General features: G+C 43.5%; 3 protein-coding genes and 1 pseudogene across 3 annotated transcripts in view; 2 read left to right on the top strand and 2 right to left on the bottom strand.

The window, feature by feature from the left end:
* LOC139158520 (zinc finger protein 708-like) overlaps positions 1–8840 on the bottom strand; it is a 13004-nt gene extending 4164 nt beyond the window's left edge. Inside the window, 5 exon segments of the mRNA XM_070735842.1 lie at positions 413–435; positions 881–1010; positions 5054–5146; positions 6064–6184; positions 8695–8840. Of these exon segments, the coding sequence (XP_070591943.1) occupies positions 413–435; positions 881–1010; positions 5054–5146; positions 6064–6184; positions 8695–8840 (513 nt within the window).
* Positions 8841–14464: 5624 nt separating this feature from the next.
* On the bottom strand, positions 14465–24091 carry LOC139162926 (zinc finger protein 675-like). Its single transcript, XM_070743843.1, has 2 exons — positions 24023–24091; positions 14465–15964 (listed from the first exon to the last, which is right to left on the bottom strand). The coding sequence occupies exon 2, from the start codon at positions 15897–15899 to the stop codon at positions 14736–14738; it is 1164 nt and encodes a 387-aa protein (XP_070599944.1). The 5' UTR covers positions 15900–15964; positions 24023–24091; the 3' UTR covers positions 14465–14735.
* Positions 24092–29290: 5199 nt separating this feature from the next.
* LOC139162995 (zinc finger protein 721-like) lies at positions 29291–64432 on the top strand (annotated as a pseudogene).
* On the top strand, positions 54466–64432 carry LOC139162958 (zinc finger protein 202-like). Its single transcript, XM_070743870.1, has 5 exons — positions 54466–55292; positions 55757–55871; positions 55981–56048; positions 59421–59551; positions 62186–64432. The coding sequence occupies exons 1-5, from the start codon at positions 54948–54950 to the stop codon at positions 62187–62189; spliced, it is 663 nt and encodes a 220-aa protein (XP_070599971.1). The 5' UTR covers positions 54466–54947; the 3' UTR covers positions 62190–64432.
* Positions 64433–65521: the final 1089 nt, after the last annotated feature.

Raw genomic sequence — 65521 nt, 5'->3', positions numbered from 1 at the left:
GGACAGAAGGAAAAGGGGGGACGTGATCGAAACATTTAAATATGTTAAAGGGTTAAATAAGGTCCAGGAGGGAAGTGTTTTTAAAAGGAAAGTGAACACAAGAACAAGGGGACACAATCTGAAGTTAGTTGGGGGAAAGATCAAAAGCAACATGAGAAAATATTATTTTACTGAAAGAGTAGTAGATCCTTGGAACAAACTTCCAGCAGACGTGGTAGATAAATCCACAGTAACTGAATTTAAACATGCCTGGGATAAACATATATCCATCCTAAGATAAAATACAGAAAATAGTATAAGGGCAGACTAGATGGACCAGGAGGTCTTTTTCTGCCGTCAGACTTCTATGTTTCTATGTTTCTAAATTCTTCAATTCTCCCACCCGGGAGACAATATATGATTCAACTCCTACCCTCAAAACGCCGCTACAGAGCACTGCATACCAAGACAACTAGACACAAAAAAAGTTTTTTCCTGAACGCCATCACTCTGCTAAACAAATAATTCCCTCAACACTGTCAAACTATTTACTAAGTCTGTACTACAATTACTATTAGTTTTTTCTCATCATTCCTTCATTCATTTCCTCCAGTTATAACTGAATGAGTGTAACTTGTTGCTTGATTTTTATTAATGTTTCCGCATTGCTTATTTGACCCCTACGACAATAACTGTGTTGTACCTCATGATTCCTGACAAATGTATAATTTATTTTATGTACAGTGAGAGCATATGCACCAAAGATAAATTCATTGTGTGTCCAATCAGACGGCCAATAAAGAATTCTGTTCTATTCTATTCTGATTTGTGGTTTTAAAATAAAAGACTAACTATAATCTGTCTTCTTGAACTCTCTGATTGGGGATTAGAAAACTCTTACCGAGAGAGACCACGTTCCTATGGTTTTCCAGCATGACTTCCGAATGCAGCGCTTTCTGGTCAGGATCCAGCTGAGACCATTCCTCCTCGGAGAAAGACACAGCCACCTCCTCGAAGGACACAAGACCCTCCTGAACACGGAAAAAAAGAACAGAACGGGAGGATTCACAAGATCTGTTCATCTTCATCAATGATTTAGACAAGAGGATAGAATTATTTATTGGATTTGTATGCCGTCCCTCTCCGTAGACTCGGTACGGCTAACAACAGTAATAAAAAACATCATATAAATCCAATATTAAAACAACTAAAAAACCCTTATTGTAAAACCAAACATCCCTACAAACAAACATAACATGCATAAATTGTAAAGGCCTATAGGGAAAGAATAATTCAATTCCCCCATGCCTGACGGCAGAGGTGGGTTTTAAGGAGCTTACGAAAGGCAAGGAGGGTGGGGGCAATTCTAATCTCCGGGGGGAGTTGGTTCCAGAGGGCCGGGGCCGCCACAGAGAAGGCTTTTCCCCTGGGCCCCGCCAAACGACATTGTTCTGTTGACGGGACTCGGAGAAGGCCCACTCTGTGGGACCTAACCGGTCACTGGGATTCATGCGACAGAAGGCGGTCTCGTAGATACCCTGGTCCAATGCCATGAAGGGCTTTATAGGTGATAACCAACACTTTGAATTGTGCCCGGAAACTGATCGGCAACCAATGCAGACTGCGGAGTGTTGGTGTTACATGGGCATATTTAGGGAAGCCCATGATAGCTCTCGCAGCTGCATTCTGCACGATCTGAAGTTTCCGAAAACTCTTCAAAGGTAGCCCCATGTAGAGAGCGTTACAGTAGTCGAGCCTCGAGGTGATGAGGGCATGAGTGACTGTGAGCAGTGACTCCCAGTCCAAGTAGGGCCGCAACTGGTGCACCAGGCGAACCTGGGCAATCGCCCCCCTCGCCACACCCGAAAGATGTTTCTCTAATGTGAGCTGTGGATTGAGGAGGACGCCCAAGTTGCGGACCCTCTCTGAGGGGGTCAATAATTCCCCCCCAGGGTGATGGATGGACAGATGGAATTGTCCTTGGGAGGCAAAACCCACAGCCACTCCGTCTTGTCTGGATTGAGTTTGAGTCTGTTGACACCCATCCAGACCCCAACAGCCTCCAGGCACCGGCACATCACTTCCGCTGGGAACTCAACAAATTTGCAGACAAGACCAAATTGACAGGAATAACAAAACTCCGGAAGGTAAGCTCAATATATACAGTGTTCCCTCGATTTTCACGGGGGATGCATTCTGAGACCGCCCGTGAAAATCGAATTTCCACTATGAACAGTACCACCAGCCTTCCCTTAACACTTTAAACCCCTAAATTAAAATGTCCCATTCTCTTAGCAACCATTTAGATTATTACTCACCATGTTTATTTATTAAAGTTTATTAAAAAAACATTTTATTAAAGGCGGACAAAAGTTTGGCGATGACATATGACGTCCTCAGGCAGGAAAAACCGTGGTATAGGGGGAAAAAACCCGCGAAGTATTTTTTAATTAATATTTTTGAAAACCTATGGTATAGACTTTTTGCGAAGTTCGGACCTGCGAAAATCGAGGGAACACTGCCCCATCTAACAAAATGAAACCAACCCTGAGAAAAGTAAGGTTCTACATTTAGGAAAGGAAAGCCTTCGGAGAGGCACGGCATACAAATCTAAATAAACGCTGGCATGGAATAGGTCAGTGTTTTTCAACCAGTGTGCTGCAGCACACTAGTGTGCCGTGAGACATGGTCAGGTGTGCCGCGAAGCTCAGAGAGAGAAAGAAAAGAGAGAGAGAGAGAAAGAAAGAGAGAGAAAGAGCAAGAGAGGAAGAGAACAAGAGAGAGAGAGAGAACAAGAGAAAGAAAGCAAGAGGGAGAGAGAGAGAGAAAGAAAACAAGAGAGAGAGAGAGAGAAAGAGAACAAGAGAGAGAAAGCAAGAGAGAGAGAACAAGAGAAAGAAAGCAAGAGAGAGAAAGAAAGCAATAGAGAGAGAGAAAGAGAGGGAGGGAAGGAGAGAGAGAGAAAGACATAGAGGGAGGTAGGGAGAGAGAGAAAAAGAGCAAAAAAGAGAGGAAGGAAGGAAGAAAGAAAGAAAGAGGGATGGAGAGAGAAAGAAGGAAGGGAGAGAGAAATAGAGCAAAAGGGAGGAAGAGAGAGAATTATTTTGTTCAAACTTTTTTTAGCCCCCACCCTCCCCCCGCTCAATGTGCCCCAGGGTTTCGTAAATGTAAAAAATGTGCCGTGGCTCAAAAAAGGTTGAAAATCACTGGAATAGGGGATACCTGGCTCAACAGTAGTAAGTGCATAATAGGGGTCTTGGAGTCCTAGTGGACAACCACTTAAACAAGAGTCAGCAGTAGGCGAGAGCTGCCAACCAAACATACACACAAACATACCATGCATAACTTGTAATGGCCCAGGGAGAAGGGCTATCTCAACTCCCCCATGCCTGACGGTATAAATGAGTCTTCAGTAGTTTAAGAAAGACAGGGAGGGTGGGGGCAGTTCTAATCTCCGGGGGAAGTTGGTTCCAGAGGGCCGGGGCCGCCACAGAGAAGGCTCTTCCCCTGGGGCCCGCCAAACGACATTGTTTAGTCAACGGGACCCGGAGAAGGCCAACTCTGTGGGACCTTATCGGCCGCTGGGATTCGTGCGGTAGCAGGCGGTTCCGGAGGTAATCTGGTCCATTGCCATGTAGGGCTTTAAAGGTCATGACCAACACTTTGAATTATGACCGGAAACTGATCGACAGCCAATGCAAGCCACGGAGTGTTGAAGAAACGTGGGCGAATCTTGGAAGCCCCACGATGGCTCTTGCGGCTGTGTTTTGCACGATCTGAAGTTTCTGAACATTTTTCAAAGGTAGCCCCATGTAGAGAGCGTTGCAGTAATCGAACCTCGAGGTGATGAGGGCATGAGTGACTGTGAGCAATGACTCCCTGTCCAAATAAGGCCGCAACTAGTGCACCAGGTGAACCTGGGCAAACGCCCTCCTCGCCACAGCCGAAAGATGATGTTCCAATGTCAGCTGTGGATTGAGGAGGACGCCCAAGTTGCAAACCCTCTCTGAGGGGGTCAGTAGTTCCCCCGCCAGGGTAATGGAAGGACAGATGGAATTGTCCTTGGGAGGTAAGACCCACAGCCACTCCGTCTTGTCTGGGTTGAGTTTGAGTTTGTTGACACCCATCCAGGCCCCAACAGCCTCCAGGCATCGGCACATCACTTCCACTGCTTCGTTGACTGGACATGGGGTGGAGATGTATAACTGGGTATTAGTGGACTGGAGGCTAAAACATATAAAGAATGGTTGCTGGAATTGGATATTTCTAGTTTCATGAAAAGAAGGACTAGCGGGTGACATGATAGCAGTGTTCCAAGAAACAATGGTTGGAAACTATTCAAGGAGAGAAGCAACCTACAAGTAAGAGAAATTTCCTGACAGTGAGAACAATTAACTAGTAGAAAGACTTGCCTCCAGAAATTGTTCCTTCAACACTGGAAATTGGACACAGCAGAACAAAATAACCAGAGGAAGCACACCCACTTCATTTCCCGAAGAGAGAACAGAAATCTAATATCTTTTCCCTTTCTTACTTGATTTGAAGGTTCAACCGCTGTTTGATCTCCGTCATAAAAATCAAAAAGCGTCATTCTTTGTTTTTCTGTAAGGAATAATAATTTCAAAATGCATAATTAACAAAATGGGAGGAATTATTCTATAGAAGAGAGCGAAGGTAACACAGATGGTCGATTGGAGGATCTTCCATTACCTCCTGAGGTGTCCCGACTTGGATCTTCCCAAGGGATCCTTCTCAAAAATAGCTCCTGGTGAGGGTTTGAAAGGTTCTTCTTTCCATCAGGATCTCTGATCTCTACAGTAGAGCACTCCAAATAGGAGGAAGGGAAAAAGAAGCAGAATTAATTTACATCACTTGATATAAAGTGGGTTCTTATATTCGGAACCCAACCTCAGAGCCTCCAATATCCATCTGTGAGGTTGAGTAAAGAAGCAATGGAACAATGGACTATAAGAATTGGTGAATTGTCACATGAATGTCAGAGATGTTTGGGAAGGAGGGGTGAGGTGTTGAAACACACTCTCTATTTCCTTGTGAGCTCCCTAAAGTGTCTCACCTGCAACTGGACCTGCTCTTTCTGCTCCTCCGCCTGGCTCAGGAGGAGGCCTTCAGCCAGGGCCACCGCCTGGGAGCTGGTCTCTGCTCCACACTCCCGCACCCAGCCCTCCATCTCTGGGGGCAGAAGGGACAGGAGATGCTCCAGAACCACCAGGTCCAGCATCTGGGCTTTGGTGTGCTTCTCTGGCCTCAGCCATCGCCTGCACAAGTCATGGAGTCGGCTGCAAAGTCCTCGGGGACCCTCAGCCTCCCGGTATTGGAGGAAGTTACAGGGCTGAACTTCAGAAGGGCCTTTTCCGTCTCTCTCCTTTGCAAAAGGTGGCATCTCCATCCTTTCTCTGTCCCCCAGAGCAACTCCAAAGGGGTCCAAGGTCTATTGTGGGTCTCCAGATACCTTTTCCTTCACAGGAACCATTTCTGGGAACACAGGACGGATCCCTGCAAGTGATTCCGCTCTCCCCCCACCCCTGGAGAAATTTTGCCTTGCAAAGACCACAAATGGCTTCAGATTTCTGTACATGAGATGGAAAGAAAGAACAAACGCCAAGAATTAGAAAACAGAATTCAACATTCACCCAACCTGCCCAGAGCCCCAAATGGGTCATCCCAACCCAGGGCCAAGGTCCCAACCCCCACCCCCCCGGCAGCAGGGCGGGGAAGGAGGCAATTGGAGAGGCCGCCCCGCAGGGACAGGATCAGGTCCCCTGGGAGCCTGGTGCGAATCCTGCCTCCTCCTCTTCCGGCTTCTCTCCTCTCCTGCTGGGCCTCCGCAAGGCCAACCCCCCCTCCCCCCCCACTCGGGCTCTTCCCCCCGCCGCCTTCCCTGTATCCCCGCTTCCCCCTGCAGGGAGAGGGCCGCTGGGGAGCATGAGACACCCTCCCTCACCCGAGGCCCGTCTGGATGTCCCCCTGCCAGACTCTTCCGCAGACCCTCAACCTCCTCCGGAGCGCCAGGGGTTAAGGAGAGCGCGTGCCACATTCCAGAGAGGGAAAGCTCAGTGGCGTCACTTCCGTCTCAGCCTCCGCTGCAAAGCCGGTTGTGACGTTCTCCCTCCGGTGGAGTTTCCGTCCCTTGACAGAGCGCGCCCCCTGGTGGGTGTAGATCAAAGTGCCAGGATGGTAGAAAGGGCTGAGGAAAAGGAACGAGCCTGGGAGGGAGGAGGGGGCTTGGGAGGAGGGGGAAGAAAAGCCCCTTTCAGTGGCTCCTGGTCAAACAAAGGCTTCGATGTCATTGAGGACCTGTATACTGTATAGAGTCAAAAAGAGGGCTGTGAAAATATTGACTGTTTCAACCCCGACCCTCAAAACGTCGCTACAGAGCCCTGCACACCAAGACAACGAGACACAAGGACAGAGAGAATCGGGGCGCTGGGGAGCATTAGAAACCCCCCCCCTCACCCGAGGCCCGTCTGGATGTCCTCCTGCCAGACTCTTCCGCAGACTCTCAACCTCTTCCGGAGCCCCAGGGGTTAAGGAGAGCGAGTGCCGCGTTCTAGAGAGGGGAAGCTCAGTGACGTCACTTCCGCATCAGCCTCCTCTAGAAAGTCAGTTGACATTTCGCCTTCCATCTGAACTCCCTTCCCTTGTCAGAGGGAGGCCCGGGTGGGTTTGGATCAAAGTGGTAGGGTGGTAGAAAGGGCGGGAAAAGGGAGCGCATGGGAGGGGGAAAGGACGGGGATGATGGTTTTAGGAGTAAGGAAAAGAAAGGCCCCTCCCAATGGTTCCCTGTCAGACAAAGGACTTCGACGTCTGTGCTTCTTTCCTTACTTTTATATTAACCCAAATGCGTTGAAGGGGTTTTTGTTCTTTCTTCTATTAAATTTACTTACCTGTTTGGTTATTTTATATATATAGTGCAAGTCTGCTTTTTTATTTATTTATAGAAGGGGAGAGGAGAGAAGAGAAAGCTTTGGGGCATCCCTGAGATATCGGAAGATGCTATTATTATTATTATTATTATTATTATTATTATTATAAATAACGATAGGGTTTTATATGTTTTTTAATATTACATTTGTTCCACTACTATATTGTTTTTATTACTGTTGTGAGCCGCCCCGAGTCTTCGGAGAGGGGCGGCATACAAATTTAATAATAATGATTAATAATAATAAAGCATAAATAATAAATAATGAAGCATAACACACCAGACATCCTGATTGTGGAGAAAAAGAAAGTATGGATCATCGACATCGCAATCCCAGGGGACAGCAGAATTGAGGAGAAGCAGCTAGAGAAATTAGTGAAATACGAAGGTCTAAAAATCGAGCTGCAACGACTCTGGCATAAGCCCGTGAAAGTGGTCCCAGTGGTACTTGGCACGCTGGGTGCAGTGCCAAAGGATCACAGCGGATATTTGAAAACCATCGGAATTGACAAAATCTCCATCTGTCAATTGCAAAAGGCCACTTTACTGGGATCGGCACACATAATTCACCGCTACATCACGCAGTCCTAGGTGCTTGGGAAGCGCCCAACTGGTGATGAAATACGAAATCCAGCATAGTGATCTCATTTGCTGTGTTGTACTGACATAATAATAATATAAAAATAATAATTATTATTATCATTATTATTTATTAGATTTGTATGCCGCCCCTCTCCGTAGACTCGAGAGACATGTCCCTCCTGGTCCTTCTTTTCATTAGACTAGAACAGTGGTTTCCCAACCATGGCCTTTGAACTGTTGAAATCTCTATTCACTAAAGAGCCCATGTTACGGCATCCAGACCTGTCCAGACCATTTGTAGTGCAAGCGGATGTCAGTGAAGTGGCAGTGGGTGCGATGCTATTACAGGTGAATGAGGAAGGGACCCTCCAACTGTGTACATGGACATCAAAAAAGGTAAATGACACTGAATGCAACTGGCCCACTTGGGAGAAGGAAGTGGGTTTGGTGCAGTTCGGGGGCTCTGTTGACATGGCGGCAACCCTTTGAGGTCTAGGCAGATCATGAAAACTTAGAGGCTCTTCAGTCACTGTTGTGGTTAGCTCTGGCCCAGCTCCTGCCCCAAGGACTGTGGATGTGGGGGAGACATCCACATGCTGCAGGCCTGTTTTGCCCCCGGTGGAATCTGCTGATGAAGGCTCCTCTGACCAAGAAGACATGAGTGACAGTGAGGAGAGTGTGGCAGACAGCTCAGAAGGAGATCAATTATCTAGCTCCTCCTTGGATTCAGAACAAGAGTTAATGATACAGCCACGCACGCGGAGAGCGATGCATAGGCAACAACGGAGAGATTATTATCAAAGAAAAGGAGGCCACCTGTGGTTGGGTGGGGCTGTGGTCATTAGTGAGGCTGCTATAAATAGCAGCCTGTGGGTTTGGCCATTGTGGAGGATTATCTGATCGTTGTGTTTCGTGACTGCTTTACTGACTTTGACTTTTTGTGTGCTGATTTTCCCCCGCTTTGAAACTAAACCAGAGCAAAGTGTGTTTCACTTTGTGAAAGAAGGACTGTGAATTGCCTCACAGCTGCAAGCTAAGTATCACAGAACTGATAATGGACTTGTACAAATTACCAGTTTGTTTGGAGACGAGTGCTCTTTGCTATACCAAAAGAGGGCTTGGTTTAAGTGAATTTTCATGATAAAGAACATTGTTTTGAATTTTCAAACGTGTGTGCCTGAAATTTGTACCTGTGAATTTTTGGGAGGATTCTGCCAGAGAGCTCGACAGAACAGTCACCAGGTAAGCTGTCCCCGAAACAAGCGTGGTGGGCACCGTATTTCCGGAGGTCCAGTTTCAATTCGAAATATTTTCCAGGGGGAAGAAATGCTTGCATTGTCCCAAAAATCTCAATATGAGAGTGGCAGAGAGGTAATAGTCCAGGTGATGATTCCTGCAAGGTTTATCCAATCAACCCCAGACATGTCCACTGTGGCTACTTCCTTGAGCAGTTTACGAGGACATACCGCTTCCTATATGGGAAGCCCTCGCTAACGATCTGTGGTTCCAAGAGAATCAAACATGGCTTACACAGAGGGAGGGCTTTTCTTGGAAAGGGTTCAAGCAGTATGCGCCCAGTACTGTGTGGTTGACTGTACTATGGAAGTGTCATGATGTCCATCCAGCTGGTCATTTCAGATTTTAAAAACATCTACATTTGGTAAACATGGTATCCCGAATATCTCCGGGACCGCCTTCTGCCGCACGAATCCCAGAGACGGGTTAGGTCCCACAGAGTTGGCCTTCTCCGGGTCCCACCGACTAAGCAATGTCGTTTGGCGGGACCCAGGAGAAGAGCCTTCTCTGTGGTGGCCCCGGCCCTCTGGAACCAGCTCCCCCCCAGAGATCAGAGTTGCCCCCCCTCCTAGCCTTTCGCAAACTCCTTAAAACCCACCTCTGTCGTCAGGCATGGGGGAATTGAAATTTCACTTCCCCCTAGGCTTATAGAATTTATACATGGTATGCTTGTTTGTATGATTGGTCTCTTAAATTGGGTTTTTTAAGATTATTTTTAATATTAGATTTGTTTTCATTGTCTTTTCATTGTTGTTAGCCGCCACGAGTCTTTGGAGAGGGGCGGCATACAAATCTAATAAACAAACAAATAAATAAATAAACAAACAAACAGATATTTTTGGTGGCCACATGCGAGGAAGGACATTGAAGAGTACATGCGCAGCTGTCAGGCGGTAGGGAAAGCAAGTAGGATGCTTGGCTGCATAGCTGGAGGTATAACAAGCAGGAAGAGGGAGATTATGATCCCACTATATAGAATGCTGGTGAGACCACATTTGGAATACTGTGTTCAGTTCTGGAGACCTCACCTACAAAAAGATATTGACAAAATTGAACGGGTCCAAAGACGGGCTACAAGAATGGTAGAAGGTCTTAAGCATAAAACGTATCAGGAAAGACTTAATGAACTCAATCTGTATAGTCTGGAGGACAGAAGGAAAAGGGGGGACATGATCGAAACATTTAAATATATTAAAGGGTTAAATAAGGTCCAGGAGGGAAGTGTTTTTAATAGGAAAGTGAACACAAGAACAAGGGGACACAATCTGAAGTTAGTTGGGGGAAAGATCAAAAGCAACATGAGAAAATATTATTTTACTGAAAGAGTAGTAGATCCTTGGAACAAACTTCCAGCAGATGTGGTAGATAAATCCACAGTAACTGAATTTAAACATGCCTGGGATAAACATATATCCATCCTAAGATAAAATACAGAAAATAGTATAAGGGCAGACTAGATGGACCATGAGGTCTTTTTCTGCCGTCAGTCTTCTATGTACAATGTGTAGCACCATGAAAGCTCAGCTGAGAAACTTTGTGGTCTCTTACACTGAGTGGCAGAACCGACAACAAATAGCAATGGACTTCATTGCGGATTTGCCAGCAAGTCAGAGAAATACCATTATATGGACTGTTATCGATCTGTTCTCTAAGCAGGCACACCTTGTTGCCTGCCCCGGACTACTATCAGCTAGAAATGTAGCAAAATTGTTCAGTGTGCACAACTACCACCTCCATGGTATTCCACAGAGGATAATATCAGACCAAGGGCATTCAGTTTACCGCCAAATTCTATAAGAAATTATTGGAAAGGGTGGGATCCAAACAGGGATTCCATCCAGCCACCAACAGGCAGTTGAGAGGCCCAACTCAATAATAATAATAATAATAATAATAATAATAATAATAATAATTATTATTATTATTATTATTATTATTATTATTAATTAGATTTGTATGCCGCCCCTTTCCGTAGACTCGGGGCGGCTCACAACACAATAAAACAGTTCATGACAAATCTAATAATTTACAATTTAAAATATTTTTTAAAAAAACCCATTATTAAGCAGACATACATACAAACATACCATACATAAATTGAATAGGCCCGGGGGAGATATCTCAGTTCCCCCATGCCTGACGACAAAGGGGGTTTTTAAGGAGTTTACGAAAGGCAAGGAGGGTAGGGGCAGTTCTAATCTCTGGGGGGAGCTGGTTCCAGAGAGTCGGGGCCGCCACAGAGAAGGCTCTTCCCCTGGGGCCCGCCAACCAACATTGTTTAGTTGATGGGACCCGGAGAAGGCCCACTCTGTGGGACCTAATCGGTCGCTGGGATTCGTGCGGCAGAAGGCGGTCCCGGAGATATTCTGGTCCGATGCCATGAAGGGCTTTAAAGGTCATAACCAACACTTTGAATTGTGACTGGAAATTGATCAATGGTAGAAAGGTACCTGTGTTAAGTAAACCATCAACAAATGGATTGGGCCCACCTATTCTCATTCACAGAGGTGATGCAGTACATGCAAGTACCGGCTCTACCCCGTTCAAGGTGGCTACTGGACGGGACTTTTTGTCAATACCTGAGTGTTCCCAAAACACCATAGACTATGACCTGGGTGTAGGGGAGTGGATGGTCCGAACGCAGGTGTAGAAAACCGTCAAAACAGCAGCGAGCCACTGACAAGGTGAAAAATGGGCCTTCAGGGCCCGCTGAAAGTCAGGAAATGACGGGGGGGTCATGTGTGCATGTGCATGGGGTGGGGCAGAACGGGTGGTGGTGTGTCACATGCACTTGTGCAAGGGGTCGGGGCAGGGAGCACTGAATTATGGGTGTGGGCACATGCGCGTGATAGGTAGCATACATGTACTTTCGCTGCCCTATACCATTAGAAGCTCTGCACAGAGGGAGACGGAGGGAGGCATTGGGTACCAAAATGTGACAGGCCCTCTAGTTGTGAAGGAGACATGGCTGAAATGTAGGGGGAGTCTTGAGGGCCCCCCAATGGCTCTCCACAAGTGCTTGGGTGTTGCAGTATAGCATAAAAATGTTAGAATAGGATTATATCATATTATATATATCTGGACCTCTAGCATAAAAATGCTCTGCTTACCTTGGTTCTATTATAGCCAGGATAGGACGGTACTAACTGCTTAATCTGTATTTCTGGTGAATTACAACAGGGAAAACAACTGACCATAAAAGGGCTCAATAAACATCTCACTGATAAACAAGTTTACATCACCCCGGACAGGAGGTTATACGATCAAAGGGGGAGATTTACATTGCCTGAAGCAAACACAGGACGAGACAGTGATTAAGGAGATTGGTCGTGATAAGGCAGAAGGCTTCGGAGAAATTAGGTGTGAGAAACATTTGCTCAAAGGAAGTTTCTAGGAAATTGGTTTGTGGGAAAGGAAGGAGCCGCCCCGAGTCTATGGAAAGGGGCGGCATACAAATCTAATAAATAAATAAATAAATAAATAAATAAATAAGGACTCAAAGATATGTCATGTTTGAAGTTATGTTATTGGATGTTTGTGTATCACTTGACATGTACGTGTAATTACCCATTTGCTTATGCTCCCAAATAAAAAGAAGTACACAACTCTATACTGTGTCACTTCACCCAGAGAGAAAATGTGTCCAAGTCTTCTTTCTAGGATTCACGTTCGTGAGTGATCCCACACGGCTGGGTTGCTCTTAGCCCCTTTGAAGACATCAGGGACTTTGGCAGCATCCACACTTGGGGAGGACTATGCCTGCTTGCATTCTGGTCCTCAAAAGGAGACTTCAGGGAAAGCAGAGTGTTATGTCCACACGGGCACGAGCAGAGGCTTATCCTCCTATCCCACAAGTGTGGGACGTATTTTAAAGTTATTGGTTAATTGGCTGACAGTTCCTTTAAAAGAAGTTATCAGCCAGGAACAGGACGTTGGTTTATAGTGAATCCTCATCTTATAAAATAAAGAAGTGCTGCTGGAAGTTTGGCTCCTCATCTGATTTACTATGCCTACATTGCACTGGTGACGAGGATGGGATGCTGGACTCTGAACCAAAGCAGAGAATAGCTGATTGAGAGGTCGGAGATATTAAAAAGGCACGTGCGAGTCTCCTGAAACAGAGACGTGGGAATTCTTATTTAAACCTTTTTTACTGTATATTGGAAGCTAATGTGTTGTAATCATACGTTTTTAGGCACTGAACTTTGGGATGGAATATTGCTGAAGGGTGATGTTTTAGCCTAATTGGGTGCCGAATAAAACCTTATTCTTCCTCTATTTAAAGGAAGCAAAGTCCAGGCTGAGTAAGCAAGTTGCAGAATCCATGACCAGGTGGAAAATAATTAACTTAATATACAGCATGAAGAAAACGTATAGCTAACTTCCATATAAGGAAATATATGCCTTAGTCTCATTCCTTTGCTAATCACCAGTAAACACACAATCCAGGAAAAGGCAAAGAATGGAGCTTCTGTTAATTATCTATAGGGAAGTCACGAGGAGGTTGCCTTATGCAGCGCATGAGTGAATGGTAGTTGGGGGATGGCTTAATGTATGTGGCGTTCGCGAATTGGTTATTCTGTACCACATGTCAGGAAAAGTGAAATACAATAAAAGGAGCGATCTTGATTCAATAGAGATCGTCTCATTGAGAAAATTTTCTCTGTTGCTTCATTTTGATGTGGCAATCATGGCATCCTGTGCCTCCCTAGAGGTCGACCCACTGGGGGAGGGCTGCTTGCCTTTACTAATGACTATACAAATAATAATAATAATTATTATTATTTATTATTATATTTGTATGCCGCCCCTCTCTAAAGACTTGTAGCAGCTCACAACTATAAATATCAAACATTTGTAAACAAGCACTTTTTTGAGCATTTGCGGAAAAGTGTTTGAGACGGCGTGGGCCCTCATTGCACCCCAACCCCTGCAGATGGTTCCTTGGGACATATTATTAGGCAAACTGCAGGAGCATTATGCTACCTGACCATCTTGCATTGCTAGAACACATGCTTTTTACCATAGGAACTAGGCAGAGGATGAGTCTGCCTAGTGTTCGGAAACTTCAGATCGTGCAGAATGCGGCCGCGAGAGCCATCGTTGGGCTTCCTAGATTCGCCCACGTTTCTGCAAACTTCGTGGCTTGCACTGGCTGCCAATCGGTTTCCGGTCACAATTCAAAGTGTTGGTAATGACCTTTAAAGCCCTACATGGGATTGGGCCAGAATACATCCGGAACCGCCTTCTACTGCACGAATCCCAGAGGCCGATAAGGTCCCACAGAGTTGGCCTTCTCCGGGTCCCGTCGACCAAACAATGTCGTTTGGCGGGCCCCAGGGGAAAAGCCTTCTCTGTGGTGGCCCCAGCCCTCTGGAATCAACTCCCCCCAGAGAGGTTAGAATGGCCCCACCCTCGTCTTTCGGAAATTATTCAAGACCCACCTTTATCGTCAGGCATGGGGGAGTTAAGATATTCCTTCCCCCTAGGCCATTACAAGTTATGCATGGTATATTTGTATGTTTGGTTTTTATAATAAGAGTTTTTAGTTGTTTTATTAATTGGATTGTTATATGCTGTTTTTATCATTGTTGTTAGCCGCCCCGAGTCTTCGGAGAGGGATGGCATACAAATCCAATAAATAATAATAATAGTAAGTCTATCAGCAGTTACATAGCAGCTCTCCGAAAAGCAGCAATTTATTGTGAATTTAATAACCTAGATGAAGCCCTTCGAGACAGATGGGTCTGTGGGAATCAGGATGTTAGATTACAGAGACGATTACTGGTGAAACCAACATTAATGCTACAGACAGCAGTAGAGGAGGAGTAAGTTGACAAATCATCAAATAGATCAACCAAAGAGATACAGAAGTATCTTTTGGCGGCTAGATGGGCCACTGCCATGGTTAAATGTCTTTTCACACTCCATGCATTTAAATGGCTTTTCCCGTGTGGATCATCTTATGGGAAGTAAGTCTACTGCTACGAGCAAAGGTCTTTCCACACTCCATGCATTCATATGGTTTCTCCCCTGTGTGCATCATCTTATGGAAATTAAGTGTACTGCTGTGAGCAAAGGTCTTTCCACATTCTGTGCATTTATATGGCTTCTCACCTGAGTGGATCCTGTTATGAACAACAAGTTGCCCGTTTCTTCTAAAACATTTTCCACATTCCATGCATTTAAATTGTTTCTCTCCTATGTGGAGCTTTTTGTGGGTAGTAAGTCCACCACTATGAGCAAAGGTCTTCCCACACTCCAGGCATTTAAATGGTTTCTCTTCTGTTTGGAGATCTTTCTGGATAGTAAGTCCACTACTATAAACAACAGTCTTTTTACACTCCATGCCTTTAAAATGCTTTTCCTTCTTGTGGATCATCTTATGGGAACCAAGTGTACTGCTATGAGCAAATGTCTTTCCACACTCTGTACATTTATATGGTTTCTCCCCTGTGTGGATCCTGTTATGGATAGTAAGTTGCTCGCTTTTTCTAAAACGTTTTCCACATTCCATGCATTTAAATGGTTTCTCTCCTGTGTGGATCTGTTTATGATATTTAAGTCTACTGTCATGAGTAAACATCTTCCCACACTCCGTGCATTTATAGGGCTTCTCCCCCGTGTGGATCATCTTATGGGCAATAAAATTACGCTTTTCAGCCAATGTCTTCCCACACTCCATGCATTTATATGGTTTCTCTCCTGTGTGGATCAACTTATGGGAAGTAAGTTGCCTGCTTGTTCTAAAACATTTTCCACATTCCAAGCATTTATAAGGCTTCTCTTTTGCATCAATCAGCTTCTGAGATTTAGGAAAGGTATTTTCAAGAAAAAGAATGAATGACCTATTGTAATTTTTTTCATTGTGTCTTATAGAATCATCTCCTTTGTTTTGGGTTAAATAGTGTTCGTTTATTTGTACTTTAGTATTGATCAGCCGCACACCTTTCCCAATATATTTTTCCCTTATTTTCTCCTGTTGGGCAAGAAAGTCTTGCGTCGGAGCATCGGTGGAAGATGAGCTTTCCTGATTCCAATTCTTTGACTGGTTTTTCTCAAGGCTTTCGAATTCCATTCGAATTCCATACTTCTCCATTCCATCTTCAGCATTGATCACTTGGAACAGTTCACAGGAATTTTGATTCTCCTGCCCATTATTACCTTCAAAGGGAAATGAAAATGATAACAAGGTTAGAGAAAGAGATCAAAGTATAGACAGTCAAAGTGAACTTCCTTCTGAATTTCTCTGAAATTCCATTAGGTTGTATGTTTGTATGCTTATAGGGGTTTGATATAGACATATTTCTATATTCATGAGTCATGAAAGCTTTGAAATGTACAGAAAACATTTCTTGCTTTACAATTATCATAGTACAGTGGTACCTCATGATACGAACCCCTTGTGATACGAACCCCTTGTGATACGAACCTGGGGTTCGGAAAATTTTTGCCTCTTACGAACTTTTTTGGGCTTACGAACCCACCGCAGATCACAAAATGGCGCTCCGCTGGGCGCCACCACCCGGCTGTCACCTTTTAAAACAGCTGGGGGGCTTCTCGGCGTTCTTTTCGGGTTCGGGTTGCTGCCGAGAAGCGCCGCCGCCCGGTTGTCACCTTCTGAAGCAGCCGGGGGGCTTCTCGGCGTTCTCCTGAACGCTGAACCCAGAAGTTCAGGTTCAGGTTCCGGAGGCCACCGAGAAGCGCCCGGCTGTTTCAGAAGGTTACAGATGGGCGGTGCCACTCGGCGGAGCGCCATTTTTGCAATCGGCGGCGGCGTTTTGGGCTGATCTGGAGGCTAGAAAGGAGGTGGGGAATCCCAATAGGGAATTCCATGGGCAGAGCTTTGACAAGAGAACGCTGAGAAGCCCCCCGGATGTTTCAGAAGGTGACAGCCGGGTGGCGGCGCTTCTTGGCGGCCTCCGGAACCCAAAAAGTTCAGGTTCGGGAGAATGCCGGAGGCCCCCGGCTGTTTTAAATGGTGACAGCCGGGCGGTGGCGGCCACCCGAGCGCCATTTTGCATTTTTTTTTCTTTTTGCACAGAGTAATCGCTTTTACATTGTTTCCTATGGGAAACAATGTTTCGTCTTACAAACTTTTCGCCTTACGAACCTACTTCCGGAACCAATTAGGTTCGTAAGATGAGGTATTACTGTATACGTATGCAAATCTCATTAAGAATCAGTTTTGAATTAAGGAATAGAATAACAGAGTTTGAAGGGACTTTGGAGGTCTTCTAGTCCTTGCTTAGGCAGGAAATCCTATACCACTTCAGACAAATAAGTTATCCAACATCTCCCTAAAAACTTCCAGTTTTGGAGCATTCACAACTTCTGGAGGCAAGTTGTTCGACTGATTAATTGTTCTAACTGTCAGGAAATTTCTCCTTATTTCTAAGTTGCTTCTCTCCTTGATTAGTTTCCACGTATTGCTTCTTGTCCTACCCTCCGGTGCTTTGGATAATAGCTTGACTCCCTCTTCTTTGTGGTGGCCCTTGAGATATTGGAAGACTGCTATCATGTCTCCATTTTCATCTTCTCTGATCCTGGAGAGGGCAAAAATGGGACCCAAAGAGGCCTTTGGAGGCAAAGCAGGACCTTTTTTTGGCCTGCAGAATGCTCCGAGTTCTCTGAAAGGGCAAAAACAACACATGAAGTGTTTGGGAAGCCAAAACCAGGCCTGTATTCATTCTATAAGATGGACAGACATTTCCACCCAGATTTTTTTGGTGTGTGTGTGTGTGCATCTTATATTCTGAAAAACAAAGTAAGTTCCAGTGGGGTGGAGAAATAGCTAGGGTGAATGTTGCAGCGGCCCTGCTGTCCTTCATAAGTGTGAACGACAGCCATTGTGCAACACTCATAATTTTGGGACTGGGTCTCAAGTAGTTGGGGGAGGGCTGGTTATAAGTCGGAATGTTTGCTAAGTGAACTGTTGTAACTCGGGGATTACCTGTATCCTAGGACAGTGGTAGGCAAAGTTAGCTCCTTTATGACTTCTGGACTTCTCAGAATTCCTCAGCCTATCATGCTAGCTCAGGAATTCTGGGAGTTGAAGTCCACATAACATAGAAGAGCCAACTTTGCCTACACCTGCCGTAGAATGCTCCAAGTCACCCTTGTTCTTAAATTAGATTGGGAGAATGCTCTTCCATGGCCTGAGTGTAAAAGTTCTATTCCCACAGAAATTTTGGAGGTTTCACAGGACAAATGACAACACACTCCTCTCACATGACCTCCATAGGACACATAAAAGCACACCTCATCCAGAGACTTCCGGTTGTGACGTTGTGTTGGTGCTGTGTGTTTCCCGGTCCTCCGGGTTTCATTCGGCCTTTCGAGAGCGACGATAGCCCGAATGGGCGACCGCGGACCCGTAGAGCCCAACGTACCCGGGGGTGGTCGGCGGACCCCCTGGGGAGCAGGGAAACACCCCCCCCGATCGTCGTCCGAAGAGATCGGCCTTCTTGCTGATCCGGAAACGTGACGCCTCTGCTCTATTCTAGGAAGCCTACTCAAGACTCATTTATGCCGCCAGGCATGGGGGAGTTAACATATTCCTTCCCCCTAGGCCATTACAAGTTATGCATGGTATGTTGGTGTGTATGTTTGGTTTTATTATAAGGGTTTTTAGTTGTTTAATCCCAGCGACCAATTAGGACCCACAGAGTTGGCCTCCTCCGGGTCCCGTCAACTAAACAATGTCGTTTGGCGGGACCCAGGGGGAGAGCCTTCTCTGTGGCGGTCCCGGCCCTCTGGAACCAACTCCCCCCAGAGATTAGAATAGCTCCCACCCTTCTTGCCTTTCGCAAGCTTCTTAAAACCCACCTGTGTTGTCAGGCTTGGGGGAATTAAGATATTCTTTCCCCCTCGGCTTCCACAATTTATGTATGGAACGTTGTATGTATGATTGGTTTTTAAAATAAGGGCTTTTAGTTTTTAAGTATTGGATTGTCGCACATTGTTTTTATTACTGTTGTTAGCCGCCCCGAGTCTGCGGACAGGGGCGGCATACAAATCCAATAAAATGAAATGTTTTATTAATTGGATTTTTACATGCTGTTTTTATCATTGTTGTTAGCTGCCCCGAGTCTGTGGAGAGTGACGGCATACAAATCCAATAAATAAATAAATAAGCCACGGAAACGACAAGTATACTCTGGGATTGCTATTTGAAAGACTTTGGATGGTTTTTGGAAATTGTGAAATTGTGAGTAATTCCCTTTGCGGGAACTGCTACGTCCACCCTTTTCAAGATCCTAAAAGACTAAGAGGTGGCGACTTCGTTCTGAATCTTACTGACAGCAATATGGCGATGATGACTCTGCAGTAATTAACCGAAGGATTAAAACAGCACATTTCTGCAAGATCTTGGCTTCGCTTTCTCTTCGTTTTCATCTCGCTTCTATGGATTTTGTTTGAGAATCGCAAAGGAGAAAGTTATAGAACATGTCAGAAGGTAAGAGAAGGTTTTAATCCCAGAAAAGAAAACTCTTTTTGCCTTTGGAATAACATCTTGATTAATTTGGAGGGAATAAGCAGTTTACAGCCACAAAACAACCGGAATACCTTCACCCCACTCATCTTTTGTTTTTGTTTTCCCTTCCTCCTTGTACTTTGCATTTATTTACGACTGTTTTCCATCGTCTATTAAATGTTTATTAATTGTTGGAAATATTTTTTTCGATCTCACCCTTGTGGACTTTGGGGCATTTGGACATTTGGATACTCTCTGTACTCTCTTTTCTGTTTCCCTGTCTTCCTGCTCTTGGCGTTGGAAACTATGGAATACTTATGATTACAACTTCTAACTGCAATTTGTTACGTTCTGCTAGGAACCAGGATTAATTACATCAATACTTTACAAACTACAATTTACATTATCTACAAGGATTAAATTACAGTGCTTTGAACTATGTAACATTGACCTTCCTCATCTATAACACTTTATACACAACTATTGGGAAATTATTGGAAACCAACAGGATTGAATTAATTCCTAAATAAAATGGACTACCAGACCTTCTGAATACGTGATTGTATAAGATTCTATATGATATATTGATTAATTGAATGGTTGGTTTATTGATACATGAATTTATTGAACTGAATTCTTGACCTGTATATATTACTAATATATTCCTAATTTGAAATATAATTAGAAATTATAGAAATTAAATATCTGAGTATTTATTATTTAGTATATTTAAGTATTTATCTAATTAAGTTAAGTTATATTGTAATAAATATAGATTCATTTTAGATAAAATATTGATACTGTCACCTTTAACTAAGTTAAAATAGAGATAATGAAACCAGCTATTTAAATATCTATACAGTTTGAATATATAATCTTAAACATTTAGCAAACTATTGTAACAATTGATTAATTGACTCTGCTTTAACTATAACTATCTTTATATTTTATTTATATTAAATTATTGCAATATAGACTAATAATATTGACTATGATTAACTGATATTTAATGAATTAGTAGTATAATGATTTAAGTTCTACAAATTCTTGATATTCTTATACTAACAACTCTTTACATTACCACTTTACATACTTTTCTACCTGACATATTTTACATATCATACATATTTATATATCTTACATAGGGTTCTTTACTATTGAATTCTTCAATTAACTCTTAACACTATTTAACTATATTTACATTTTTTTTTACACCTACATTTTCTCATCTCTGACTATCTACACATAACTTAAACATTTCATATAATTATACTATTATACCGAATTTTACTTACAAATACTATAACGATGTCTACCCCAAACCAGTCAACCTTAATAAACTCATGGAAGAAAATTACTAACCAATCAACAACACCTGCTGAACAATGCCCCGCAGAGACTATCCCATCGGACAAAGCAACTGCTGCACAATATTCCCAGGTGACTCTGACAATAACATTAAACTCCCTCTTTGAAATGATGATTAAAATGCAAGACTCAATAGATAGAAATTTTGAATCTTTGAGAGGAACAATGAGAGTAATGAAGGAAGATATCCAAAAAATTCAAGATTATGCTGGTTACCTCGATGAATGTATGGGGAAATTAGATGACCGGATGGAAGGCGTTCAAGAAACCATAACCCAAAATTCTCAAAGAATAACAAATGTGGAGGAAACCACTGATAGAATGGACACCAGACTACAATTTTCTGAAGCCAGAGCGGAGTACATTAACAAATCCTTAGAAGAATCCCTCATAAATCTCGAATTAGAAAAATCAGCTTTTTTTCTTCGTTTTCAGAATATAACTGAATCAGAACAACAGGATCTCCCCAACACAATGGCAGAAATACTAGCAAGCATCACCAGCAAAACCACTGAAGAAATGATTAACCAAATAGACGAATTGTACCGAATTTCTACCTCTTACGCAAGAAGACAGAGGCTCCCGAGAGAAGTACATATTCGATTTCTTAAAAGAACAATTAGGGATGAAGTTTACAACATGTCCAAAGAGAACTCAACGATGTACAAAGGTAGAAATATTGTGGTCTTACGCCAAATCCCAAGATGGGTGAGAGGAAAACGGAAGCCGTACCAAACATTAGCAAGTAAATTAAACAAAAACAACATACAATTTAGATGGCTCATACCCGAAGGCATGATGATTTCCCTTATTGATAAGAAATATAAAATTACCTCACCAGAAGAAGCTAAAGAATTCTATGATCATATTCTGAAAACATCTGAACAGACCAAACCGAAAGAAACCGACAACAGAGATATACTTTCAACAGAAGAACTGAGTTCCGATGATAACCTGCTAGATAAAGACAGAGAAATCAAAAAATTAGATGGCAAATACTCCGGACAAGGACCAATTACTTGGGCAAGGACCGAAGCTCAAAGAGAGAAATCAAAGGAATCCATACTCCAACAATAGACAAATCAAAATTACACTATTTTCTACCAACATAAACGGTTTAAACTCGCATAAAAAGAGATTGAAAGTATTTCACAAATTGTCCGAATTTAATTATGATATAATATCTTTACAAGAAACCCATATCAAAAAAGACGAGACTACCTTATTACATTTTCCCAAACTTAAACTCTTTTGTACTTCCGCAGCTGAAAAAAAAATTATCTCCGAAAAACTTTAATAACAATTTGGTCCTCGATTAAGAAGAACTACTACACCTCAATACCTAAATGGCTATCCCCAAACGAATTAATTACTTATCCGAATCTTTTCTCCCATACTAAAATATTAAGATACCACCAATTATTAGACAAAAGTGATCTTCTCATATCAAAACAACAATTACAAGATAGAGGGATAAATATAGATTGGCTATCATATTTACAAATTAAATCAAAATACACCGAACATAAAAAACAATTTGGATTCCAAAGCAATAATGTAATAGATACAATTTTTTTCGGCCCATTACCAAAAACGATTTCCAAATTATATAATTATTTATTAACACAGGACAACTGTGAAGAGCAAGTTAAAGGATGCATGATAGCCTGGGCCCAAAACTTTGGCCACACGATTAATTTAACCGAATGGGAAAAAACTTGGACAATATATTACAAGATGACTACAGCAATGTCCTACAAAGAAAATCAATAAAAAATGTTTTACCGATGGCATTTGCCTCCAGCAAGACTATCTAAAATGCCCCCCAATTTCCCCCCTAATTTCTGGAAATGCAAAATAAAACTTGGAACATACATACATGCATGGTGGACCTGCATATATGCGAAAAAATATTGGACAGGCATTAAAAACTTAATAGACCAAGTCATGTCAATCAATCTACTACTTAAACTTGAAATATATCTTCTCGGTATATTCAGGCAAAACCTTACGCAAACACAAAAATATCTTATCTTACAAATTCTGACTGCAGCAAGAATTTCATTTGCCCTCTTCTGGAAACAAGAAAAAAACCCATCAGTACTGGTAGTCATTACTAAATTTATGGAGTGCGCTGAGATGTCCAAAATAGCAATGGAAATCCAAAATAAAAAAGACTCAGAATACTGTAAAATATGGGATAATGGGTACAAATGGGTTTTAGCAAAAAAATATCAAACTTTTATATCATGAAAGTAATAAGCCTATCTCATCTTTGAACGTTCAAAATTGAAACAAAACTAATCTATAAAACAATTCCAAAACCAACTAAATTGAAATTTTATTCGAAAAAGATTTTATATCATATCTCTCTTTATTCGTCTTTAAATCAATAGATTATACACCATATAACATAGCAATACAAATACTAATTTTTATATCAATTCTTACATCCTTTCTTTTTACACACAGGAATACATTTACTATATTATACATACACACCCCTTATTATTTCACTACATAATGTTGTATCATCTAAAAATGTCTGTGCCATACGCAGATCCACCCCCCTCAATATTTTCCAAATTTTAAACTTCTTTAATTATATCATTTACTTAAATAAACTTCAAATCTTTGTAAACTATTCTGCTCTCCCTTTTCTCTTTCATAAATTATTTTTTACTAACTAATATATATATATACAGTGTTCCCTTGATTTTCGCAGGTCCGGACTTCGCGAAAAGTCTATACCACGGTTTTTCAAAAATATTAATTAAAAAATACTTCGCGGTTCCCCCCCCATACCACGGTTTTTCCTACCCGATGACGTCATATGTCATCACCAAACTTTCGTCCACCTTTAATAAATATATTTTTTAATAAACTTTAATAAAGAAACATGGTGAGTAATAATCTGAATGGTTGCTAAGGGAATGGGAAATTGCAATTTAGGGGTTTAAAGTGTTAAGGGAAGGCTTGTGATACTGATCATAGCCAAGTGTATTTACTTCCGCATCTCTACTTCGCGGAAATTCGACTTTTGCGGGCAGTCTCAGAATGCATCCCCCGCAAAAATTGAGGGAACACTGTATACGTATTACAAATTGGAATTTAATGGGAAATTAAATGTATGAATTACAAACATAATATATGATATAAATGCTAACAATAAGGATACCTTTTATTTACATAGTTTGAGAAATATACTATTGATACTAAGAATTTTATGTATTACTATGTATAATACTATTACTTTCCCAAACTCCTTGATTTTGTATCCTTTCCCCTTACCTTTTTTCTCTTCCTGATTATACTTCCCTTCCCCCCCCCACTTTAAAAATTAATAAATAAACTATTAAAAAAAAGAAGAAGCATACCTCATCCTTTTAAGACTCCAGAGATAATTTCAATTAGAAATTGTTTTCGGAGAAGGGCGGCATACAAATCTAATTAATAATAATAATAAAATGGAAAAATACAGGTAAGAAATAGCACAGAAAGCATCTAAGCAAAGATTTCCATCCTTGGAGTATGAGAAAGCCAAACCCCTTCCTTCTCTCTCCCAAGAGACAATATCTCACAATAGTGGTTTTTCAATAAAAAACTGACTATAATCTTGTCTTCTTGAATTCTCTGATTTGGGACTAGGAAACTCTTACCCAGGGAGGCCACGTTCCTATAGTTTTCAAGCATGACTTCCGAATGCAGCGCTTTCTGGTCAGGATCCAGCAGAGACCATTCCTCCTCAGAGAAATCCACAGCCACCTCCTCGAAGGACACAGGACTCCCCTGAACACGGAAAAAAGAACAGAACAGGTGGATTTGCAAGACCTGTTCATCGATGATTTAGACAAGAAGATTTAAATAAGACACTGGCAAAAGACGACTGGTCGATGTGATGAACTTGTGGGTATGGGAGCAAGGGAATGAACTTTTAACTGGATGGAGAAATCCTCATAGCTTTATATTCGGGTTTTTCACAGATATAATAATAATAATAATAATAATAATAATAATAATAATTTATTGGATTTGTATGCTGCCCCTCTCCGTAGACTCGGGGCAGCTAACAACAATGATAAAAAACAGCATGTAACAATCCAATTATAACAACTAAAAACCCTTATTATAAAACAAAACATACACACAGACATACCATGCATAACTTGTAATGGCCTAGGGGGAAGGAATATCTCAACTCCCCCATGCCTGGTGGTATAACTGAGTCTTGAGTAGTTTACGAAAGACAGGGAGGGTGGGGGCAATTCTAATCTCCAGGGGGAGTTGGTTCCAGAGGGCCGGGGCCGCCCCAGAGAAGGCTCTTCCCCTGGGGCCCGCCAAACGACATTGTTTAGTCGACAGGACCCGGAGAAGGCCAACTCTGTGGGAACTTATCGGTCGCTGGGATTCGTGCGGTAGCAGGCGGTTCCGGAGGTAGTCTGGTCCAAAGCCATGTAGGGCTTTAAAGATCATGACCAACACTTTGAATTGTGACCAGAAACTGATCGACAGCCAATGCAAGCGACGGAGTGTTAAGGAAATGTGGGCGAAACTTGGAAGCCCCACGATGGCTCTCGCGGCTGCGTTCTGCACGATCTGAAGTTTCCAAACACTTTTCAAAGGAAGCCCCATGTAGAGAGCGTTGCAGTAATCGAACCTTGAGGTGATGAGGGCATGAGCGACTATGAGCAGTGACTCCCGGTCCAAATAGGGCCACAACTGGTGTACCAGGCGAACCTGGGCAAACGCCCTCCTTGCCACAGCCGAAAGATGATGTTCCAATGTCAGCTGTGGATCGAGGAGGACGCCCAAGTTGCGAACCTTCCCTGAGGGCGTCAGTAGTTCCCCCCTCCCAGGGTAATGGACGGACAGATGGAATTGTCCTTGGGAGGTAAGACCCACAGCCACTCCGTCTTGTCTGGGTTGAGTTTGAGTTTGTTGACACCCAACAAGGCCCCAACAGCCTCCAGGCACCAGCACATCACTTCCACTGCTTCGTTGACTGGACATGCCAACAGGGCTCATTTAATCAATTGGAACTTTGAGAAATGCTGTACCTCGGACTCTGATTTAATTTTGGATGCGGAAGAACACAAAAATAATCCAGTCCAAAAAGAGAGGAAAAAAAGAAAGATGGAGCACTCCATACACACGCTTCACTTGCGGGAGGGAATGGATTTCGAAATCTAAAGGAAACTTCTCCCTTTCTTACTTGATTTGGAGGTTCAACCGCTGTTTGATCTCCATTATAAAAACCAGAAAGCTTCATTCTTTGTTTCTCTGTAAGGAATAAAGAATTTCAAAAGGCATAATTAACAAAATGGGAGGAGGTTTTCTAAGAGAGAGAGAGAGATGACAGATGGGAAATTGGAGAATCTTCCATTACCTCCTGAGCTGTCCCAGGGTGGATCTTCCCAAGAGATCTTCCTGCAAAATAGCTCTTGAGTGGAATTTGGTGGCTTCTTCTTTCCCTCAGGATCTGTGATCTCCACAGTGCAGCACTTCAAATAGGATGGAAAAAAGGAAGCATAATATACATGACACAAAATAAACCCTAACCCTAACCATCCGTGAGGTTGAGTGAGAAAACAATGGAAGAATGTCCTACAAGAATTGGGGGTACATTGCCACATATTATGAACATAGTTATAGTTTAGTTAGTTTAGTTTATTAGACTTGTATGCCGCCCCTCTCCGAAGACTCGGGGCGGCTCACAGCATAACAGTAATACAATACATTACAAATCTAATAATAAAAAATTAAATCCACTTAAGAAGACATTAACATAATAAAACCCCCAGGGGTTATGACCTTTAAAGCCCTTCATGGCATCGGACCAGAATATCTCCAGGACCGCCTTCTGCCGCACGAATCCCAGCGAACGATTAGGTCCCACAGAGTTAGCCTTCTCCGGGTCCTGTTGACTAAACAATGTCGTTTGGTGGGGCCCAGGGGAAGAGCCTTCTCTGTGGCGGCCCCGACTCTCTGGAACCAGCTCCCCCCAGAGATTAGAACTGCCCCCACCCTCCTTGCCTTCCGTAAACTCCTTAAAACTCACCTCTGCCGTCAGGCATGGGGGAATTGAGGCATTCCCCTCCCTCCCCCGGGCCTATACAATTTATGTATGGTATGTCTGGTTTAATAATGGTCATTTTTAATGTTTTTTAAATTTATTAGATTTGTTGTGAACTGTTCTATTGTATGTTGTGAGCAGCCCCGAGTCTATGGAGAGGGGCGGCATACAAATCTAATAAAATAAATACATAAATAACTGCAGTCATACACATTCAACCTAATCTATCATACAGTAAGGCCAAAAACATAATAAAATAATAATAATTAATAATGATAATAATAATAATAATTTATTAGATTTGTATGCCGCCCCTCTCCGAAGATGGGGCGGCTCACAACAATGATAAAAAGACAAATCTAATATTAAAAAAACTAAAAACCCTATCATAATTAAAAAACAAACAGCACATACATACCAAACATAAATTATAATAAGCCTGGGGGAAAGGTGTCTCAAATCCCCCATGCCTGGTGGTATAGGTGGGTCTTAAGTAGTTTACGGAAGACAAGGAGGGTGGGAGCAGTTCTAATCTCCAGGGGGAGTTGATTCCAGAGGGCCGGGGCCGCCACAGAGAAGGCTCTTCCCCTGGGGCCCGCCAGACGACCTGGAGAAGGCCAACTCTGTGGGACCTTATCAGCCGCTGGGATTCATGCGGTAGCAGGCGGTTCCGGAGGTACTCTGGTCCAGTGCCATGTAGAGGGAAAGATGGTAATTATCCCCACGCCTGGTGACAAAAGTGGGTCTTCAGCATTTTACGGAAGGCGAGGAGGTTGGGGAGGAGATTGGGGAGGAGGAGTGAAGAATTCAAACACGTTCTCTATTCCCCTTTGAGCTCCCTAGATTAAAGTGTCTCACCTGGAACTGGAACTGCTCCTCCGCCTGGCTCAGGAGAAGGCCCTCCACTAGGGCCACCGCCTGGGAGCTGATCTCCGCTCCACACTCCCGCACCCATTCCTGCATCTCTGGGGGCAGAAGGAACAGGAGCTGCTCCAGAACCACCAGGTCCAGCATCTGGGCTTTGGTGTGCTTTTCCGGTCTCAGCCATTGCTTGCAAAAGGCATGGAGTCGGCTGCAAACCCCTCGGGGACCCTCAGCCTCCCAGTATTGCATGAAATGGCAGGGCTGAACTTCTGAGGGGAAGATGGTTTCCTTCTCCGGTGTCTCCATCCTTTCTCTGTCCTGCAGAGCGACTCCAAATGGTTCCAAGGACTCTTGAGGGTCTCCAGATGCCTTTTCCTTCAGGGGACCATTTCTAGGGTTGGCAGGACTGATCTCTGCAACTTATTTTGCTCTCCCGCCCCCCCAAGAGAAATTTTGCCTTGCAAAGACCACAAATGGCTTCGAGTTTCTGTATCTGAAATGAAAAGAAAAACAAAAGCCAACAATTAGAAAGTGGAAATCAGCCACTGAGCGACCTTCACCCAACCTGCCCGGAGCCCCAAGCAGCTCATCCCAGCGCAGGGCCAAGGTGCCCCTCCCCAAGCAGGTCGGGGAAAGAGTTAGGTGGAGAGGCCGCCCCGCTTCCCTCCATCCGGAGACAGGCGCCTGCTGCCGCACGAATCCCAGCGACCAGTTAGGTCTCACAGAGTTGGCCTTCTCCGGGTCCCGTCAACTAAACAATGTCGGTTGGCGGGACCCAGGGGAAGAGCCTTCTCTGGGTGGCCCCGACCCTTTGGAACCAACTCCCCCCAGATATCAGAGTTGCCCCCACCCTCCTTGCCTTTCGCAAGCTCCTTAAAACCCACCTCTGTCGTCAGGCATGGGGGAATTGAGATATTCCCTTCCCCCTAGGTTTATAAAATTTATGCATGGTATGTTAGTATGTATGATTGGTTTCTTAAAATGGGTTTTTTAAAAATTAAGTTAAATATTAGATTTGTTTAGTCTGTGGAGAGGGGCGGCATACAAATCTGATAGATAGATCGATAGATAAATAAATAAGGATGGGGGGGGGGGCGGAACCTGATGCGAATTCTACCTCCTCCTCGACCGGCTTCTCTCCTCTCCTGCTGGGCCTCCCCAAGGCCGCCCCTCCGATCCCTCCTTCGGGCCCTGCCCTGGATCCCTACCGCCTTCCCGGTATCTCCGCCTCCCCCAGCAGGGTGAATGTGGCTTGGGAGCATGAGACCCGGGAAGACACACTCCCCTCACCCGGGGCACGTCCGCCAGACCCTCCGGCAACTTCTCCACCACCTGCGGAGCCCCAGGGATTAAGGAGAGCGAGTGCAGCTTCCTAGAGCGGCAAGCTTTTGTGATGTCACTTCCTTCGCAGCCTCCTCTGGCAAGCCAGCCGTGACGTCCGACCTCCGCTGGGCCTCTGGGAAAGGGCTCGATGTTCCCTTCTCTTGGCGGAGGGCGCCCCCTGGTGGATTTGGTTGCAAAGTGGCAGGATTGTGGAAAGGGCGCGAAAGAGAGGCGCGTCTGAGGGGAAGAATAATGATGGGCTTGGGACTAGGAGGAAAAGCCGCTCTTAATGCATCCCTGCTCGAGAAAGGCCTCGGTGTGTCCAGAGGCGGCACTTTCTCCATCTTCCGTCTGTGGAGATGGAGAAAAACCTCTCTGGAGGATTTGAACTCGCCTCCCTCAAGAACAGCCGCCCCGAAGGCTCGGTGGAGATTGGAGGAGGCCAAATCCTGTCAGAAACGTCCGGGCGTCCGGAAACACGAAAACAGGGAGGTTTTCGGGGAAACTCCGGCCTGAAGGGGAGAAAGGTGGGACACAGGCAGCAGAAGCCACAACCTAGAAAATGATTGGGGTTCTTTTTTTAATTGATTTGTCTTTTATCTATTTAATTCAGTACACACAAGCTGCCTTTCACAGATGATTCATCTCTGGTGCCCACAGCAAGGGACTGAGGAGAAAGAAAAACGGGTTGTAAAAGGGAAGCGATTGAAATATCTGGATATTCCAGAAATTTTACCTCATAACGAGGCATCTTCATTGGGAAGCGAAGAGAGGCAAATGGCTCATCTCTGGCTGGAGAAAAGGCGGAATTGCAAAACTCAGAAAAGAAGATCGTGGAAAAGGAAGATAAAGCTGAAGTATGAGGAGAAAAAAAACCAGGAAGTTGTTGATGGAGGGCGAACGTCACGCTAGGGTTTCCAAGGGAGGCGGCGAAGGAAGTGACATCACAAACAATTCCCGTTCTAGGACGCCGCACTCGCTCTCCTTAACCCCTTCTGGGGAGAAGCTGGCGGTGGGAGATGCAGATTTGGGGCGGGGGGGCGCATTTCCCCATTGGGCACTCCCCCCATTGGCCCACTGGAGCCTTGCCTCTCTAGGATGACGCACTCGCTCTCCTTAGGCTGCGGGACCGTTTGGCGACGGAAGATGCAGACGTGTCTCGAGTGAGTGGGGAGGGGGGGACTCTTCCCGAGTCCCATGCTCCCCAGCCGCCCTCTCCCTGCAGGGAGAAGGGCGGGGTGCCAGGAGGGCGGCGAGAATTTGGGGAAGAGCCCCCGTGAAGGGTGGGTCGGGTCGGCCTCGCGAAGCCCCAGCAGAGGATGTGAGAGGCAGGATTCGCACTAGGTTCCCCGAGGGCCCGATCCTGTCTCCGGAGGGGAGAGAAGTGGGCGGGCTCTCCAGCTGCCTCCTTCCTGTTCGGGGGACCTCGGCCCTGCGGGATGAGCCGCTTGGGTGAAGGTCGCTCGGTGGCTGGATTCCACTATCTAATTCTTGGCGTTTGTTTTTCTTTCCATCTCAGATACAGAAATTCGAATCTATTTGTGGTTTTTCCAAGCCTAAATGTTCTCTTGGGTGGAAAAAAGTGGAGCAACTTGCAGTGGTCAGCCCTAGAAATGGTCCTGTGAAGGGAAAGGCATCTGGATCCATTTGGCTCGGCAGGACAAGGAAACGATGGAGACGCAACCTTTTGTAAATGAGGAAATTGGAAAAGGCCCTTCCGCTGTTAAACCTGGGAAGTGGAAGAAGCTCTGGACAAGAACTGAGCAGAAGATCCTGGAGGAGGAATCCATCCTCCTTTCAAAGGTTCAGCCCTGGAACTCCATCCAATACCGGGAGGCTGAGGGTCCCCGAGGACTCTGCAGCCGACTCCACGACTTTTGCAGGCGATGGCTGAGACCAGAGAAGCACACGAAAGCCCAGATGCTGGACCTGGTGGTTCTGGAGCAGCTCTTGGCTCTCCTGCCCCCAGAGATGGAGGGCTGGGTGCGGGAGTGTGGAGCAGAGACCAGCTCCCAGGCGGTGGCCCTGGCGGAAGGCCTTCTCTTGAGCCAGGTGGAGGAGCAGGTCCAGTTGCAGGTGAAAGACTTCAGGGAGCTCAGAAGAGAATAGACAGTGTGTTTCAATACTTCAACCCTCCTTCCCAAACTTCTCTGAGATTCATAATATGTTGCTGTTCTCCAATTCTTGTAGGACATCGTTGTATTCTCACTCAATCTCATGAATGGATATTGGGAGCTTTGAGGTTGAATCCTGAATATATGTTGTGGAATGTACATTAATTTGGCTTCTTTTTTCCCCTTCCTCCTATTTGAAGTGCTGCACTGTGGAGATCACAGATCCTGAGGGGAAGAAGAATCCATCAAATCCACCTCAGGAGCTATTTTACAGGAGGATTGTTTGGGAAGATCCAAGTGGGGACACCTCAGGAGGTAATTGAAGATCTTCTGATTTCCCATCTGTCTTATCTCTCTCTCTTTTCTTTTCTATAGAATACCTCCTCCTATTTTGTTAATTATGCATTTTGAAATTACAGGATTTATTCCTTACAGAGTGTTCTGTCTAGCTCTCTGGTAGAATCCTCCCCAAAATGCACAGATACAATTTCAGACACACACACGTTTGAAAATTCAAAACAAAGTTCTTTATAATGAAAATTCACTTAAACCAAGCCCTCTTTTGGTATAGCAAAGAGCACTCGTCTCCAAACAAACTGGTAATTTGTACAAGTCCCCTATTAGTTCTGTAATACTTAGCTTGCAGTTGTGAGGCAATTCACAGTCCTTCTTCTTTCACAAAGTGAAACACACTTTGCTCTGGTTTAGTTTCAAAGCGGGGAAAAATCAGCACACAAAAGGTCAAAGTCAGTAAAGCAGTCACGAAACACAACGATCAGATAATCCTCCACAATGGCCAAACCCACAGGCTGCTCTTTATAGCAGCCTCACTAATGACCACAGCCCCACCCAACCACAGGTGGCCTCATTTTCTTTGATAATAATCTCTCCGTTGTTGCCTATGCATCGCTCTCCGCATGCCTGGCTGTATCATTAACTCTTGTTCTGAATCCAAGGAGGAGCGAGATAATTGATCTCCTTCTGAGCTGTCTGCCACACTCTCCTCCTCCCTGTCACTCATGTCTTCTTGGTCAGAGGAGCCTTCATCAGCAGATTCCACCGGGGGCAAAACAGGCCTGCAGCATGTGGATGTCTCCCCCACATCCACAGTCCTTGGGGCAGGAGCTGGGCCAGAGCTAACCACAACACTTTCCAGAATCCTTTAGCTTTAGGGCATGTCCACCACAAGTGAAAGAAGGGGCCTAATTTTTTATTGCCTTTCTGACGATTTGAATTTGGATAAATTTTAGATGGTGCTAAGTACCATATATATATATAACTTCTTATAACAGTTTCTTTGAATGCCACTGATTTCATTATTTTACAATTTGTGTTCCAGGTCTTCTCTGGCTTTCTGGTTTTCATGATGGAGATCAAACAGCGGTTGAACCTCCAAATCAAGTAAGAAAGCAAAAAGATATTCGATTTCTATTCTCCCTTGAGGAAGAATGGAAGGTAGAGTGCTTCCTCTGGATTATTTTTGTATTCTTCCACAACAGGGAGAGTAGATTAGCAGGTTCAGGTTGCTGTCAGACAGCATAGAATAGAATAGAATTTTATTGGCCAAGTGTGATTGGACACACAAGGAATTTTTCTTGTTGCTTCCCCTGGTCCAACTTTGAGTTTACAAGATTCAATTTTTTAAAAGTCCTCCAAGAAATAGGAATAAATATATCACAGTAGCAGGAACTGCTAGAGACACATTTTTGGGGGTAATTGTTTGGCCCGGAATTATGCAAAGATAATAATAATAATAATAATAATAATAATAATAATAATAATAATTTATTGGATTTGTATGCCGCCCCTCTCCGTAGACTCGGGGCGGCTAACAACAATGATAAAAATAGCATGTGACAATCCAATAATAAAACAACTAAAAACCCCTATTATAAAACCAAACATACACACAGACATACCATGCATAACTTGTAATGGCCTAGGGGGAAGGAATATCTCAACTCCTCCATGCCTGGCGGTATAAATGAGTCTTGAGTAGTTTACGAAAGACAGGGAGGGTGGGGGCAATTCTAATCTCCGAGGGGAGTTAGTTCCAGACGGCCGGGGCCGCCACAGAGAAGGCTCTTCCCCTAGGGCCCGACAAATGATATTGTTTAGTCGACGGGACCTGGAGAAGGCCAACTCTGTGGGACCTTATTGGTCACTGGGATTCATGTGGCAGAAGGCGGTCCCGGAGGTATTCTGGTCCAATGCCATGTAGGGCTTTAATGAAAATACTCACATTGTCATATTAACATTTTTATAAAGCCTTATTTATAACTGGTAGTTTTCTCTTCTTGGTTTTCTTCCTTTCAGCCATTGGCTCAGTGGGATTACTTTTAGTGGGATTACGGAAGGCTTTACCGATGAATAAACGTGATAAAACATCCCCAAATATCTTCAGTGAAAGCAATTTTCAGATTTGCCTATTTTCTCACCTAAAGCTGTAGCATACTGTTGACTAAAGCTTATCTTCTAGAGCAGTGTTTCCCAACCTTGGCAACTTGAATATATTTGGACTTCAACTACCAGAATTCCCCAGTCAGCAAATGCTGGCTGGGGAATTCTGGGAGTTGAAGTCCAGATATCTTGGGCATGGATAGGCTAGAGAAAAGGCCAGAGCGGACATGATAGCAGTCTACAGGTATACGAGGGGTTGCCACAGAGAGGAGGGGATCACTTTATTCTCCAGGGCACCGGAGGGCCGGACGAGGAACAACGGCTGGAAGCTGACCAAGGAGAGATTCAACCAGGAGATAAGGAAGAACTTCCTGATGGTCAGAACGATCAACCAGTGGAACAACCTACCAGCGGACGTTGTGAACTCCAGTAGTCTGGACATTTTTAAGAGGAAATTGGACTGCCATTTGGCTGGGAAGCCATAGGGTTCCTGCTTAGGCAGGGGGTTGGACTTGATGACCCGCATGGTCCCTTCCAACTCTAACAATAAATAAAATAAATAAATAAATAAATAAAAGTTGCCAAGGTTGGGAAACACTGTTCTAGAGTGTTATTATTTCTGTCTGTCTGCAAATTTGACGAGTTCCCCTTCAATACTCTTCTCTAAATCATCGATGAAAATAAACAGGTGTTATGAATCCTCCCGTTCTGTTCTTTTTTCCGTGTTCAGGAGAGTCCTGTGTCCTTCGAGGAGGTGGCTGTGTCTTTCTCTGAGGAGGAATGGTCTCAGCTGGATCCTGACCAGAAAGCGCTGCATTCGGAAGTCATGCTGGAAAACCATAGGAACACGGTCTCTCTCGGTAAGAGTTTTCAAGTCCCCATCAGAAAGTTCAAGAAGACAGATTATAGTTAGTTCGTTATTTAAAAAAACACTTATTTATTTTATTTTATTTATTATTTAGATTTGTATGCCGCCCCTCTCCGCAGACTCGGGGCAACTTATCCGCTATCGTCTCATGCTTCAAGGAAGGAAAGAGTCAATGTCATGTTTTCTGTACCATTTCGTATCTGTATTTTCCCATTTCAATTTGAACTTATCTCTGGAGGCTGAAAAGAATGAGATGTGCTTTTATGTGTCCTATGGAGGTCATGTGAGAGGAATAATAATAATAATAATAATTATTATTATTATTATTATTATTATTTATTAGATTTGTATGCCGCCCCTCTCCGAAGACTCAGGGTGGCTCACAACAATAAACAATGTAGTACAAGTCCATTAATTAAAACTATAGCTAAAAATGTGTTGTCATTTGTCCTCTGAAACCTCCAAAAGTGTGTGAGAGCAGAATTTTCACACTTAGCCCATGCAAGAGCATTCTCCCAGTCCAATTCAAGAACAAAGGTCTCATTCAATGTCATTCAGAACATCCTAGGGTACAAGTAATCCCCAAGTGACGACAGTTCACTTAGCAATAGTTCCATGTACGACCAGCCCTTCCCCAAGTACTTGAGACCAATCCCAAAATAAGAGTCTTCGAGTCTTCGGAGAGGGGCGGCATACACAAATCTAATAAATAATCCAGCCAAAGAGCTGTAGCGCTCTCTACATGGGGCTACCTTTGAAAAGTATTCGGAAACTTCAGATCATGCAGAATGCAGCTGCGAGAGCAATCATGGGCTTCTCTAAATATGCCCATGTCACGCCAACACCCCGCAGTCTGCTTTGGTTGCCGATCAGTTTCCAGTCACAATTCAAAGTGTTGGTTATGACCTATAAAGCCCTTCATGGCACCGGACCAGATTACCTCAGGGACCGCCTTCTGCCGCACGAATCCCAGCGGCCAATTAGATCCCACAGAGTGGGTCTTCTCCGGGTCCCATCAACTAAACAATGCCACTTGGCAGGACCCAGGGGAAGAGCCTTCTCTGTGGCGGCCCCGGCCCTCTGGAACCAACTCTCCCAGAGATTAGAATTGCCCCCATCCTCCTTGCCTTTTGTAAGCTACTTAAAACTCACCTCTGCCGCCAGGCATGGGGGAATTAAGATTTCTTCTCCCCCTTGGCCGTTACAATTGTATGTATGGTATGTTTGTATGTATGTTGGTTTTATATATTAAGGGGTTTTAATTTGCTTTTAGTATTGGATTATTATTGTATATTGTTCATGATTGTTGTTAGCCGCCCCGAGTTTTCGGAGAGGGGCGGCAGATAAATCCAATAAAACTTGTGCAAACTTGTACCTTGCAAGCTGATGAGACTTTAGACCAGTGATGGGCAACCTTTTGAGCTTGGTGTGTCAAAATTCACCAAAAAACCGAGCATAACTCGGGTGGTGTGTCACGAGAAAAAAACACTCTCACTCTCTCTCACTCTCTTCCTTCCTCTCTCCTCTCTCCTCTCACTCTTTCTTTCTTGCTCTCTCTCACTCTCTTTCTTCCTTCCTATCTTCTCTCTCTCTCTCCCTTCCTTTCTTTCCTTCTCTCTTCCTTCCACTTTTTTCTCTTTCTCTCTCTTCCTTCCTTCCTCTCTTTCTCTCTCCCTCTCGTTCACTTTTCTCTCCCTTCCTTCCCTCCCTCCTTCTTTCCTCTCCTCTTTCCCTCCCTCTCTTTCCCTTCTTTCTCTCCACGTCTCCGGCGGGCAGACGGCTTTGCTGACCGGCACAAGGCTCAAGCCAGCTGCCCGGGAAAGCCTTGTGCCAGCCAGGAAAGCCGGCTTTACGGGAAAGCAGCGCGCTTTTCAAATGCGCTGCTTTCCTGCTGCAACTCTTTCCTGGGCAAGGGGGGGGCGACCCCCCAAACTGGTCAGATTCAAGAAAAAGCTTATCAAGGGGAGCGGGGGTTGTAAAAATCTAGTTTAAAATCGAGCCGCCAAAGGAGGAAGCAAACTGTGCGACATCCACGCAGTTCTTTTTTCAGACTCTCTTTTTTGCGAGCCTGGCATGATTTTTTTATTTACAAATTAATAACCCCTCATCCTTTACGTTTAAACCAGTAAGGGTTTACCTTAGCACCGTCTCCTGTAACAGCTATAAGAGGAAACGGCAATTAAATTATTCCGCCCTCCCTAATGCGATCGACCCAAGGGGAGGGGACACCGCACGCTGCTCGTGGAGGGAAAGAAGCGAAGGAGGGGAGGGGAGATTGGAGTACATTTCCTGGCAGAGCGATATTTGTTTACGGGATGAGCAGTTTAATGTAAGCAAAGTAGGACCCCCGGGTAAATAGCCCTGGGAGTGAAATTAAAATAGCAACCAGCGGAATTTTTTTTTTAATTAGTGCAAAACAAAATTAAGAGGAGAGGAAAAATAATAATAATAATAATTGCGATTGCTGTACCTGCTTGCAGTCGGTGGGAAATTGGAAAGCGGGGAGATTTGCATCTTGGCCACTCCCTAAAGCTCCCTGTTTCTCCGGCCGCGTGTCACCGAAAATGGCTACGCGTGTCAGTGCTGACACACGTGTCATAGGTTCGCCATCACTGCTTTAGACAGAGAAATAGCCATTCTTGAAGCCCCCTGACCTTTCCAGCTCCAATACGAAGAGCGGTTACAAGCCGATGGGAGGCTTCAGTGAGGGTTTTCGCTCCAAACTGTCATTGCTGGAATCAAGGAATGTGCCGAGCTGCTCCAATGTACACTCGAAGAAGGAGCTTGTTTCAAAATTGTTATAGTTCTGGTAGGTCTCTGCTAAAATTAGTCCACCCCAATAAATCTTTTCTCTTAATTCCTCCTTGGATGTTTCCTCTGATAATTATGAAATTCGGTGGTGAAAAAAGTAAGGTTCTACATTTAGGCAAGGAAAAACAAAATGCATAGGTACAGTACAGGTGGTACTTTGATCAATAGGAATAACTGAGAGAGATCTTGGAGTCCTGTGGACAACCATTTAAGTATGAGCCAGCAGAGGGCAGCAGCTGCCAAAAAAGGCAATATAATGTAGTTCTAGGCTGCATAAACAGAGGGATAGAATCAAGATCATGTGACGTGTTAATATCTTCACATGATAGCCACATTTGGAATACAGTGATCCCTCGATTATCGCGAGGGTTCCGTTCCAAGGCCCCTCGCGATAATCGATTTTTCGCGATGTAGGGTTGCGGAAGTAAAAACACCATCTGCGCATGCGCGCCCTTTTTTTTCCATGGCTGCGCATGCGTAGATGGTGGAGGTGGGGAGCGACGAATGTGCGGAAGCCGACAGATTGCTTTGAATGTCGGCTGCCCCCCCAGCACCCGCTCGCCCGCCCTTCGCCCGCCCTTCGCCCGGCCACCCACCGTTTGCTCGCTGCTCGCCCGGCCACCCGGGTTCGGGGGGGTGCTGGGAAGCCCCCCAGGCCGGCTGCGACCTTTTAAAACAGCCGCGCCGCTTCCCAGCTGACTCCCGAAGCCAAACGCGGAAGTGGTTTTTTTTAAATTAATATTTTTTTTTAAATCGCGATATAGCGTTTCGCGAAGATCGAGATCGCGAAACTCGAGGGATCACTGTACGGCATCTAGCTTTGTTCGCCACAATGTAAAACAAAATGTTGAAACTTTAGAAAGAGTTCGGAAAAGAGCAACTGTTGTGGGCCGCCCCGAGTCTGCGGAGAGGGGCGGCATACAAATCTAATAAATAAATAAACAAATTTGACTAGGATACTGGAGGCTAAAACATATGAGGAATGGCTGCAGGAACTGAGTATACAGTGTTCCCTCGATTTTTGCGGGTTTGAACTTCGCGAAAAGTCTATACCACGGTTTTTCAAAAATATTAATTAAAAAAATGCTTCACAGGTTTTTTTCCTATGCCATGTTTTTCCCCGCCCAATGACGTTATATGTCATCGCCAAACTTTCATCCACCTTTAATAAATATTTTTTTTAAATTAACTTTAATAAATTAACATGGTGAGTAATAATCTAAGTGGGTGCTGAGGGAATGGGAAATTGTAATTTAGGGGTTTAAAGTGTTAAGGGAAGGCTTGTGATACTGTTCATAGCCAAAAATAGTGTATTTACTTCCGCATCTCTACTTCGCGGAAATTCGACTTTTGCGGGCGGTCTCGGAACACATCCCCCACGAAAATGGAGGAAACACTGTATTTAGTTTAATGAAAAGAAGGACCAGGAGAGACATGATAGCAGTGTTCCAATATCTCAGGGGTTACCGCAAAGAAGGGGAGAATCAAGCTATTCTCCAAAGCATCTGACGGTAGGACAAAAACCAATAGGTGGAAACTAATCAAGGAGAGAAGCAACTTGGAACTAAAGGGAAACAGAACAATTAATCAGTGGAACAACCTGCCACCAAGAGTTGTGAATGCTCCACACCGGAAGTTTTAAAGAAGATGTTGGATAACGATTTGTCTGAAGTAGGGTTTCCTGCCAAATGAGGTTGGACTGGAAGACACCCCCCCAAGGGTGTGTGTACACAAACACACACACACACACTGTAGATAATTGTAAAGAAAGAGATGTTTTCTAGATACAGTGGTACCTCATCTTACGAACGCCTCTTCTAGCGAACTTTTCGAGATACGAACCTGGTGTTGTAAGATTTTTTTGCAAAGAAAATAAACCCCTAAATCAATTATACACATTGGCACTAAAAACTACATACAAAACATATCGATAAAGCCTTAGGGTAAAACACACCAACTACGAGCTCAAACTACAGGCCGCAAATCATGAAAGACCCAGCTCTAACGCTGGTTTTCGCTTCTCTATCCCCCCCCTTCTTTTCCCTATCCCCCTTCCTTCTATATCTACTTCCCTCCCTTCACAACCCCCTTCTCCCACTCCCCAATTACTACATAAGTAGAGTGTAAATGTTAAAATGTACAATATGTATATCTCTTTTGTCTTTCTGTATTTGGTTTTTATTGTATATATTTAATAAATTTATTTTCAAAAAAAAGAAAGAAAGAAAAGGTTTTTTTGCCTCTTCTTCCGAACTATTTTCACCTTACGAACCCAAGCTGCTGCTGCTGGGATGAAGGGGTTTCTTTTTTCCCCTTTTTTGAAGAAAGAAAAGGGAGGGGCGGCTTGGAGGGGGAAAGAGTTTGCATTTTAAAAAGTAGGAGAACAGCGTGCTTGCACAGGCACTGAAACGGTGTCTTTTGAAGAAAGAAAAGGGAGGGGCGGCCCCCTTGCCTTTCTTCCTTCCCACTCACCCTTTAGCCTAGCCTTGCTTCTTCCACCCGCCCCCTTTAGCTGCTCCTCCCTGCCCTCTGTTCACCTCCCTTCTAAAGTTTGGGATTTTCCTGAAGGATTTGCACGCATTATTTGTTTTTCCATTGATTCCTATGGGAAACATTGTTTCGTCTTACGAATTTTTCACCTTACGAACCTCCTCCTGGAACCAATTAAGTTCGTATCATGAGGTACCACTGTATTTTCAAAGCTCTCATGACTCAGGAATATAGAAATCATCATGTTTATATCACACCCCTTGTATCCATGAAAACATATAACTTAGTGGAATTTTGGAGAAATTCAGAAGGAAATTCATTTGACTTTATATTTTGATCTTTTTCTCTAACCTTGCTATCACTTTCATTTCCATTTTGCTTTGAAGGTAATAATGGGCAGGAGAATCAAGATTCCTGTGAACTGTTCCAAGTGATCGATGCTAAAGACGGAATGGAGAAGTTAGGAATTGGAATGGATTTTGAAAGCCATGAGAGAAACCAGTTAAAGAATTGGAATCAGGAAAGTTCACCTTCCACTGACGCTCTGCTGCAAGACTTTCTTGCCCAACAAGTGAAAATGAGGAAAAAATATACTGAAAAAAGTATGAAGCTAATCAAAGCTAAACTACAAGTGAATGGACACTATGTAACACAGAACAAAGAAGACACTACTATAAGAAGACAAAATAGAAAAAATTACAATGGAACATTCTTTCTTTCTCTAGGAAATAACTTCCTTACATCTCAAAAAGCAATTGACACAAAAGAAAAGCATTATAAATGTTTGGGATGTGGAAAATGTTTTAGAACAAGTGGGCAACTTACTTCCCATAAGATGATCCACACAGGTGAGAAACCATTTAAGTGCATGGAATGTGGAAAGACCTTTGCTCAAAGAGGTCATCTTTTTTCACATAATATGATCCACTCAGGAGAGAGACCATATAGGTGCATGGAATGTGGAAAGACCTTTGCTAAAAAAGGTAATCTTATTTCCCATAAGCTGATCCACTCAGAAGAGAAGCCATATAAATGCATGGAATGTGGAAAGACCTTTGCTCAGAGAGGTAACCTTATTTACCATAAGATGATCCACACTGGCGAAAAGCCATTTAAATGCACGGAATGTGGAAAAGCCTTTGCTAAAAAAGGTAATCTTATTTCCCATAAGATGATCCACTCAGGAGAGAAGCCATATAAATGCATGGAGTGTGGAAAGACCTTTGCTCAAAGAGGTAATCTTATTTCCCATAAGATGATCCACACCGGGGAGAAGCCATTTAAATGTATGGAATGTGGAAAGACTTATGGTCATAGCAGTACGCTTATATCCCATAAGATGATCCACACAGGGGAGAAGCCATTTAGATGCATGGAATGTGGAAAGACCTTTGCTAAAAAAGGTAATCTTCTTTCTCATAAGATGATCCACTCAGGAGAGAAGCCATATAAATGTGTCGAGTGTGGAAAGACCTTTGCTCTGCCCAGTACACTTACTACCCACAAAAAGTTCCATATGGGGGAAAAGCCATTTAAATGCAAGGAGTGTGGAAAGATCTTTTCTAAAAGAGGTGATGTTCTTTTCCATAAAAGGTTCCACACAGGAGAGAAATTATTTAAATGCATGGAGTGTGGAAAGACTGTGGCTGATAAACGTAGTCTTATTTCCCATAAGATGATCCACACAGGGGAGAGGCCGTATAAATGCATGGAATGTGGAAAGGCCTTTGCCCATAGCGGTACGCTTACTTCCCATAAAATGATCCATACAGGGGAGAAACCATATCAATGCACAGAGTGTGGGAAGACCTTTGCTGATAAACGTAATCTTATTTCACACAAAATGATCCACACTGGGGAGAAGCCATTTAAATGCATGGAGTGTGGAAAGGCCTTTGCTAAAAAAGGTAATCTAATTACTCATAAGATGATCCACTCAGAAGAGAAACCATATAAATGCATGCAGTGTGGAAAGACCTTTGATCTGAGCAGTACACTTACTACCCACAAAAAGTTCCATGTGGGGGGAAAGCCATTTCAATGTGAGGAATGTGGAAAGACGTTTTCTCAAAGAGGTCACCTTATTTCTCATAAAAGGATCCACACAGGGGAGAAGCCGTATAAATGCATGGAGTGTGGAAAGACCTTTGCTCATAACAGTGCACTTACTATCCATAAAAGGATCCACACAGGGGAGAAACCATATACTTGTCTGGAGTGTGGAAAGAGCTTCGCTCAGAATGGTCATCTTACTTCTCATAAAAGGATCCACACTGGAGAAACTATATAGCAATAGTGATTCCACTTAGCCTTATATACCACTCCACAACAATCTGGGGGCCCATTTTAGCAACCTCTGCATTGGTTGCTGATCAGTTTCCGGTCACAATTCAAAGTGTTGGTTATGACCTATAAAGCCCTTCATGGCATCGGACCAGAATTTCTCCGGGACCGTCTTCTGCCGCACAAATCCCAGCGACCAGTTAGGTCCCAGAGTTGGCCTTCTCCGGGTCCCGTCGACTAAAAATGTTGTTTGGCGGGACCCAGGGGAAGAGCCTTCTCTGTGGTGGCCCCAACCCTCTGGAACCAACTCCCCCCAGATATCAGAGTTGCCCCACCCTCCTTGCCTTTCGCAAGCTCCTTAAAACCCACCTGTCGTCAGGAATGGGGGAATTGAGATATTCCCTTCCCCCTAGGTTTATAAAATTTATGCATGGTATGTCTGTATGTATGATTGGTTTCTTAGATTGGTTTTTTTTTACATTACTTTTAATATTAGATTTGTTCATATTGTCTTTTTTTTCTGTTGTTAGCCGCCCCGAGTCTACGGAGAGGGGCGGCATACAAATCTAATTAATAAAAATAAATAAAATAAACCTCAGAAGGGTGGAAGGCTGAGTTAGCCATGAGCCAGTCTAGATTGAACTTCTGGCTGTGGACAATTAGCTAGTGCATTCTAACCACTGACCCACCATGTCAGTGGTTTTAATATCCAAGATGGCACCGACAAAGGCTGCCTCAGTGAAATGCTCTCAAATGGTTTATTTTCTACTATTCTCTGTGATTCTCTACGGATTTCATACTCACAAAACCATCTACTAAGAATTACGGAATGCTTCTTTAAGGAGCAGCTCTCTGTAACTGTACCCTCACCAATGTTCCCTTAATTTTTTTTCCCCAGTGTGGACAGAAAAATATAGTTTCTGAGCGGACCATTTTCATGCCTGAGTACAGATGTCACCGAAGACAACTTGTTGCGTAATTATTTGGGGCTCGGTGCTGGGGCAGAATAAGGTCCCTTCCCACTATGTTATTCTGTTATTTTATATTTCAATTAATATCATTATCCTCTTGCAAATCCAGAGAGGCCATCATGCCTACTCTTTCTTATACATTCTTCTTAAAGGAAATTAAAAACCCTTATACAATCTTTTCCTAATTATTATTTATTATTATTATTTATTAGATTTGTACGCAGCCCCTCTCCGCAGACTCGGGATGGAAAAAAATAGGGGGGGGGGGAAATCCCCTTCTTTTTTATTAAAAGAAATTAATAATAAAATCAAATCAAAATCTATTACTTTTAAAACTAAAAAAACCCCAGCAAAACCAAAAACATAACTATTAACAAATCCATGCTTTAAAATCTTCATTTCTTAAACATTTAACATAGAAACATAGAAGACTGACGGCAGAAAAAGACCCCATGGTCCATCTAGTCTGCCCTTTTACTATTTCCTGTATTTTATCTTACAATGGATATATGTTTATCCCAGGCATGTTTAAATTCGGTTACTGTGGATTTACCAACCACGTCTGCTGGAAGTTTGTTCCAAGGATCTACTACTCTTTCAGTAAAATAATACTTTCTCATGTTGCCTTTGATCTTTCCCCCAACTAACTTCAGATTGTGTCCCCTTGTTCTTGTGTTCACTTTCCTGTTAAAAACACTTCCCTCCTGAACCCTATTTAACCCTTTAACATATTTAAATGTTTCGATCATGTCCCCCCTTTTCCTTCTGTCTTCCAGACTATACAGATTGAGTTCATTAAGTCTTTCCTGATACGTTTTATACTTCAGACCTTCCACCATTCTTGTAGCCCGTCTTTGGACCCGTTCAATTTTGTCAATATCTTTTTGTAGGTGAGGTCTCCAGAACTGAACACAGTACTCCAAATGTGGTCTCACCAGCGCTCTATATAAGGGGATCACAATCTCCCTCTTCCTGCTTGTTATACCTCTAGCTATGCAGCCAAGCATCCTACTTGCCTTTCCTACTGCCCGACCACACTGCTCACCCATTTTGAGACTGTCAGAAATCACTACCCCTAAATCCTTCTCTTCTGAAGTTTTTGCTAACACAGAACTGCCAATGCAATACTCAGATTTAGGATTCCTTTTCCCCAAGTGCATTATTTTACATTTGGAAACATTAAACTGCAGTTTCCATTGCTTTGACCATTTATCTAGTAACGCTAAATCATTTACCATATTACAGACCCCTCCAGGAATATCAACCCTATTGCACACTTTAGAGTCATCGGCAAATAGGCAAACCTTCCCTACCAAACCTTCCCCTATGTCACTCACAAACATATTAAAAAGAATAGGACCCAGAACAGACCCTTGTGGCACACCGCTTGTAACCTGTCTCTGCTCAGAATACTCGCCATTAACAATAACTCTCTGATGTCTATGCTTCAGCCAGCTTGAAATCCACTGAACTATCCATGGATTAAGTCCAATCTTCACTAATTTATCTATCAGCTCTTTATGTGGAACCGTATCAAAGGCTTTGCTGAAGTCCAGATAGGCAATATCCATGGCACCACCTTGATCCAACACCTTTGTGACATAGTCAAAGAACTCAATGAGATTAGTCTGACACGATTTGCCTTCAGTAAAGCCATGCTGATTTGGGTCCAATAAGTTATTGTTTTTTAGATGCTGATTTATCCTCTTTTTGAGTAGAGTCTCCATCATTTTAACTACAACTGATGTCAAGCTAACTGGCCTGTAGTTTCCAGCTTCTTCTCTACTGCCCTTCTTGTGGATAGGCACAACACTGGCCATTCTCCAATCCTCAGGAACATCTCCTGTTAACAGGGATTGGTTAAACAAATCAGTCAGGGGGGTAGCAATGACAGATCTGAGTTCTTTAAGAACTCTGGGATGGATGCCATCTGGACCCATTGCCTTATTTATCTTTAATCTTTCAAGTTCTTCTAAGACATCGACTTCTAAGATCACTGGAGCTGAATCCGTACAGCTGGAAGCAATGCTATATCCCTCTATAGTATTATTTTGTAAGGTGTCCTTTGAGAAAACTGAACAGAAGTAGCTATTGAAATGGTCAGCGATCTCCTTATTCCCATTAATGCATGTATTATTCCCGGTACTAAGCTTTGTGATGCTGCAGTTTTTCTTCTTCCTATCACTAATATATCTGAAGAAGGTTTTATCCCCCTTCTTTACAGATTTTGCTATTTCTTCCTCTTTTGAGGCTTTAGCAGCATATATTATCTGTTTCGCCTCCTTCTGTCTCATTTTATACACCTCTCTATCAGCTATACTTCCAGACTCTTTATACCTCCTATAGGCAGCCTTTTTTTCATTGACTATAGCCCTTACATCATTGCTAAACCATAGCGGTTTCTTCTTCCTTTTACCTTTAGTTACTTGCTTTACATAAAGTCTTGTGGCTTTTAAGATGGCCTTTTTTAATACAGTCCACTGGGTGCTCGCTCCTGCCATTTTATCCCTCCCCTTTAATTCATTATTTAAATATTCCCCCATTGCATTAAAATTTGTTTTTCTGAAATCCAATACTTTGGTTGCAGTATAGGATTGCTCACAATCAGTTTTTACATCAAACCACAAACATAGATGGTCGCTGCAACCTAAATTTTCTCCCACCTTGACCTCTGAAACCCGATTCCCATTTGTAAAAACTAAATCTAGAATATTCTCCCCTCTAGTTGGTGTCTTAACTAGCTGTGCCATAGCTGCTCCTGTAAAGGCCTCTACTATATTCTTACTTTTGCATGTAAGGGCACTGGGGATATTCCAGTCAACATCAGGCATGTTGAAATCACCCATAACCACAATATCTCCCTTTACTGCCATTAGGGTAATCTCATCCACCATCTTGTTGTCATGTTCCTCAGATTGCCCTGGAGGCCTATAGATCACCCCAATTCTAATGACAGAACCGTCTTTATTTTGCATGCAAATCCAGAGGGTCTCCAGATCTTTACATGTATTTTGAATTAGTATTGTTTTTAGACTTTCTTTAACATAAATGGCTACTCCACCTCCCCTTCTCTCTATTCTATCCTTCCTATACAGTGTATATCCTGGTATGGATATTTCCCATTCATTGGAATCCTTAAACCATGTCTCAGTTATGGCAACCAGATCCAAATTATCTCTAGATATTATGGCCATTAACTCACAGAGCTTGTTGCTCAAGCTTCGAGCATTCGTGCACATTACCCGAAGAACATTATTTTCATTATTAGTTTGCCCCTTATCATCAACAACTACATCTATTTTATTTTCAGCTCCCTTTTCATAAGCTTCCAGAAACTGATGTATCCTCATTGGTCGGGGACAGAAATCCTCCACATCTGGTACATCTCTGTCCCCTTTACCTAGTTTAAATGCCTGTCCAAAAAAGCTCTGAATTCCTCACCGAGCACCTGGGTACCTCTGTATGATGGATGCAAACCATCCCTCTTAAACAACTCCCTATTAGACCATCTACTGACATCATGACTTACATAACCAAAACCTTCAGCTTTACACCACTGCCTTAACCACACATTAAACTCTCTGATACAACTTGTTTTACCCTCCTGGCCACAAACCGGTAACACCTCTGAGAAAGTCACTGAATCAGTTATTTTACCCAGCTCCACACTTAGACTTTGAAAATCTCTTTTTACTAGATTAACATTTCTCTGGGACAGATCGTTTGTGCCAAGATGCACCACCACATCAACTTTATTACCTTTACTCACAGCCCTGACAATGTTTGTAATCCGCCTCCTGTCCCTGTGGGCAGTGGCTCCTGGAAGACACCTCATCACCTTCACCACATCCTTCCTCTGTCCCAAATCAACACCTCTGACAATCGAGTCACCCACAAGAACATGTGTCCTCTCTTTATTTCTACTAACTGGACTTGGTTTGGTGACACTATGTTCCTCATTTACAACAACTTCTCCTTTGAACATCCCCTCATTCTCCGCCTGAGGGGCCTTGCTATTTGTCATAGTATTATAGTAATCTAATGATACTATGAAAATCTATCAACACCAATGCATCAATTAATACACTGCACAAAAAAATAAAGGGAACACTTAAAAAACAGAATATAACTTCAAGTAAATCAAACTTCTATGAAATCAAACTGTCCACTTAGGGAGCAACACTGATTGACAGTCAATTTCACGTGCTGTTGTGCAAATAGAATAGTTGTGCAAATGAAATATTCAAGAGAATATTTCATTCATTCAGCTCCAGGATGTGTTATTTGAGTGCTTCCTTTATTTTTTTTAGTACAGTGGTACCTCGGTTCTCGACCATAATCCGTTCTAGAACTGTGGTTGAGAACCGATTTGGTCGAGAACCGAATTAATTTATCCCATAGGAAATAATGGAAATGGATTTAATTGGTTCCCAGCCCATTGACTTGCTGGAAACCAATTAAATCTACAGTATTTCCTCTATTTCCTATGGGATAAAGATCTCAGGGGACGGGATGAGAGGGAATGGGAGTCGGAACGCCCCTCCTGGCCTCCCTCTTAATAGCCTTCCAGTCTCTACCTTGTAACTTCTCCACGCAGCATGAAGGGTAGGGCTGGCTACAATACCGGCAGCTTCGTGGGGGCTACTTTCCTCAGCGTTCAGTCGGTTACCTACAAGCAGCTGCACCAATATTTTTTCCTGGCAGTGGCGGCTCCGGGGCTTCCCTTAAAGGAGCAGCAGCAGCGTCGGGAATGTTGCACGGTTCAGTGGGTTACCTCCAGGAAGTTGCACCAACTTTTTCTTTCCCCGCGGCGGCAGCTTGGGCAGCTTCCGGGAAGCCGCCGGAGCCGCCACGGGGAAAGAAAAAGTTGGTGCAACTTCCTGGAGGTAACCCACTGAACCGCGCAACATTCCCGACGCTGCTGCTGCTCCTTTAAGGGAAGCCCCGGAGCCGCCACCACCGGGAAAAAAATATTGGTGCAGCTGCTTGTAGGTAACCGACTGAACGCTGAGGAAAGTAGCCCCCACGAAGCTGCCGGTATTGTAGCCAGCCCTACCCTTCATGCTGCGTGGAGAAGTTACAAGGTAGAGACTGGAAGGCTATTAAGAGGGCGGCCAGGAGGGGCGTTCCGACTCCCATTCCCTCTCATCCCGTCCCCTGAGATCTTACATTTCGGATAGAAAACAAAATTTTCTGTTCAGTATCCGAATTTTTGTTCGGATACTGAAGCAAATTTTTGCAGAAAATTTTGTTCGGTATCCGAAATGTACGAGAAAGGAAGCGTTCGAAAACCGAGGTACCACTGTATATATTTCCATATTTACTTTTCTATAATTTCATTCAGTATTTCCAAGCTCAATTAATTTTCAGGCACTTAGCATTTACTATTATTAACTTTCATCAATCTTCTACGTTTCCAAGTATATTTTAAATTCATAATGCAAAGTCATAAAATCACACAGTACCTATCATAAACCCCTTATTTATCATATGTATCTTCCATTAATTTTACCTATGTAATTCTAAAATTCTAATCCGATATTATGAATTAATACATCCTAATATTAAACAACACCTAAATATATATTTTACCAATATTCCATAGTCAATCCATATTTAATAATCAATCATCCCTCCTCAAATTTCCACCACTCTTGCCAAAGGGAAGAAACCATGTTAAACTTGTTTACATCTTCTTTGTTAACCAAACTAATTTATGAATGGAAATAATAATAAATAATAATAAATAATTCCATCCTTCCGAGGTGGGTAATGAGGACCCCGATTTTGGGGGCAATATGCTGGCTCTGTTAAAAAGTGCTATTGCTAACATGTTGTAAGCCGCCCTGTGTCTAAGGAGAAGGGCAGCATAAAAATCAAATAAATAGATTTAAAAGGTATATTTGCTCCCAACTACTATATTATGTTCACAGAAGGCTTCATTTTAACAGAAGGCTACAATTGTTTGCATGTTTCTTTGGCTATAAATGCCAACCAGCAGTGGAATATATTAAATATCTTGCTAAATATCGGTCTAGTCACTAAATTATCATACATTTGCTGATTTCTCCAGTTCAAAGTTTGGAAATGTAAATTAGTATACAGTGATCTCTCGGTTAGCGCGGGGGTTACGTTCCAAGACCTCCCGCGCTAACCGATTTCCGCATTATACTGGATGCGGAAGTAAAAACCACCATCTGCGCATGTGCGCCATTTTTTTCATGGCCGCACATGCGCAGATGGTGGAGTTTGCGTGTGGGCGGCGGGGAAGACCAAGGGAAGATTCCTTCAGCCGCCCAACAGCTGATCTGCTCCGCAGCGCGGAAGCAGCGAGGAGCCGAAGATGGGGTAAAGGCAAAGGGGAAACCCCATCTTCGGCTCCTCGCTGCTGCCGCGCTGCGGAGCGGATCAGGTGTTGGGCGGCTGAAGGAACCTTCCCTTGGTCTTCCCGCCGCCCAGGCAAAGGGGAAAGATCGCTTGCCGCTTTGCAGCTTGGAGCCTTGCTTCGCCTCCTTCGCTGCAATAGGCAAGCGGCAAGCGATCTTGAGAAAGAGAGAGAAAGGAGGGCGACTTGCCAGTCCACGCCCCCCTGGATGAACAGCCTCGCATGGCCCCAGCGCCGGGCTCCGCTGTTGCCTCCGCCCCCATTCGGCTCTGCAGCTGAGAGGCCTTCCCGGCAGAAACCTCCCCAACAGCTCCCGCCGCCAGCGCAAAAAAGAAAAGAAAAAAAAATCCCCAAAAGAGGCAGGCACAAAGCGGGGGCACAAGGGGAGCTGCCCGGCAGAGGTTGCTTTTTTTCTTCTCGTGGGCAAGTGGAGGGGGGGAGAGAGAAGGGAGGAAGAGAGTGTGAGAGAGGAAGAAAGAGAGAGAGAAATGATAGAAAAAAGGGGAGAAAAAAGAGAAATGAGAAAATGATTGAAGCATAGTGACAGGAAAGAAAGAGAAAGAGACAGAGAAGTGACTCTTGGTGATGACGTATGACGTCATCGGGTGGGAAAAACCGTGGTATAGCAAAAAAAACGCGGACTTATTTTTTAATTAATATTTTTTGAAAAACCGCGTTGCAGCGTTTCGCGCTAATCGAGAACGCGCAAATCGAGGGATCACTGTATTACTTAATGTTCAATTTTATAAGAGCTCTGTTTTAAGAGAACTGTCTGAGACAGCTTATTTGCAATTTTGTTCAGGAAACTATCTTTACTGCCCAAAAACAATATCAGTAAATATGACTAAGCCCAACATTTATTACAAAGGCGAGTATCTCAATACAGTGATCCCTCGATTTTTGCAATCTCGATCTTCGCGAAACGCTATATCGCGATTTTTCAAAAAATATTAATTACAAATATTTTCCCACCCGATGACGTCACTCTCTTCCTTCCTTTCTCATCTTTCTTTCTCTCTCTCTTTCTCTATCTTGCTTCTTCCTCTCTCACACTCTCTTCCTCCCTCTCTCATCTCTTTCTTTCCTTCTCTCTCTTTCTCTATCTCTCCCCCTCTTGCTCTCGAGCGGCGCGTGGGCGGCGGGGAAGACCCAGGGAAGGTTCCTTCGGCCGCCCAGCAGCTGATCTGCTCGGCAGCGCCACAGCAGCGAGGAGCCGAAGATCCGGGTTTCCCCTTTGAGTGGGCGGCGGGGAAGACCCAGGGAAGGTTCCTTCGGCCGCCCAGCAGCTGATCTGCTCGGCAGCGCCGCAGCAGCGAGGAGCCGAAGATCCGGGTTTCCCCTTTGAGTGGGCGGCGGGGAAGACCCAGGGAAGGTTTCTTCGGCCGCCCAGCAGCTGATCTGCTTGGCAGCACCGCAGCAGCGAGGAGCCGAAGATCCGGGTTTCCCCTTTGCGTGGGCGGCGGGGAAACCCCGATCTTCGGCTCCTCGCTGCTGCGGCGCTGCCGAGCAGATCAGCTGCTGGGCGGCCGAAGGAACCTTCCCTGGGTCTTCCCCGCCGCCCACGCAAAGGGGAAACCCCGATCTTCGGCTCCTCGCTGCTGCGGTGCTGCCGAGCAGATCAGCTGCTGGGTGGCGGAAGGAACCTTCCCTGGGTCTTCCCAGGTGCGGAAGTAAAAACACCATCTGTGCATGCGCGGCCATGGAAAAAAAAGGGCGCGCATGCACAGATGGCGTTTTTACTTCCGCACCACTATATCGCAAAAAAGCGATTATCGCGAGGGGTCTTGGAACGGAACCCTCGCGATAATCGAGGGATCACTGTACAGTGGAACCTCGACATACGAGCAGCTCTACTTACGAGCTACTCGAGATAAGAGCTGGGAGGGGAGCGACATTTTTGTTCGCCTCCTGAGCTCACATTCGGGATACGAGCGCCAAGGAGCTGTCTCCTGAAGCCGAACGCTAACTTCCGCGTTCGGTTTCAGGAGACAGCTCCTTGGCGCTCGTATCCCGCGTGTTTTAAAAGGTTGCAGCCGGCCTGGGGGACTCGGGGGGGTGCTGGCAAGCCCCCCAGGCCGGCTGCAACCTTTTAAAACACACGCGCCGCTTCGCAGCTGTCTCCTGAAGCCGAACGCTAACTTCCGCATTCGGCTTCAGGAGACAGCTGCGAAGCGGCGCGGGTGTTTTAAAACGTGGCAGCCGGCCTGGGGGGTTCGGGGGCTTTCCCCTGAGCCCCCCAGGCCGGCTGCGACGTTTTAAAACACGCGCGCCGCTTCGCAGCTGTCTCCTGAAGCCGAACGCTAACTTCCGCGTTCGGCGGCAGCGGGTTTTTTTGTTGTTGCACGGATTAATTGACTTTACATTGTTTCCTATGGGAAACAATGTTTCGTCATACGAGCGTTCCGACTTACGAGCCTCCTTCCGGAACCAATTAGTCTCATAAGTCGGGGTTCTACTGTATATCTTTTTGTGACAGTAAGGCCACACTTGGAATACTGCATTCGGTTCTGGTCAGGGGACTGGAGGCTAAAACATGTGAAGAACGGTTGCAGGAACTGGGTATTTCCAGTTTAATGAAAAGTAGGACTAGGGTGACATGATAGCAGTGTTCCAGGGGAGTCAAGTTATTCTCCAAAAGCACCTGAAGGTAGGACAAGAAGCAATGGGTGGAAACTAATCTAGGAGAGAAACAACTTAGAACTAAGGAGAAAATTTGTGATAGAACACTGAATGAATCCATGGAACAGCCTGCCACCATTAGTTGTGGATGCTCCGACACTGGAAGTTTTTAAGAGGATGTTGAATACCCATTTGTCTGAAGTAGTGTAGGGTTTCCTGCCTAAGCAGGGGTTTGGACTAGAAGACGTCCAACGTCCCTTCCAACTTTGTTGCTATTATTATACAAGGCCGCTAGAAAATGTTTCACATTTTAAAATATCTTTACAAGCCACAAGAGACATCTCTTTAAAGGAACATCTAAAGTGGCTTCCTCTGGTATGGTACTCGTCCCCGTGGTGATCAATTTGGGACCAGACCTGATTGAGGAAGCTTCCCCGGGGTCCTGTCAAATGTTGCTCTAAAACATGGAGGTGGAGTGGCTGGTGGGGCTGTGGCTGGTGTCCTAGCCAAGATAAAAGGTACAGCCAAGAGGGATTTGACCAGCTGTAGGCAATCTGAGAACTGGTTGCTAAGGAGGGATGTTGGGTCTCGGCAGTCCCAATAATGGCCCTGGTAGCACAGGACTGGATTATTTATTTATTATTTATTTATTTATTTTATTAGATTTGTATGCCGCCCCTCTCCGAAGAGTCAGGGCGGCTCACAACAGGAATTAGTTTAGTGGGCCTTGCTGCAGCACCACTCTTATTCCAGCAGGAGCTGTCATCCTGGTAGACTGGACTCGAAGGGGAAGGCTATGTTGCAATCTGCTTCATGCCGAGTAAAATGAGGCTGATGTGCCACTTGGTGCCATTGCTGTCCCTTGGCCGAAAAAGGTAAATGTGGGCTGAGTCACAATACAGTCGGGTGGGCCGGTGCTAGGAGGTTGTGCAATGCTACCCATTGTTCTGTCGAGCTCTCTGGCAGAATCCTCCCGAAAATTCAGATACAAATTTCAGATAGACACACACGTTTGAAAATTCAAAACAATGATCTTTATAACGAAAATTCACTTAAACTAAGCCCTCTTTTTGTATAGCAAAGAGCACTCGTCTCCAAACAAACTGGTAATTGGTACAAGTCCCTTATCAGTTCTGTGATACTTAGCTTGCAACTGTGAAGCAATTCACAGTCCTTCTTTCACAAAGTGAAATACACTTTGCTCTGGTTTAGTTTCAAAGCGGGGAAAAAGCAACACACCAAGGTCGAAGTCAGCAAGGCAGTCACGAAACACAATGATCAGATAATCCTCCACAATGGCCAAACCCACACGCTGCTCTTTATAGCAGCCTCACTAATTACCACAGCCCCACCCAACCACAGGTGGCCTCATTTTCTTTGATAATAATCTCTCAGTTGTTGTTGCCTATGCATCGCTCTCCGCATGCGTGGCTGTATCATTAACTCTTGTTCTGAATCCAAGGAGGAGAGTGATAATTGATCTCCCTCTGAGCTGTCTGCCCCACTCTCCTCCTCACTGTCACTCATGTCTTCTTGGTCAGAGGAGCCTTCATCAGCAGATTCCACCGGGGGCAAAACAGGTCTGCGGCATGTGGATGTCTCCCCCACATCCACAGTCCTTGGGGCAGGAGCTGGGCCAGAGCTAACCACAACACCCATGCTGGGCTCATCAAACTGCTCTGGTAGACCCACCAGCGACTGGTTTCATGTCGACAATGGAAAGCCCCAGTCTCAGATCTCCAAGTGTTGATTAAATTAAATTTCTATTTGGACAGAAGGAGAAAGTTGTATCCTGGGGGGTGGGGTGTCTTTAAAAAGGAAAAAAATATTATTCTGATTCACTAGTGGATCCAGAAATGAATTAAAATCTATCTCCAGCAACTCCCATCTCATCAAATTGGAATGCCAAAATATTATTAGTACATTTTTGTCTAAGGTTTAATTTTTCGCTTGGACCATAAACATGATTCATACCATCTGATACTCTGTTTTCCCACTAAAAGTAATCTATATAAGTTGAAGTTCAATATCCACTGATTTAAAAATGCTCCATCCATTTTCTTGGTGAAATATTTTTTTCTCATCCAGAATTTGCATTTTTCAAACAAATACTCACGATTTTAACTTTGAAAAGCCTCTCCACCCATCGAGGCCTGATAGGAACAAATCAAGCCAGGTGCGACTTGGCTGTTCTTGAGGGAGGCAAGTTCAAATCGTCCGGAAATTTTTCTCCGTCTCCACCGACGGTCAAGACCAAGATTGAGAAAGGGCCCCCTCTGGAGGCGTCGAAGCCTTTCTCCGACACAAAATTATTGAGACGGACCTTCCCTCTTACTCCCAAACCCATCATCCCCGCCGCGCCCTTCCCCTCAGACGTCCCCTCTTTCCCGCCCTTTTTCTACAATCCTGGCACTTTGCGGCAAATCCACAAGGGGGCGGCCTGCACCAAGATATGGGAACTCTCGGCGCTTCCCTATTGGTTCACTGGAGGGCCAACTTCAAGGCTGGCTGTCCACAGGAGGCAACGAGGGAAATGACGTCACAAACGGTTGCAGCTTTAGGAGTTTGGATTGGCTCGCCACACCTGTGGTCCTGGATTAGGGGAGAGGCTGCGGGAGACTTGCGGAGGGACATCCAGACGTTCCAGAGGTGTGTGTGTGTGTCTTTCCGGGTCCCATGCTTCCCAGCCGCCTTCCCCCGGAATCCGGAGGTTCCGATTTTCGGAGGCCCAGGAGGAGGAGAGAAGCCGGGCGAGGAGGACGCAGGATTCGCACTAATGTCGCAGAAGGGCCCATCTTGGCTCCGGACAGGGAGAGAAGCATGGTGGCTGGCCTCTCCACCTGCCTCATTCCCGGCCCCTGCGCTGAGATGAGCCGTTTGGGGCTCCGGCCAGATTGGGTGAAGGTTGTTTTGGGCCTAAATTCTAATTATTTTGGGGTTTTTTCCCCCTTTCAATCTCAGATACAGAAACTGGAAGCCACTTGTGGTCTTTGCAAGACAAATGTTTTGGCCCTAGAAATTGCCCTGTGAAGGAAAAGGCATCTGGAGACCCACAAGAGTCCTTGGACCCATTTGGAGTTGCTCTACAGGACAGAGAAAGAATGGAGACACCACCAAAGGAGGGAAGCGGTAAAGGCCCTTCAGCTGCTCAGTTCCCTTCCGAAGTTCAACCCTGGAACTTCATCCAGTACCAGGAGGCTGACGGTCCCCGAGGACTTTGCAGTCGACTCCATGAGTTTTGCAGGCGATGGCTGAGACCAGAGAAGCACACCAAAGCCCAGATGCTGGACCGGGTGGTCCTCGAGCGGCTCCTGGCTCTCCTGCCCCCGGAGATGGAGGGCTGGGTGCGGGAGTGTGGAGCGGAGACCAGCTCCCAGGCGGTGGCCCTGGCGGAAGGCCTCCTCCTGAGCCAGACGGAGGAGCAGAAGGAGCAGGTCCAGTTGCAGGTAAGATGCTTTAGGAAGCAAAAGGGGGAATAGAGAGCATGTTTCAATACTTCATCCCTCCTTCCCAAAGTTCCCTGACATTCATAATATTAGGCAATTCGCCAATTCTTGTAGGATAGTGTTTCATTGTTTTTTTATTCAACCTCATGGATGGATATTGGGGTTTTTGATGTTGTGTTCTGAATATAAAAACATAGAAACGTAGAAGACTGACGGCAGAAAAAGACCTCATGGTCCATCTAGTCTGCCCTTATACTATTTCCTGTATTTTATCTTACAATGGATCTATATTTATCCCAGGCATGTTTAAATTCAGTTACTGTGGATTTACCAACCACGTCTGCTGGAAGTTTGTTCCAAGGATCTACTACTCTTTCAGTAAAATAATATTTTCTATAAGGATCCACTTCATGTTGTGTGACGTACATTAATTCTGCTTCTTTTTTCTTTCCTCCTATTTGAAGTGCTGCACTGTGGCGATCGGAGACCTTGAGGGAATGAAGAAGCTATCAAATCCCCCCCAGGAGGTATTTTTCAGTGGGGTCCCTTTGGAGGACCCAAGTCAAGACCCCTTAGGAGGTAATGGAAGAACCTCCGATTGCTTATTTGTCTTATCTTCGCTCTCTCCTATAGGATGCCTCCTTCTATTTTGTTAATTATGCATTTTGAAAGTATTTATTCCTTACAGAGAAACAAAGAATGAAGCTTTCTGGTTTCTATGAAGGAGATCAAACAGCTGTTGAACCTCCAAATCAAGTAAGAAAGGGAAAGGTTATTAAATTTCTATTCTCCCTTCAGGAAATGAAGCAGGTGCTCTTTCCTTCTATTTCCCCCCCTTGTTTGGCCCGGATTATTTTTGTGTTCTTCCACAACATGGAGAGCAGAATGGCAGGTTCATGTTGCTGTCAGCCAGCATAGCTTCCTCTAGTTATTTTGTTCTGCTAGGTAGTCTTCCAACTTTGAGTGTACAAGAAGGTTTGGTAGGGAAGGTTTGCCTATTTGCCGATGACTCTAAAGTGTGCAATAGGGTTGATATTCCTGGAGGGGTCTGTAATATGGTAAATGATTTAGCTTTACTAGATAAATGGTCAAAGCAATGGAAACTGCAGTTTAATGTTTCCAAATGTAAAATAATGCACTTGGGGAAAAGGAATCCTCAATCTTAGTATTGTATTGGCAGTTCTGTGTTAACAAAAACTTCAGAAGAGAAGGATTTAGGGGTAGTGATTTCTGACAGTCTCAAAATGGGTGAACAGTGCAGTCAGGCGGTAGGGAAAGCAAGTAGGATGCTTGGCTGCATAGCTAGAGGTATAACAAGCAGGAAGAGAGAGATTGTGATCCCCTTATATAGAGAGCTGGTGAGACCACATTTGGAATACTGTGTTCAGTTCTGGAGACCTCACCTACAAAAAGATATTGACAAAATTGAACAGGTCCAAAGACGGGCTACAAGAATGGTGGAAGGTCTTAAGCATAAAACGTATCAGGAAAGACTTAATGAACTCAATCTGTATAGTCTGGAGGACAGAAGGAAAAGGGGGGACATGATGGAAACATTTAAATATATTAAAGGGTTCAATAAGTTTCAGGAGGGAAGTGTTTTTAATAGAAAAGTGAACACAAGAAGACGGTGAAAGTGAACACAAGAACCTCAATCTGAGGTTAGTTGGGGGAAAGATCAAAAGCAACATGAGAAAATATTATTTTACTGAAAGAGTAGTAGATCCTTGGAACAAACTTCCAGCAGACGTGGTTGGTAAATCCACAGTAACTGAATTTAAACATGCCTGTGATAAACATATATCCATTGTAATATAAAATATTGGACTTCCAGATTTTTATATGTATTATCAAGCTACCATTTTAACCATGATTAAAAATTGGATTACGCTCCAAAATACTAGACTCCTAACTCTGGAAGGATTCGATCTTCTTGCTGGGTGGCATACTTTCTTGACAGCAGACTACCACAAAATACCTAAATACTTCAAAAATCATTACTTACGCAAAACACTAATAACAATCTGGTTTACTATTAAAAAAAATTATTACACCTCAATACCAAAATGGATATCCCCCAATGAAATACTAATCTTTCCCAATCTTTTCTCGCACTCTAAAATTCTGAGATACCAACAACTACTCGACAAATCAGATGCTCTTATCCCTAAACAACAAATGAACAATCAAGGAATTAATATAGACTGGTTAACATATTTACAAATTAAATTAAAACGAACAACACAAAAAGCAATTTGGATTTCAAAATAATAATGTAATAGACACGATTCTTTTCGGCCCCTCTACAAAAATGATCTCAAAATTGTACAACTACTTACTAATCCAAGAAAATCCCGAAGAGCAAGTGAAATGCTGTATGATAGCTTGGGCTCAGAATTTTGGATATACGATTAACCTAATTGAGTGGGAGAAAACATGGACATCAAATTATAAAATGACAACGGCAATGTCTTACAAGGAGAACCAAATTAAAATGTTTTATCGTTGGCATTTGCCCCCAGCAAGAATATCCAAAATGTTTCCCAACTTTTCACTGATCTGCTGGAAGTGCAAGACCAAACCTGGAACTTACTACCACACATGGTGGACATGCCCAATTGCACAAAAATATTGGACAACAATTCAATCCCTAATCGACCAAGTCATGTCAATCAAATTACCACTCAAACCCGAGCTTTATCTTTTAGGTATATTTAGACAAAACCTTACCAAGACACAAAAATATCTTATACTACAAATTATAACTGCAGCCAGAATATCATATGCCTCTCTTTGGAAATCTGATCAAGTACCCTCTTTCTTTACAATAATTACGAAAATTAATGAATGTGCTGAAATGTCTAAAATAGCAATGGAAGCACAAAACAAAAAAGATTCAGAATACTACGAAGCATGGGAAAATTGGCATAAATGGGTTTCTCAGAAAAAATACAAAAAACTTTTATTGTAAAATTCATACTCTATCACACCCAAAAGTACCTTCAACACTTAAATTAATATTAAAATAAATTAGAAAAGAAGCACCAAAAACTAATTAAATTTGCAACAAGAAAATATATTAAATCTCTTTTTATCTGTCTTCTAACTAACTCAACACACACTATAAACGTATTAACTACCTTTAGAATAACTAATCTTTATATACACCCATTATATCACCTATATACTCCCCACACTACAACTAAACAAAAAGTCGTCCATAAAAACGTCTGCACTAAATGCAGATTCTTCTCTCTCTCCCTTTCCTTTTTTTTCTTTCCTCCTTTTTCACCGCTAGAACTTTAATGCCTATATATACTAAGAAATACGACATTTCCATATATAAATATTAAGATTAGGAAAGTAAGAGTTATTACATTCCCTTTAAGACACTTGTGTATTACAACTCACATGTATTACAATTCTATCATAAATGTTTTGTTTTTGAATTCTCCCTCCCCTTCCTACTCTACCCCACCCCCAACCCTTCGTTCTGTCCCCCTTCCCCCCAATCCCTTTCCTTGTTTTTAATTATATTTGTAAATAAATAAAGTATATTTTCAAAAAATAAAAAAAATAAAAAATAAATATAGGAAATAGTATAAGGGCAGACTAGATGGACCATGAGGTCTTTTTCTGTCGTCAGTCTTCTATGTTTCTATAGTTCAAAATTAAAGAAACCATATTAAAAAATAAAGCTAATAATAAAGCTATTAGAATCCAAAGGGAGTGGCCCTCTTGAGCGTGTAGTCATAGTCCTTTGAGCCAGAAAATAAATTTCCAATCCTCTGATTTGAGCCTCATTAAGAGATCAAACATTCCCGCTTTGCAAAGGCTGAGAAATGACTTTCCCAGTGAATTTTCACTTTGCTTTCTTCCTTTCAGCCAATGGCTTAGACTGCTATACCGGATGCAATATTCGGTTCTCACTGTTGATTTCACATTGCTCAATCTATCCTTCTATAGGTTGAGCTTATCTTCTAGAGTTTGAGCTTATCTTCTAGAGTGTTATTATTCCTGTCAATTTGGTCTTGTCCGCAAATATGACGAGTTCCCCTTTTATCCTCTTGTCTAAATGATGAACAGGTCTTGTGAATCCCCCTGTTCTCTTCTTTTTTCCCTCTTCAGAAGAGTCTTGTGTCCTTCGAGGAGGTGGCTGTGTCTTTCTCTGAGGAGGAATGGTCCCTGCTGGATCCTGACCAGAAAGCGCTGCATTCGGAAGTCATGCTGGAAAACCATAGGAACCCTGGTCTCTCTAGGTAAGAGTTTTCTAGTCCCCAATCAGAGTTCAAGAAGACAGATTATAGTTAATTCTTTATTTAAAAAACACTAATCAGATATCCTCCTGGGAGGGAGAATAAAAGGATCTGACCTTGTCATGCGCAAATGAAGGAGTCAGTGTTTTTTTGCTTACATTATTTCTCTGCCATTTCTTATCTGTATTTTTCCATTTTTATGTGTGAATTTATCCGTGGAGGCTGAAAAGGAAAAGGTGTGCTTTTATGTGTAGTCTGGAGGTCATGTGAGAGGAATGTGTTGTCATTTATCCTCTGAAATCTCCAGAATTGTGTGAGAACACTTAGCCCACGGAAAGCGCTCCCAATCCAATTTAAAAGCAAAGGGCTCATGCGATGTGACTCAGAGCATCCTAGAGTACAGGTCGGTCCTCTCCCCCCTGCTATTTAATATGTACATGAAACCGCTGGGTGAGATCATCCAAGGGCATGGGGTGAGGTATCATCAGTACGCCGATGATACCCAGTTATACATCTCCAGCCCATGTCCAGTCAACGAAGCAGTGGAAGTGATGTGCCGGTGCCTGGAGGATGTTGGGGCTTGGATGAGTGTCAACAAACTCAGATTCAACCCAGACAAGACGAAGTGGCTGTGGGTCTTGCCTCCCAAGGACAATTCCATCTGTCCGTCCATTACCCTGGGGGGAGAATCACTGACCCCCTCAGAGAAGGTTCGCAACTTGGGCGTCCTCCTGGATCCACAGCTCACACTAGAGAAACATCTTTCAACTGTGGTGAAGGGGGCGTTCGCCCAGGTTCGCCTTGTGCACCAGTTGCGACCCAAAGTGTTGGTTATGACCTATAAAGCCCTTCATGGCACTGGACCAGATTATCTCCGGGACCGCCTTCTGCTGCACGAATCCCAGCGACTAGTTAGGTCCCACAGAATGGATCTTCTCCGGGTCCCGTCAACTAAACAATGTCGCTTGCCGGGACCCAGGGAAGAGCCTTCTCTCTGGTGGCCCCGGCCCTCTGGAACCAACTCCCCCCCAGAGATTAGAATTGCCCCCCACCCTCCTCGCCTTTCGTAAGCTACTTAAAACCCACCTCTGCCGTCAGGCATGGGGGAATTGAGATCCTCTTTCCCCCTAGGCCTTTACAATTCTATGCATGGTATGTATGTATGTATGTATGTTTGGTTTTTATATTAATGGGTTTTTAATCATTTTTAGTATTAGATTACTATTGTATACTATTTTATTGTTGCTTTTTGCTGCTTCGAGTCTCTGGAGAGGGGCGGCATACAAATCAAATCAATCAATAAATTAAATAAATCAAATAAATAAATAAATAAACTCCCAAGTTCACTTAATGACCATTTCAACTTATGACCAGCTCTCCCCCAAGTATTTGAGACCCCGGTCACGAAATTATGTGGTAGCATCACGGTCATCATTCACACTTACGAATGACAGCAGAGGCACTGCAACATTAACCCTACCTATTCCCTCCTCCCATCCCGCCGGGGCTTACCCCTATTTTTCAGAATATACGACACACTCCCTCACCCCCGAAGAAAGTTGATGGAAATGTCTGGGTGTCTTATAGAGCGAAAATGGGTCTGTTTTTTGCCTTCCAAACCCTCCATGTGTCTGGTTTTTGCCCTGGCGTCCAGAAGTACTTTACAGGCAAAAAATGGACCTGCTTTTGGCCGCCAGAGGACTGCGCAGGTCCCGTTTTTCCCCTCCGTCGCATCAAGGAGTTTGAAAATGGGAAACACAAAGGACAAACATGAGACACACGGAGAATTTGGGAGGCCAAAAACAGGATGCATGGAGGCCAAATTTTTTTTTCTTGTTTTCCTTCTGTAAACCTAGGTACATCTTGTGGTCCAAAAATACGGTACCTTACAAAGATGTGAGTCGTTGGTTTCTTTGCCTCCTTTGGTGCATTTGCAGAAAAAAGAGGCCTAAAGTAATGAGACATACGTAAGACCAGTAGTGGGAAATCTAGCATTATTGATCTCATGTGATCTCGCACTATAATGTTTTAAGCCTCTGTTCTCTGCGGATAGCACAAGATTTGCTATGCTGCGATTTCGCTGAGGCTTCTCTCGCTGGGAAACCCCACCTCCGGACTTCAGTTGCCAGCGAAGCACCCATTTTTGCGATGCTGGGATTCCCCTGCAGCATCACGAAAACGCAGAAGTCCGGAGGTGGGGTTTCTCATAGAGGGGAGCCTCGGGAATCCTAGCAGCGCAAAAACGGGTGCTTTGCTGGCAACAGAAGGTCCGGAGGTGGGGTTTCCCAATGAGGGGAGCCTTCGTCTGTAACGGAAGTCCGGAGGCAGGGCATCCTGCCGCCGCCGGTAGGTTCGTAAAGTGAAAATAGTTCAGAACAGGCAAAAAAATCTTAAAACCCAGGTTCGTATCTCGAAAAGTTTATTTGACGAGGGGTTCGTAAGACGAGGTATCACTGTATTTTTGAATCTTTCATGACTCAAGAATATAGAAATCATAATGTCTATATCACACCACTGTAGGCATGCATACCAGCAGCCTAATTCCGGAGAAATTCAGATGGAAATTCACTTGTGTTTCTACACTTTGATCTTTTTCTGTAACCTTGCAATCACTTTCATTTCTCTTTTGCTTTGAAGGTAATAATGGGCTGGAGTATCAAGATTCCTGTGAACTGTTCCAAGTGATCAGTGCTAAAGATGGAATGGAGAAGTTTGGAATTGGAATGGAATCTGAAAGCCCTGAGAAAAACCAGTCAAAGACTTGGAATCAGGAAAGCTCACCTTCCACTGGTGCTCCGATGCAAGACTTGCTTGCTCAACAAGATAAAATAAGGGAAAAATATATTGGGAAAAGTGTGAAGGTAATGAAAGTACAAGTAAATGAACACTGTTTAAGCCAAATCAAAGGAGGCGATGGTATAAGAAGAGACAATAGACAAAATTACAATGTGACATTCCTTCCTTCCCTTGGAAATAAGTTTCTTTCATCTCGCAAAGCAATTGACAAAAACGACAAACCATATAAATGTTTGGAATGTGGAAAATGTTTTACAACAAACAGGCAACTTACTATCCATAAGGTGACCCACACAGGGGAGAAGCTGTATAAATGCACAGTGTGTGGAAAGACCTTTGCTCAAAAGGGCAATCTTAGTTCCCATAAAAGGATCCACACAGGGGAGAAGCCATATAAATGCATGGAGTGTGGAAAGACCTTTTCTGAAGGTGGTAGTCTTACTTCCCATAAAAGGATCCACACAGGAGAGAAGCCATATAAATGCATGGAGTGTGGAAAGACGTTTACTCATGTCAGTGGACTTGGAAGACACCAAAAGCTCCACACAGGAGAGAAACCTTATAAATGCATGGAATGTGGAAAGATGTTTATTCAAGGCAGTGGACTTAGAAGACACCAAAAGCTGCACACGGGAAAGAACGAATTTGAATGCATGGAATGTGGAAAGATATTTGTTAATATTACTGGCCTTAGTGTCCACAAAAAGTTCCACTTGAGAGAAACCATTTAAATGCATGGAATGTGGAAAGACCTTTGCTCAAAGAGTGTCTTTTATTTCCCATAAGATGATCCACACGGGAGAGATCATATAAATGCATAGAGTGTGGAAAGACCTTTGCTCATAGCAGTACACTTGTTATCCATACAAGGCTCCACACTGGGGAGAAACCGTATAAATGCATGGAATGTGGAAAGACCTTTACTCGGAGCAATGGACTTAGAAGCCACAGAAAGATCCATTCAGGAGACAAACCATATAAATGTTTGGAATGTGGAAAATGTTTTACAATAAACAGGCAACTTACTATCCATAAGATGATCCACACAGGGGAGAAGCTGTATAAATGCATGGTGTGTGGAAAGACCTTTGCTCAAAACGGCAATCTTAGTTCCCATAAAAGGATCCACACAGGAGAGAAGCCATATAAGTGCATGGAATGTGGAAAGACCTTTGCTCAAAACGGCAATCTTAGTTCCCATAAAAGTATCCACACAGGAGAGAAGCCATATAAATGCATGGAATGTGGAAAGAGCTTTGCTCATAGCAGTGGAATTAGTAGCCACAAAAAGAACCATTCAGGAGACAAACCATATAAATGTTTGTAATGTGGAAAATGTGTTACAATAAACAGGCAACTTACTATCCATAAGATGATCCACACAGGGGAGAAGCTGTATAAATGCATGGAGTGTGGAAAGACCTTTGCTCAAAGAAGTCCTCTTATTTCCCATAAAAGGATCCACAAAGGGGAGAAGCCGTATAAATGCATGGTGTGTGGAAAGACCTTTGCTCAAAACGGCAATCTTAGTTCCCATAAAAGGATCCACACAGGAGAGAAGCCATATAAGTGCATGGAATGTGGGAAGAGCTTTGCGCAGAATGGTCATCTCTCTTCTGATAAAAGGATCCGTGCTCAGGTGAATATATATAGCAATAGCAATTCCATTTAGAATTATATACCACTCCATAATGCTTTATCACACTCTGAACTGTTTACAAAGTCAACATATTGTCCCCAGCAATCTATGTCCTGATTTTACTCACATTAGAAGGATAAAAGCCTGAATCAACTCTTGAGCCAGTCCAGATCGAACTCCTGGCTATGGACAATTAGCCTGTAGTACTGCATTGTAACCATTGACCCACCGTGTCTCTATAGATCTGTGTATGTATGCACATTGGGCCTTTCTGTCTATTTTCTTTTTTTCTTTTTTTTTTGCAAAATTTCTTTATTGAGTTTTCACAAATAATTCAACTCACAATTTATTCCGTTTTACAGATCATAAACCATCTTTGTTAATGTTTTTTTAGTAGGTTTTTTTTAACCTGTTACATTCCATTGTATACATTAAACTTTATACATTTATTTTCTAATATTTATTACATTCACTAAATGATAAATGAAACTATTTACAAGGTAACTGTAGTTTGTTTCAATTGTACTGTTGCTTCATAATATATTATTTCTATATTCTTTTTTGAACCCATTCATGCCATTTTTGCCATTTTTGTTTTGATTCCATGATTTTGTTTCCCTTGATTGAATTAGTAATTTCGTCCATCTCCACACATGTATATATTTTATCTATAATTAAGTTTTCCGTTGGGGTCTGGTCGTTCTTCCAAAGTTGTGCTATCGCAATTCTTGTTGCAGTGTTTATATGTGTCGTAAGAAGCAGTGTTTGTTTTGAATAGTGCCTTCTCCAGATTCCTAATAGCATAGCTTCCGGGGTATATTCTATTTCCTCTTTGGTAATCTCTGAAAGCCAAGTATGAGTTGTTTTCCAGATTTTTTGTATTTTAGGACATGACCGCCACATGTGAAAAAAAGTACCTCTTTCATTTTTACACTTCCAACATGTGTCTGGTAATGTTGGATAAATCTTTGCTAGCCTTACGGGTGGGATATACCATCTGTAGAAAAGTTTATAATAATTTTCTTTATATGCTGCTGAGAGGGTTATTTTGGATATTGTAATCCATGTTCTTTCCCAATTTGCTATGTGTATCTCATGTTGCAAGTTTTTTCCCCTTGCTATCATAAGTTTTTTGGTTGTCTCTTTTTATTCTTTCCTGTTCAAGAAATATTTGGTATATTCTAGTTATCTGTTTATTTTCATTCCCTGTTAAAATCTTGTCTAGTGCTTTCATAGACTTTTCAATACCGGGAATTTGACTATCTTTCTTGAATCTAGATTCTATTTGTGCATATGTCCACCAATCCATTTTATGGTTTAATATTTCCAATTCTTGTCTAGTTTTTCGTTCTCCACTTGGTTGTAAAATATCTGTATATTTGATGGTTTTAGTTACATCTATCAAATTTGGGTAAATGATGGCTTCCATAGTGGACAGCCATCTTGGGATTTTATTGTAATGTTTCGCTTTAATTTCATACCAAGTTTTTAGTAGTGATTTTTGAATCAAGTGCCTATTAAATACAGTTTGTTTTTGT

The sequence above is a fragment of the Erythrolamprus reginae genome, chromosome 2, assembly GCF_031021105.1.
Source record: "Erythrolamprus reginae isolate rEryReg1 chromosome 2, rEryReg1.hap1, whole genome shotgun sequence".
Taxonomy (NCBI): Eukaryota; Metazoa; Chordata; class Lepidosauria; order Squamata; family Dipsadidae; genus Erythrolamprus; species Erythrolamprus reginae.
Note: the sequence above shows the minus strand (reverse complement) of the source record. Positions and strands in the feature narration are given on the sequence as shown.

Bases quoted from the DNA above. Each gene is read 5' to 3' on its own strand.
- LOC139162958 (XM_070743870.1), top strand. From the start codon at position 54,948: ATGGAGACACCACCAAAGGAGGGAAGCGGTAAAGGCCCTTCAGCTGCT. The intron at 55,872-55,980 runs GTAATGGAAGAA...TATTCCTTACAG, and splicing joins AAGTCAAGACCCCTTAGGAG to AGAAACAAAGAATGAAGCTT. The intron at 56,049-59,420 runs GTAAGAAAGGGA...TTCCCTCTTCAG, and splicing joins CTGTTGAACCTCCAAATCAA to AAGAGTCTTGTGTCCTTCGA.
- LOC139162926 (XM_070743843.1), bottom strand. From the start codon at position 15,899: ATGGAGAAGTATGGAATTCGAATGGAATTCGAAAGCCTTGAGAAAAAC.